We start from the raw sequence: 63,185 nt of genomic DNA on the forward strand, positions 1-63,185 counted from the left end.
CAGGAACATTAATTATTGCCCCCGACAACCAGATATCTCTAATGAAACGGCATCTTGGTTCTCTTGGCTCATCTGTTCACCTGTGCCTCAGGTACCTTGGTGTGATGTTTGATTCTGTCATGTCCCTAGAGCAACACTCTCGCCAGTTAATTAAGAACTGCCTTTTTCAGCCAAGAAACATCTCCAAACTGCGAACTTTGCTGTCTAAGTCTGAGTTAGAAATGGTTATTCATGCTTTTATTTCTTCTCGCTTAGATTATTGTAACAGCCTTTTTCTTTGTTTGAGCAAAAGGAATCTTGACCATCTCCAGTTAGTCCAGAATGCTGCTGCAAGGCTTTTAACTAAGACACGAAAAAGAGAGCACATTACACCAGTGTTACGTTCATTACACTGGCTTCCAGTACATTTCAGAATTCATTTTAAAATTTTGGTACTGACTTTTAAAGCTTTGAATTGTGATGCCCCTGCTTACATTTCTGATCTTTTAGAACCCCACGCTCCCTCTCACAGCCTGAGATCTTCTAATCAAAGGCTGTTGGTAGTCCCTCGAACATATTTTAAAACCAGAGGTGATAGATCTTTTAGAGCGGTGGCCCCCAGGTTGTGGAATGCTCTCCCTCCATCATTACGTTGCCTTGATTGTATTTATTCTTTTAAAAAGCAACTTAAGACTCATTTATTTAGATTGGCTTTTAATTAGATTTGTGCTGTATGTTTTATTATTAATGTATTTTATGTATTTCTGTTTTATATTACTGTGAAGCACTTTATGGTTTTTATCCTGTGAAAAGTGCTATATAAATAAATTGATTTGATTTGATTTAACCCAGTGCAGTTTATGTGTACTCTGAGGTAGTTACAGTCCTAAGCATGTTAAGTCTTCCACACAGTTTGCTTTTGTCAGTTTTCTCCCCTACCTGGGGCTACAGCAGCTGTGTTCCTTGTAGTCTATATTACATTTTGACTTCAAGGTACATCTTTAAGTATAGTTCATTCTTTGTGTGAAAAACATGCATATCTACACCTGTCCAATTTTGCAGCTGGTCATGTGGTGAAAACATTCCTATTTTAGGTCAGTGTAGCTGCATTCAAAATGCACAGACTTGGTCAAAAACCAAGTGAGTCAGAAGCTGTTTTCTCATAACTTCCATATGCAGTCACACAAGTCATCCCCTTCTGCTGGCTTTTAGAAGGAATGCAATAAGGCTTCACTTTTCAGACTTTTTTCATAGTCTATATACAGTCCATAGAAAACTTGGGTTGACTTAAAGAGTTCATAAACACCATCATGAGGCTGTTTAAAATAAGTAAAGCCAGATATTCTGGGGATGTTAAACTTGTTTTGCAGTGTAGACTCCCTTGAGTTTCTAACCAGACTCCCATCTGTAGTTTGTTTACCTTTGAAGACAAATTCATGTGAACATTTATTTGGACAATCCTATAAAAAAAAGTTTTTCAATAAATTTTCAGTGACATGCATTTCTGGTGTGCTGACAGATGGTTCATCCCAATACCTGCTCGGTATCTTTCTGAAAATTACTCCCTATGAGTGTCATTTATCCACAATCTTTCTGCAACAGTCTTCCATTAATATGCTTCATGCATAGCTAAGTAACCCGAAAGCTTCTCAAACTACATCTTGTTTTTCCCCTTAGGCACTCTTGTCATTCATTGATCTGATTGGTGGAAGTCAGACCGCAGTAGACGGTGCTAGACATATGGATCATCCAATTGTGTTTTTTAATACTGCCAGCCCTTTTCTAAACAGTTTACAAGGACGCTTCCGATATGGATCTGAGTAATAAAGCTTCCAGGGCATCAGATTAGTTTAAGACAAGAAAAGCACTTTGGTTAAAGCCAGGAAAAGAACCTTATTTACATTAAATATTAATCTTGTTGCTTTTTCTTTATTAAATCAAACCATGATCTTTCTTTAACCCCAATGAGCTGCTGTCAGTGCCTCATTATAACCATGAAATCTTTAAAAACTGCAGATACTTTACTTGGAAATCACAAAATTTTTATTTCTATGATCCTCCAATGTGTTCAGCATCAATACTTGGTTTGCCAATTAACATTTTCTCTTACTGGTCCTGCTGCTTTTATATTAAAATATTTTCAAGAAAACACAACTGATTGATTGATGAGTCTAAATTGCCTCTGGTGTCAAAATGAGCCTTAACAGCTGTCTGTCAGCCATTAAGAAAATAAACTTTTCAGGTGCATCCTACCCAACAAATGCTACAAAGGAATTGGCATGGATGGACAGTTGTGGTTCTCATCTCCATAAATCCAACTAGTTCTCATCACATGCTCGACTGTTGAACACTCACTATCATAATCCTTCATGTGTAGCACAGTGTGGGGGGGAAAAAATCAGAAAAGCAGGGCTGAGCAGTGCTGATAGTGTTATTAAAATGATGAAAAAAAACCAGAGGTTCAAAACATAACTCACAAACAAGAATTAAAATAACAAAGACTGCAAATGTAACTTGGCAGCATTAACAGCCCATTTATCGAGCGCTCATACACAGTGCCTGCTCTGCATCTTTGACTGATTGCTGTAGAAATGATGGTGAAAGGAATCAGAAAACTCCCAGCTCTTCTCTGCGAGGCCAAATAAATCATGCAGTCACAGTAAATGACACAAGCTTGTCATACAGTTGACTCCAGTTGGAGAGTTTGCCTCCTGTCATGTGCATTTAATCTGATTTTATTTTTATGTTGCTCTCTAATAGCAATGCAACATTGTAAGTGAGTCACCACCAAGGGAGACAATAACAATAATGCCTCCCTCTGGCTCTTGGTGTGACAGTATTGCCTCCCATCGAGCTGCACTGTTTTCACCCTGCTTAAAATTCAAACATTCTGTCTTGACATACCAGACGCTTTTATTGAAGTGTTAATAAAATTCAAATCAATTTTTTGTCTGGGTTTCTTGTGGCTGTTGTTGTTTTTATTAGAGGACTCTAAAAAGTCTTTGCTAATAAAGTAAAAGAAAAAAGTGGATATATATATATATATATATATATATATATATATATATATATATATATATATATATATATATATATATATATATATAGATAGTTGTTAAGAGTGTGAATTAAGTGAACTTGTGCCAACTGCAAGTTACTGCAGGGGTTTTTCCTTTTTGTTTTCCTTTAAATTTGGCTTTGCATGATTCACAGTTCACAATAATCCTTTTTATCTTCTGCTGGACCTTGGTGCAGCCTCTGTCTGAACCTTTTTTGATTTAAATTTCTACAGATTGGCTGCCCCTTGAGTTTGAACAGCAGGTGTGAAGCTTCTGCGCTCACAGCAAAAAACTATATGCCTGAGATCACCATACTGGGGATATCCACCCATTGACATTGCTGAGATCTAAGAGTAGAAAGAACTGAAATCTAAAATCTAAAGGGCTCACAGGGGTTCCTTGTACATTTGCTGACCTTCTTATTTGAAATTTTAAGTGAAAGCCTAACTCTTTCCAACTCAAGAATATTTTTATTTTTAAATGACAGAAGCACAAGTTCTTTCTTTTGTTATTTTTATTGCTACATCACATTGACATTGGCGCAACCGAGGTTTATGTCCTGCCCCGGGAGTACACCACGTGTGCATCTCAGATACAGGTTTGTAACTTTTTTTTCCAAAGCTTGAAATCACGTCAGGGGTGTTTCAGAAACACAGGGCTTTTACTTCGAAAGCTGGACAGATTGTCTAACTGTTCTCGTTTCTAACTTCATGCCTACTTCTTCTACTCAGTTCAGCTTGACACTTCTACAAAACAGCCTGTGGCACATGTTGTAATTGGAGGCTCTGTCTTGAGTGGGTACAGAGATGACTTTCATATAGAGGTTATCCAAAATCCAACCTAAATGATGTGAGATCTCAGCTTCAGAAGGAACTAGGTGTCATGGCCGGGCAGCCGGTGTGTTTGCAAAGCAGACCCAAAAGCAGACACGTAGGAGAGGAAACTAAGTATAACAAAAAGCAAGCCATTTATTTAGGCTGATAAAAAAAAATAGCAAACCAAGGCGAGACAAAACAAAGACGAAACTAAACTAAAACTAACTATGAAAATGAGGTCAAGAGACAAGAATATGAAACTGAGCAGGAACATGCAAAAACATGACTGAAACAATCCGTGCATGAGCATCCTATGCCATCGAAAACGAGACTCTGTTAGCATGACTTGACATGAAGACAACAGACGACCTGAAAAAGAACACAACGAGACAGAGGACTTAAACACACAGAAGAGTAATGAGCGAATTGGAAACACCTGGGGAGACACATCTTGGGCTAATCTGACATAATGATACAAAGGAAGCAATACAGAATACACTGACATAAGACACAGACTTTCAAAGTAAAACAGGAAACACACGAACACAGAGTCAAGGAAAAACATAGACACCTGAAACGTGAGCAGGAAAGCACAAAGTAGATCTAACATGGAGCACAGAGAAGGCACATAAACAAAACCTAAAGACTAGAAATCAAGAAATACTAGAGAACTCAAGGAGCTAGAAATACAAAATAGAAACCAAAACACTAGCAGTGATAAACCATAATGACATCAAAGATTAACAATAACACAAAACACAGGGTCTCAGACACAGCCCCTGACACCAGGCCTCAGGTACATGCGAAGGAGGGGCACTGTGCACCTTTACCCCATAACAGGTATTCACACATCGTGCAGTTGTTATATAGCCAGAAAATATTGACAGAGGCTTTTTTCTGCTGTAAAACTGGACATTTACAGGGCAGGGATAGCTCAGTAGGTAAAGTGGTCGCCCCATGATCGGAAGGTCGGCGGTTCGAATCCACTTAACGGCTACCCTGAGGTACCCCTGAGCAAGGTACCGTCCCTACACACTGCTCCCCGGGCGCCTGCTTAGTGGGCTGCCCACTGCTTCACTGAGTGAATGGGTCAAATGCAGAGAAAAACAAGTAATTTCCCCATGGGGATCAATAAAGTATCCATTATTATTATTTTGTCTCCAGGCATTAACTGGCTTTCAAAGCCGGCCTCAAGTGGCCACTCCAGTTATAATTATTTGTAATTTAAAATTTCACATCTCCATTTACTGTTTTAAGGACTTCTACATCCACCATGATAACACTCTTGAAACTTGATGAATCGAATTTCCCAGAGGAACCCACCCGAGGGATTAATAAAGTTCTATCTAATCTAAGTATTCCATTGTTTTAAGCCACACACGTTGTCCCCAGATGCATGTATCTTTTCCTCTCTGCGTGTTTGTGTGTGTCACGGTGAGCCTTTAGGCCCCGTCCCCTCTCCATATGAGCTGAATTTATGGTCCATATTTTATCATATTTATCACACTCATAACACTACAGCTAACCTCGGCTGACTTTGATAACTCTGCATGGTACTCGTGCCTAGGTGTGTGTTTCGCTGTGTGTGTTTGTAAGTCTGAGTTTGACTTTCAGAGCATCTGCTGGGTGCGGACATGGCAGGGGGCACAGGTGGTATATTGTTTGTACCCACACACATACACACACTCGTACACACTGATGAAGCTCACAGATGCTGACCTTGTACGAGGCCAGACTCCTGGACTGTCAGCACTTGTCACACAAATACACACACACATATATACACACACGCGCTAAGATGAGGTGCCCATTTACTCTGGGCTTGTCAGAGGCTGCCATCCTTCCCAGTGGGGGTATATGTGTGCTGCTGGTGAGGAAGAGGGGGCTCGAGGTGGGAGTATTGATGAATAATGCTGCAGGTAATGAGATGGGTGATGATGGGGACAGAAACGCAAGCAGCCAGCAACTTGTTTATATGTGCTTTGCTGTCTTATAACTTTTTGAATTATTTGTCACATTCTTGGGGAGATAAAACCTCACATTCGGGGCTTGGAGTCAAAGCAGAGACACATGAATGCATTCACACGCTATGATCCTTAAGGTGCTCTCAGATAAGCCTTACATAGCATTTCAAAGACAATCTCCATACAAACAGCAGAAAGGCAATGTCCAGGGAGAAGCTGGGGGAACGGAGAGTCTAGCATTTACCATTATTTCTCCCTCAGACTTGCACAAGTGTGCATGTACTTCTCTTCACTTCAGGAAGTGTACTAGTACATGCATCATATGTATCATCAGTGTGACTCCGAGTGCAGGTATTACATTACATATAAAAATTTGCACATGCAGCTGGATTTTCTGATTAACTCTCAGACTAAAATGTCACGATAGAGACTGAACAGAATAAGTAAAAAATTAATATTTAGGTGCTACAATTTCCAGAGTTTTAGGCGGTCAGTTGCTTCGATTTTGTGCTTTTGTTTAATACAATTATACAATGCTTTATTATTAGGAATAAATACTGGTATTATTAGCTTGCTAGTACTGGGTTAGAACCCTTTTGCTTTCAGAATTCTTTGTGGCGTAGATTAAATAAGGTGCTGGAAAGATTCCTCAGAGATTTTGTTCCATGTTGCCCTGAGAGCATAGAGGAGTTGCTGTAATTTTGCAGGATGCACATCCAAAATGCAAATCTGCCCTTCCACCACACTCCAAAGATGCTCTGTTGGACTGAAATATGATGACTGTTGAGGCCATTCAAGTACACTGAAATCCCTGTCATGCTCAAGAAAGAGCTTTATGGCAAGGCAGGTTATCCTGATAGATCCATCCTTCAGTAGATGGGTACAGTTGGTCTTCAAAGAATGGACGTGATCAGAAACAATACCGAGGTAGGCTGTGGCCAAAAGTGTGCCAAGAAAATATCCTACACACCATTGTGCCACTGCCACCAGCCTGAACTGTTGATACAAGGCAGAATGGATCCATTCTGATCTTTCCATCCAAATGTTACCAGTTTACAGTAACAATTACAGTTCTTAACTTACAGGAATGAGATTTGGTGTAGACCTCTGCTGATGTAGACCATCAACTGTTTGATGTGTTATTTTGGTTTTAAGAAGTTCTTGCTACAGTTAGTTTTCCCCTTCCTATTAGCTCAAAGTAGTCTGGCTGTTCTCCTCTGACCTCTGATATAAACAAAACATTTTTGTCCAGAGAACTGCTGCTCACTGGATTTTCAACCCTGGAGATGGCTGCGTAGGAAAATTCTTACAGATCAGCAATTTCTGAAATACTCAGACCAGCCCATCTGGCACACTCAAATTCTCTTAAATCACCTTTCATTACATTTCTGGTGCTCATTTTGAACTGAAGTAGACTAGTGACTACATGCCTAAATGCGTTGGCTTACTGCCATGTGATTGTGATTAGATATTTTAGTTAATGAACAGTTGAACAGGTGTACCTAATAAAGTGGCCCGAGTGTAGTAAGCATTTTAAGCACAAATAAAAACATTCTCTTGTTCCAGTTTCTCAGTTCATGGATTTGCTGCTTTGCATGTGTGTAATGGGATAATTGCCTTCACTGTATTCTTGTGGTGGTATTAGTTAAACACCAAATGATTTATTTTGGTTTAAAGGCATTTGGCGATTACTATTTTTTTTAGATTAGCAGTGAAAATAATTGTTAGTTGCAGCTCTATAACTGGGATAGAATTCATAATCAGCTCCAAATGAGAACCAGCTAACAGAATGTCTAATCCGCTGGAATCGTGCCACTACGGTTATCACTGCCAATGTTTTTCTGATAGTTGTATATTACAAAACAAGGACCTACAGTAAACCACCTGCATATCTTTTTTCTTCTCTTTCAGACAACGACAATAAATGTCTGGGATGAGTCTAAGAGGTTGTGTAGGTTCCTCATTTTTTCCATAGAGAAAAGTGAATTAGGAACCAATAAACAAATCAATACACAATCAGACTTTAAGCACAACTGATAATGCGATTGGTGTCAATAAAATCTTATCAGTAACAATCTGTGTCAATATCCAAGCAATCGTTTTGTCTGTGTTACAAATGAAGAAATATTGATTACGTAATCAAACAACAATTTCTGCATCCAGAAGGAAATGTAATGCTAAACAGATTACCGGTAAGTCTTCTATCAATTAACATAATGAGGAAAATGTATATATTTGTCAAGTTGCAAAATGCAATAAAGGAAATGTTGACTGGCAAGTTATTACAGCAGTTGATTGAAATGCTTTATTTTGAAATTCTACATAACTTTGTAAAAGATTTCAGTTGCACTTTTAGCAGAGAGGTATGTGCAGTGCAGAACGAAGCTGCCTCTGTGCAGAATTTCAATAAACAGAATAACTCAGACTTTGTGGGGTAAAAACTGACCTAACTGAAGCACTCAGCTCAACCCATGGCCTTGAAACAATTTTCACGTTGCCACAGTTTTTGGTCTCGTTCTCAAACGTGGTTTCTGAATTTACAATAATTTTTAGTACTAATTAAAGATGACTCAACTCTCATTTAGTCACAGTCCCAGTTTTGAGAACTTGCATAATGACCCCAATTCAACTGCAGTTTATTATTAGCACCGACTTTGAATTGTTTTCTTTGGGTTAGTAATTTACCTGAATTCTCAAGGAGACAGATGTTTAGTTTAGCAAAACAAAATGACAAAATCATCCACAAATAAAACCTGGACCACAGCGACATGTTTATGTTGTCACAATCCTGGGCTTTATATGTCCACCAGCCACTCTGACTACCACTCAAAAGTACCATCAGCTAGTGTTGTGCAATACTGCAAATGTTGGTGTCAAACCAGGTAAACACAGTGCCAGTATTGCTGATACCAACACCGATACTTTTAGCCTATATATAAAGGCAGCTTATGCAGGGAAGAACAATGTATCATGGCTTGTGAGATAATCATTACCAATTTGCAAATTCTTAACACGTAACATTGCAATTCTTACTTTTTTGGAAACCTAGAATGGAAAATTTTCTGTCTTTAAAGGACTCTGGATCAGCTTCTGCTGTTTAAATGTTCTATAGGCTATAAGTAAAATATACGTGACAGTGGAAACAAAAAGACATTTCTCATAGTGCATGTTCGAGCTGTATTTTCATTTCCCCTCAAAAATAATAATAATAATTTAACACAATTCAGTGGAATACATACTGAAATTAGAGAATAGAAACAAAGTATCAGTCCTATCATGCTAGTATTGATTGATATTGATACTATCCACCCACCTCTAGCATCAATGCCACAGCTCATGCATTCTGGTAAATTTTGCCTCTGAATCTAATTGAGTCAGAAATTACATTTTCCCCTCTCAGCATCATTTCAAAAACATCTTATAAATATAATAACACAAATGTAAGTTCTGGGAGGCTGGGTGTGGGAGTAAAGCTCATATCTTAAGAAAGAAGCTCAAATATAGAATCTGCATTTCATAAGCCAGCAACACTGAATAGAGATGACAGTGAACAACAAATGTGGACTGGGGTTTGAAAATGTGTTTGCGTATATTTCTCTTGCAATTGCAGCCTCGAACATAATGTGAGGCGATTGCTTTCTGCTGCCCTCTCCTTTGTACTTCATTTAACTATGTCAATCTTCCTGAATGCTGAAAGCTCTTTTATATCACAAGAGCAACTGACATTATTTTTATTATCCTCAATATAAACCAGACATGTTAATTACACTCTTGGTTACAAGCACGGTTCAAAATTACAGCACGTCAAGAGGAAAATGGCAGTAAAGTTTGTCTTTGGCAGATAAGTCCGTTAGGGTCACTGATACATTGACTGTAAAACAGAAAAGTGTCTCAAAGTCTCCATCAAATTCACACTTTCTCACTGTCAAGTCCAACAAAAGAAAATAACTATTGTTACGGATCTGAGTTATTACTTGTGTCTAATTGTTGAATAGTTGAAGGTAACTGCATAAATTTGCTATTTGGAAGCATTTATGTTGGACTTGAAAACTTCAGTTTCATTATATTTTATACTTCCACACATCACATGATGAAATAATACTTTCTAATACTTCATCTACATTTATGCTGCACAGTTAGTGGTTACCTTTAATATGAAGGTTTTAATCAGTGAATAAAATATAAAGAAGATTTTACATTACAGCACACTGTTTAATGTTATGCTAGTGTTGACACCCTGTGAGTCACATTTCAGATGTCCTCAAAGTCTAAAAGTATGTTTTTCTTATTTCCTCTGCTCTTAATTTTCTTACAACCTTTCGATTACAGCTGATGTTTCTGCATATCAACAGCATATAATATTTATAAAATATAAATTACATAAAGTCATTTAAACTAGTGTAACTCTATCAGCTACCCACTACAATGCTGTGTGGTGGTTCAAACAGAATTGAACAATAAATGTTCTGTCTAGGTGCTGCGCTTTTTATTTTCACTGATTAGCTGTGATTATAGTTTTGAGTTGAGTTAAATCCTGTTTCGTGTGGTAAAAAAACAGTTAACAGGAAATATACATTAGCCAAGTTAAAGGCTGTAGCTTTTGTCTAAAAGGAAAACAAGACCCATTGTTTAGGGGTGGTAGAGGGTCAAAAGGCAGAGACCCTGGTATTCATGACTAATGACAGTGTTCAAGGCTTACACAGATAATATCTTTATGTACCTTTAGCAAGGCAGAAAGTAAGCATGTAGAGGTTGGGTGATAGATGGACGTGCAGGGCAGTTGTGGCTCAGGAGGCAGAGAAGGTCCTCCACTTATTTGAAGGTTAGTGGTGTGATCTCCATCTCCTCCATTCCACATGTCAAAATTGTCCTTGGGGCAAGATGCTGAACCCCAAATTGCTCCGAATTACCCCATTACACCCATCAGTGTAAGAGTGAGAGTGTGGGATAGATAACCTACCTAAAGAGTATGGAATAAAGAACTGTGTGTGAATGAGTGAGTGTGGCTTGTAGTGTCAAAGTGCTTTGGGTACCATTTACATGCAGCACCTATCTCAGAGACCAGCAGAGTTTCACTCGTTTAACACTTACGTCACCTTACTTTGCCATGATCTATTTTGATAAATACATTGCTCATCTGACAATGGGCAATGCCACTATACATGTTCAGAGCTTCAGTTCAACTGAGGGAAAAAATAACAAAAACTGAACAAGTAAACAAAATGGGAGCCCAAGGCAAAAAAAAAAAGCATGGGGAGGGGGGGGGGGGCTTCTCCAGGACTTACAGACACTCTGAGTAAAGAGCAATTTAAGTATGATATGGAGAAATTAAATTTAAAAAAATATTACAAAGCATTCAGAATCAGATAATATTTCCCGAAGGACAGCAGAGGATTAAATGCAGAAAACTGGAACTGAATCACACAGATGACGCATCTCATCTCCTTATCAATTATAAACATTCGCCTTACTCAGATAAATGTTTAGCGTCTGCATTATCTTTCCCAAAAGTTTAGTTTTTCTTAGAACCATAACAATTTTTATCTGATATTAAGAATGGCACTCTTAATTTTTTAGCTGAGGCGAAGCGTCTTTGTTAAATCCTGACTCTACAGTATTAAAGTGGCTTCTGCAAGCTCTGCAGTTGAATTGTTAACCTGCAAAATAATGATGCAATACATGCAAAGCAACTGTTTGCAAGTTTTTAACCTTTAGGGGTTTTTTTTATTGCTCTTGAAGCAAGAATGGATATTTGCATGAAACTGCTCACCACTGTACTTCTTTGATTTGTTTTCTGTTAGTTAGAAGCCAGTTCTTGTGGTTAAACTGAGCACATGGGATGAACAAAAAAAAAAATCATTTTCCAAGCTTTATTCAGCTATTGAAATATACAGTGATTGGTCCAGATATCGATTCTACAGATCAACTGAGGACAGAAAGCTCTCAGATCTGCCCAGTTTAACCCTGCTGGCTGTTGGTGCTCGGCAGCTCTGATTGAACAGCTGGAGGTGAAATACCTCAGTCAAGGGCAGTATGATTGTACTGTTGAGAGATGTTTCAAAAATGAAATCAAAAACAACTGGCTCTTTAAAAAAAACATAAGAAAACAACAACAACATAATGGATTCAATGTTCTGTCCTATGGAAGGAGATTTTAACCTTTCTCTGCAGGAGTGCGGGAATACTCAGCTGCTCCATTAGTTGCTCTGGGGACCCACAGTCGCCCACATTTATTTCCGAAACACAGAAAACACAACACTTCCAGGCCACCCTGTATACCACCGTGGCGGACCCATGTAATATTATTTCTCTATGTGCCCAAGGTCATACTTCTCAAGACAAATGTTTCCTTGTCTCCACTTATTGATATTGAAAGCTCCTGAAAACCCGCTGTGTGCCAACCTTGAGTTTCTGTAGGAAAAAACACTCTGAACAGAACGAAACAGATAAAAATTGATTTCATGTACTATTATGACTGCTTGCCCCCCGACTGAGAAACTTCTACTGGTATCAGAAACTCAGCTGGTGACTGAATGTGAATGAGGCTCAGACACCACAAAGCCAAGAGCTGATGGTAGATTAAGAACAGCTGGTGTGTTTCGTTGATTCGGTGATCTGTAAACATATCCTAGCCGATAAAGGCAAAACTTCACTCTCTACTTTTATGTCATTACCTTGTAGTTTGATTCAATTTAATTTCTTTGGCTTTTTAGGTAATTTAATTTTATTCTGGTTTGCTTTCTTTAATTTAGTTCTTAAAGCTATTACTGTAAATTTCATCATACATAATACGTTGTCTTTTTAAAAGCTTATCAAGCATTATTGATTCAGTTGCATTTAATTTACTGATATACTATTAGGTCACACTGTGAAAAATCAGTAGAAAAAAGTAACTGGCGCACGCCGATTGTGCAAGTTGTCCCACAGAAAAAGATGAGAGAGGTCTGTAATTTTCAGCATAGGTTGACTTCAACTGTGAGAGACAGAATGTTGTCTGAGGCTCATCTTTTTAAGTGGGATAACTTACACACTCAGTGGCTGCCAAATACTTTTTTGCCCCACTGTATATACTGAAAAACATCCAGTATATTGACAGTAATGTAGCTATTTTTACCTTCATACTAAGAAAAGTTTCCAAGTTACAGGCCCTCAAAGCACACAGAGGAGGGCTGGAATTTGGTGCTTTCCAATTTGCCAAAAAAATGACTATATTAGAAAGTAATTTTCACCCAGAAGGAAAAAGAAAACCAGACAATGTTGGTAAAAAAGAGACCTCTCATATGTTTTTCTGTATGTGTTTTCTAACTTTTTACTTGTTTTCTTTAACAGCCATCTCACCCACATTTCGATGACATAAGATAGCCTAGTTCAACTGGGTTCAAGAAAGCTTAGAGACATGTAACTCTGAAAAGCTTTACAGTATGAAGATAAAGTTATGTAATTATAAAGAAGTTATTATACATACAAGGTGATCAAGGGGTGGCTGTAGCTCAGGTGGCAGAGCAGGTCAGCCACTAATCAGAAGGTCGGTGGTTCGATCCCAGGCTGCATCCTGGCTGCATGCCAAATATCCTTGGGCAAGATACTAACCCCATGTTTGCCTACTGGTGGTGGTCAGAGGGCCCGGTGGCGCCTGTGTCCGGCAGCCTCGCCTCTGTCAGTGCGCCCCAGGGCAGCTGTGGCTACAACGTAGCTTGCCATCACCAGTGTGTGAATGTGTGTGTGAATGGGTGAATGACTGAATGTAGTGTAAAGCGCTTTGGGGTCCTATGGACTAGAAAAGCGCTATACAAATGCAGGCCATTTAACATATGTTTATGGAATGACGCTACATATTTAAAATTTTTGCTTTATTATGTTTTCTGTTTACAATCTTTAAGTTGCTTCTCATTGTTTCCTGGATTAAACTGCACAAATAATGCTATTCAAATAAATTCTGACTAACTGAAAATGCACATCTAGTAGCTTTGCCATGTCCTTCATCCTTTTCTTAAAAGAAATTTTAATGTTCTTTCTTTTTTGACAGCCTGTTCTTCAGCCACAGTCAATGAAGGCTGCATTTCAAGGGTTCTTATTCAAACCATTTTATGGTTTCTAAAATAAACTGTAAATTGGTGCTGAAAGAAATTATTCTTTATTTAATAACAGAAAATTTGTTAACCAGTTAGAGAGGTAGTCTTTGTGGAAAAGGATGCATCTACACTGCAGTTTATACCACTGAGTAACTATGATTACATGCCGTGCTTACAATGATTCTTTTACATGTAACATAAATGTAGTCTATGTAGTCTAGATATAGTTTACTAAGTATACGTAATCCTGTCTGAACTATGAAATAATTTTCAGAAAATTCTATTATATAAAACTGGAGTGTTTATTGAGTCTTTGAATTAAAGACAAATTTGTATATATGACCTTTAATTTTTATCATGTTTGTGGATTTTATTCATTCAAGTGTATTTTTATTTTGTAGGGGGGGAAATCACACTGATGATGCAGAGGTCTTATAAACTCACAAAACCCATGTATCATACATGATACATTTGGCAATGCAGGGTCTTCTTGTTATATCGCAGTAACCCAATTTGAATTTGGTACATTCCACCACTGATACAGAGTTTGTAAGGTCATATAGTTTATATACCACTACTGCATGTTTGTGTATCTCCCATGGTATCACTACATTGTCCCCCCTCAACCTGTTGGCATAGTCCCCCGGGGATTGTCGGATCACTGGGGTTCTTTCTCTAATGCTAAAGCATCTTTACCTTGGGTTATAAAATATATTGAGATGATTGTTAAAGTAAACTGGTGCAACCGGCTTGATTCAAGCTGATTCATGACAACTGGTATTGTGTGGAGTGTAACTGTTTGGAGCTGTCTTAATAATCCAACCAAAATGAGGACAAAAAAAATGTGTTTTTGTTCTTTTTAGCTAAAAAGTTTCAAGGACTTCCTCATTCATTTCAGTCTCTTTAAAGAGTGTTCTGAGTAACTACCACATACCTTTATAAACCATGAGAACTGTGTGACAATTCAAAATAGGGTTTCTGTCTGGCACAGAATTGGCTTCCAGGGTGGCAAATATTCAAGACAATAAGCATCACTGCATTATACCCTGAAGCAAAAACAAAAGAAAAGAAAAAAGATCAGGAAAAGTATAGGTTATTTGACAGGATATATCATTGTTTTTGTGAAAAATCAATAATGAAAAATGTATATTATGCTTGAATAGATGAATTCTTATATGATAAAACTGGTTACATTATTATAACTTTAGAAAGAGATGGTCATTTTTCTTTGGGCTCAGTAACAAAAGTTAATAGTTTTCTGTAATAATACCAATTTTGAGCTACTGTGTTCTTCACACATTTTGATAGTGATTATTTTGTATGAATTTGCACACTTGTGTCATATAGAAAGCATACACTGCATCTATAAAGCTTTCTGGCTGTATGAGAGTAGCTGAACAAGCTACACCCTGCACCCTAGGAGGTCTCTTCACTGTGCTGAGTGAGTGGTGAAAAAACATTTAGCCCCTATGGCCACTGAATGTGCGTACATAATAATGCACCGGCAGTACCGCAGCTACAGGAGGCACATGAAACATTCAATTTAACATGTCAATATTAACTACATGTAAGATCAGAGCTCACAATTCATCTCCTGTTTTTGCTGAAATAGTCTCATTAATGCTATGTGGTATCCAAATGAAAACATATCACAAATGAATATTTATTTATATCTGTTATATTGTATATATTTTTTCAATTGCCTTAAATAAAGCAAACAAACATTCCCTATTCAGCCAATAAGTCACTGTTCTCATTGTCGTCCAGCTAATTTTTTAGCAGAAATAGCTTGAGGTGATTTTTTAAAACAAACACAAGAAAAAGAAAGAAACCAAAATAAATACTGAATAAGACTGTGTCCACAACTTAGCTAAAGACTCATTAAAGCGCATAAAAGTTAAAAACGTTTTCCCACCCGAACAATTAAAGGCCACACAGAAGCTTGCAGTGAAAAAGTTGCAAATGTTCAACTGTGAGAAAAGTGCATCAGGTCAAGATGCACACTTTAGTGCACCTTTAATTTTTTACACAGCACATTAAAAATACCTTTTTTTTGTCCACACCAACACAATCGCCACCCACTACCTGCCTTACTCAACAGAGTTGGCTCCATGCAAGTTAAATAGTTACTTGGTTTTATGACAGATTACTTTTCAATCCCTGCAAAAAACTGTTTCATGTTGCTCAAAAGGTCTGTGCACACAGACTTACGTCCAGAATGCTTTTTGTAGGTGGAGCACCAGAACTTGGTGGAGCTGCAGATTCACATAATGCAACAAAAATCTGCTGTGTCAGGAACACAAGGTGAGGACTTTTGCATTTTACTGAAGGAAAGCATGTCCAGTGTCTTCAAATATTAGAATCATATCTGATATCGCTTTTGAAACGGTGCATCTGATGTGGCAATGGAAATACAGAGGTACCCATTGACTGTGATCACTCAGCAGCTGCAGCTACAAAGACGTGGGCACAGCCGCTTCTCGCTCTGAGACTGTTCAATTAGCAGAATTTGCATTTTGTACCTACGTCTAAAAGGTTTAACATCAAAACATGCTCACCATGCATTAGAAAATTTCTCAATGCTTCGGTTTTTTGTGCCAATATGCCTTCTTCTTGTCACCAAAGTAATTATGCCACTTCTTACCGTGTGCTGAGAAACACATTATCAGGTTACATAAGCACCTTAGCTATCACAGCGAGTGTAAATCCTGCGCTTTAAGAGGGGGCTTTAATTATAAAGTGGCTCTTGCTAGTATTTCTATAATAACCATCTATCAAATGACAACGTGAAAACAAACATGACGAGGTAAGGTTCGCTCATACTGATAAACATACGGAAAATGATCAGCTGAGATACTGCTCCAACATCTTTCTAGGGCTCGCATGACCTTACATGTTTCAGCAACATCTGCTGCTTGTGATCACATTGCAAGCATCACACTAGTTTCTATAATAGGATTTGAAGACTTACAGAGCTTGTAGATTTTCTTCTACAGCATCCTCACAAACACGGATCATTATTTAGCAGCACTGATTGGATCAGCTCTCCTGCACAGTGCTTATTATCATAAAGCTGACTGGTCAAAATGTCTTGGTATTTGTCTGTTTGTACAATTATTATATTACATCAGATGCTGTTTGAATGTAGTCCTTTAAAAGGCACACCAGCACAATATTTCTCTCCAAACACAACAAACACAAGCCTCATGACAGGATTACTGTGTAAAAAAATTATATTACCATTTATGCTAGCTATAACCCATTCATTTTCTACCACTGATCTTGGTCTCTTTAGACTCCTGGGACGGTGGTCTAAGCAGCAAAGCCCAGACCTCCCTCTTCTCAGACAGCTGTTTCAGCTAAGAAACATTATCTCTCCAGCATGATCTGGGTCTGCCCTAGGGTCTCCTTGTGGTAGGGCATGCATGAAACACAGCACCATGCTTTACTTTACCAATAGTATTAAAGGGTTTCATTATTAAATCGGTATCAGACAAACAAAGCAACTGCAAAGATCATTTTTGTCAATAAACCACCTTATGGGCAAGTTGGGATATTGGAGACATAATCACATCCACCTTTTGATCAGGAGACTGGAATGCTAAAATGGCTTTGTTACGTGAGGATCAAATATAAACTTGAAGCACTTTTATAATGTTAAACACGTCAGTTTTCTAACTTATCAGAGTGCTGAGCTCAGCTCCTGCTTAAAACTGATGACACCGGCACATATTTTACATATGCTTATACACCCTCAACACAATTTCACAATAAGTGATCAATGGGGTGGAGAAATCTCCTTTTTTTTAAAGTTGTTAAAAAAATACCCAGCTGATAAGTTCACATCAGCGTGCCGCATGAAATAATTAAACTATTTACAATGAGCTGATGAGGTTATTTGTCTTTTTAATATCTGTTAATTTTGGACTTACTTGCACCAGGTGTCTGGAAACATGACTCTAAATTAATAACTTGATGTTTTAATAAGCAACAGACATCAAAGAAGTTTGGTATAAAGGTGAAGAAAGGCTTATCTTGTGTTTTTATGGCCTCAAGTGGCAAAAGTATCTGTTGTGCAGCTTTAATTAATCTACTTTTCATAGTCACAGGAGATGTAAAAGAAAAAGCCTTCTTAACTTGTAAACATAATCCAAGAAGCTCCACTGGCTCCCTGTAAAATCCCTCCCCGAATTTTTTTAAAGATGTTTCTTTTCACAAGTCCTGAATGATGCCATCTGAGCACTCAGAGTGGAGGTAACCTGTGGTTCTTAGTTTCCAGCTTCCAATTTTAAAATTAAATTTGGGAAACAAAGATTATCTCTTTACCTTTAAGATTAGACTTCAAACTTACCTTTTTAATTTAGAGCTGGATCAAGTATTGCATGTCATTAACTCTTGTCTTCTCTCCACTTTGACAGTTATTCATCATTGAAATCTATTGACTAGAAGACCTACAAACATCCCCCTCATTGTGTTTGAGGGGATTCCATAAAAGACAGCCAAAACAGCCAGTATTCAATTTCCTTTTTAAAGAAAAATCTGGATAATACATTATACATGTCCACAGTGCCTAGAGGGATTCTCAAGTTTCACAGTTCAACAGGTGACTGAACAAAAACACTAATTGCATAATTAGGGAAATCTTGAATTGACTTAGGGCCTCAACAGCAGGCTCAACTGCTGTTTGCTTTGCAAGCAAAAACATTCAAGCGTTTCAGAGAACACAGAAGAGAATTTAACCTCTATAAAACAAGCACTCAGCATGTAGTTAAATACACACATCCAGCTGAGGATGTTTAAATACCAATTAAGAAAGCTGCAAACACAGATAGGTAGACATTAGGTGTTTACTGACTTACGTTAACTGATGCTGAAGCCCATTCTCTTTTCTCTTCATAGGAGCAAAGTGGTGATCTACTGTCTTTGCAGATGAAATGGTGTGGTTGCTGTCAGAACCTGTTGTGTCCATTTAATCATACTGGCTAACTAAATTAACTAACTGAAGCCCATTAACAACACCCCCCTTTTTTTTCATTTAAATTGCTTGCTGTCTGCTTCGTTTGTTCACCCCACAGTGTTTTGTTCTGACTGTCCTGGTACAGTTTTAATTCATAGATCGTCAGCATCCTGGTTTCCCTTGAATAGACACAAAATTATCTACTATGACAGGTCAATGCTTGATTTATTTTTGGAAATTCCTGTAAATTAAATCTAACAGTGGCCAAAAATGAAGAAACAAGTCATTGGAGAGGCACTTGGATGCTTAACACAGGCATGAGGTTTACTACAAACTGGAATGCCATACAGTGTCCTGTTACTAGAAACCTATCTGTTTATCGTTTTATTAATTTTGCTCTCCAGCTGAAGAAAACCTCGATTTCCTCAACTTTTTCTCTCCTTTTGGATTATAGTCATTTGCTCTCCATGAATGCACCTGGCACAGCAGGTAAAGGCAGTAATACTGTTTACCATTGTGTTTTATGCTTTAATAGTCCATAGAAATGATCGAAATCGCCGTTTCCTGTATGCTGCTGATAAGTGCCGCCTCTCTGTGTCCACAGATTTTCTTATTGGTTATTTCTAAATAAAAATATCTGCTTGGGCTTGCACACACTTATCTGTGTACGCACATTTAAAACCCATAATCAATACGGCCTTTGCTTTCTCAATATTATACAAATGTTTGCCCTTGGAGCCAGAAGAGAACGGGTCAAAATAAACTTTTAAATATGCTGCCCATTTTTCCTGGAAAAATCGAAAGAAGGTGCTAAATTCGTGAGAACTGGTTATCATGCGGGAGTTTAAGTCAATTCCAAAGGATTGAGAAAAAAGTTGCTGTTGAAGCTGTGCTTCTTCTCAAAATGTTGTTGCATATCATCTGGATGTGATGTTCGCTCCCTTGCATCGTGTGTCAGTTGTGTTTATTAATGCTGTTAAAGCCTCTACTGACTCCTTGTGCAGGTCTCTCTTGAACAACAGATTTTTAATGCTTGTGGTCTTAATATATACAAATGTATCCATCTATGGCCTTCATGGCAGTGAGCCACAGTCCCACTTTCCAGTATTTTATATTGCTGGTTTAGTATGAGGTCTCAAACTCAGTTACTCAGAGGCCAACTTTGAAAATGACAGTCACATCACGGTAGGCATGTATCTTTTTTTGGCATGTTTTCATTTAATCTAAATGGATATCTCACATAGTCTGCTCATGTACAATTTTGCCCACATAAAGCCCTCAACCAGTCAACAAAAACATGCTTGCATTATTATCGGATAAGCTGTCAATCTGTATTATTCCTAATTAGATTTTGCTCTACTCTGACCTACCCAGAATCTTAAAAAGCTGCTTGTGATTTAATGCATTAGTGGTCCACTTTAGATCAATAAAATAAAAGTAAAACAACACAGACCACTTTTTTATAACACACAAGCACGTTTATGTATGAAAAACTGGAATGCATGACTGATGTGGGCATTTCTACATGTGAAATATCTGAGTAAACACTGACAGCATTGATCATGATGGGTTTATTTATTGCAAGTGAAGTTGTGGTGGGTTTTGTGTGTGTATGTGTGTGTATGTGTGTGTGTTCAAACATGGTGTGCACTTAAATTATGTGGAATTATGTGGATTGGTGCTCTTTTCACTTAATTACTGTATATCATGCTGCTTCTAGTGGAGGTGGTCTTGGTCATGAAGTCAAATCCCAAGATATTCTAAACCTTGTGTTTCAAATTATCATCAGGTACTTTTTAGAGATGATTTAAACTCCTAATCATAACTTTTTAGTTGTTTTTTTGGGGAAGTAGCATAATAACAAGGCCTTCCAGGTTTAAAGGATAGGGTTCTAATTGAAAATGAAATTGAATGAGATTCTTAGTTTCAGTTCAATTTTGTTGATATCGTAACAATTTACAAGCATCTCGAGGGGCTTTATATTGTAAAGTAGAGACCCTATAATATTAGAATTTTTAAAAAATTCTGATTTTTATTCTTTTTTCTCCAGGATAATCAATGCTTTTAATTCATGAAAATGTGAATTATATGGACGAGGTGGACTACATGCATTTTGTATGGCTGATTTGATCTTGATCCAATTCTAAATGTTTAATTTTGTTTTAATTTGCACTAAATGTTTTCTAAATAAGTCAATGTATATACAAAACGAATCCCTGTGATCTAAAAGTTCAGGCTTCATACTGCTCTAAATGCTTTGTTTCAGGGAAGTTTTCCTCCTATTCCAGGGTCTGTATGATGTTAGTCAGAGGGAATATCCCTACTACGCTTCTCAGGCACACAACCTTGCCTGTGAGCAAAGAAGCCCTACACAATCTATTGTCCAGCCAATCAGAAGAGCTGCCCTGAGGACCAGTAAAATATTAATAAGGATTATTTTGATGCAAAGACACTCTAAAAACTTCAAGAATAAAAATATTAAGGCTAATAATAAAACAGGACTACGCAGTGTGTCCACATTTAAAGAGGCAACATCTCAAATCACCTTCACTTTCACTGCGTGTGTTTGAATTCGCAAGTATTCAGACTAGATTAATTGTTTTTAATAAAACAGGAAGTGAGAACAGAGACACATGAATAAACTTGAGGATAGACCAGTAAACAAATAAGTAAATAACATAAACTCAAATACTAAGGCTAAATTATAATAAAACTAAAGCTTCCAAACATGCTGAAGAAAACACGAAGGTCAAAAAGCAAAACTATAACACCAAACAAAGAATTCACCATCAGAGGTTCAAAAGCCCACAGTTGAACCTGGGATCATAACACAAAGATTTTAAACTAATAAACAAGAGAAATAAAGAACAAAGATTGGACATATGAGGGACAATATGGTGCTTTGTAGCTGTAGCTGGTTACTAATGGACATTCCAGGCTCTGATTTTGTTGGTACATGTACCTAAATATGTGAGTCAATTATGTTTTCTTTTCCAGTGGTACCTTATTAAATTGCTTGCTCTATTTATCATTCTTAGTTCACCAGTCATCGCTACAGGTCTTTGAAGTTCACTGACATGTCACTGTGGTGTCCGGTCCCATGTAGCTCTTGGTGTCTTCCTGTTTGAATGCACCTTGATGCTGTGTTCAAACTGACTGCATTAAAAGGGCCATCCTTTCAGAAAAAGAACGCACACACAGGTCAAAGGGAACAAAAGTCAAACTTTATTATTACTGAAAACCCACAGTGTAAGCAAGCAACAGCAAACTAATCTTCCAGTTAAAACAGGAAATGACCAAAAGATAAAAAACTGAAACTGTGACAGAAAGACTAATATTAAAGATGACTAACAAAGGTCTGTGCCTGGAATAACAGGGAAGTAAGGAAAGTCATGATAATTGAGAAACCAACATCATGCAGCAATAGCCCTTCAACCACGTATTCCTGACCGACTTTTTTACCAGAAAGTTGATTTTTTATCATTTAAATCATTATTTTAACATTTAAAGATAAAATAACTGCACAACTGATAACTGTCTAGAGCTGCTGTATTTTAGCCTCTGATAAGCCTTCGAATTCACTGATCCGTTAGTCATACTGGACTTTGGTTTTCATATCTCACCTATCTCTGAAATAACACGCTTCCTCAATCAATTTTGGGGTGTCTAACTTTCAAATTTCATTTGAAATCAAAAAATAGTTTGTGGTACTGCTTAGATAAGAGTGGTTTGGACATGTGAGGACCTCTAATCTATCCAACCTTACACTGTGGAAAATTCAGAGCTAGCTTTGATATATGTCCTGTGTGCTGCGGTTAGATGGCTGTTCAGCAGGTTTTTCCCTTTAATTTTCACCTCATCGGGGAGCTTGGACAGAAAACGTCTCTTATCACCTGTTTTAATGCAACATGTGAAGTTAGACTAAAAGAGAAACTTGCCATCCAGCAGCATGAAAGTGGCACGCACACACACACACACACACACACACCTGAATGCTCACACAGGTACTAACATAACCTCACAAAGAAACAGATACATGCATTCCCACATCCATTACACAGAGAGTCAATAAAGAAGCACACACAGGCCAGGGGGGAGGGCTGGGGAGACACAGAACTGAAACACATGCACTCATGCAGTGCACCACTGGGGGTTCGATCGCCTCTCTATGTCAAATCAGTGCATTCCTTATTAAAGGTCCTTTTCTTCTCTCCCCTCTTCTTTTCCCCATCCCCTTTTTTCCTCTCCTTTTCCCTCCTGTCTTTGCATCCTCTTCCTCCCCCCTTCCCTCTCCCTCTTTCCCTTTCCATTCCTTTCTTCCCTCCCTCCCACTCCTCTGTCAGAGAGCAGATCTGCCTGAATAATTTCTTCCCCCTGGACCAGCTCTGCTCTTTAATTCATGAGCCAGAGCGCAAGAGTGTGTGTGTGTGTGTGTGTGTATATATGTGTGTGTGTGAGAGAGAGAGAGAGAGAGACCGAGAGCGAGCGAGAGCGACAGTGTTTCAGTGTTTGTGCGATTGTGTCAGAGAATGTGTGTGTTTGTGTGTCAGCAAGTGAGAGAACAAAAAAGAGAGCTAGTGACAGAAAGTGTGACACCGGCTGTGTGTGTGAGCAAGTTTCTTTTTCTTTTTTCATTTGAAATTTCACAAAATGTAATTGTGGTGTTTTGTGGTTCCCGTATCTTCATTTGTGTGCATTTGCATGGCGACAGCACGTGCACCAATAGCCATGCATATGTGCATGTGGGTGTGCATGCATATGTGTGCAGTGATCTTCTTCAACCGCTGAAAGTCTATTTTTAACTTCAGGATGAAGCTGGCTCAGAGTCATTTAGGACCGACTCCTTTGAATGAATTGCTTGCTTCCATTCAACATTAAGCTCCTTCCACTTCTTCCCAGATAAATCATTTACTTCTTTGCCACTCTCAGAAATTAATCTTTTAGCTCTTTCCGAACACTTCCAAATTAATTATTTGGTTTATTTCAGTTGTTCTAAATTGAGCCATTTAGCTGATTGCAAATCTTAACTGAAACGCTCAGATCATTAACACGGAGTTCATTTCAACTCTAATCAAAATAGTTGGAGTTGAGCTGCATGCTTCTCACACAAGACGTGACTGGACTCCAGAAGAGCATCGCTCCCTTTATTTATTCCAAGTTTAAACAGTTTATGCTTGTAAATTATCCTCCATGTTGTTTTAATAAAAACAAAAGAATATTAAAAAGCAGGCATGCCTGCAAGGCTTGGACAAGCTGTGACTGGCAGCAGGTGAAATGTTCATCTGTATTCTTTTATTGGCAATAACAAGAGTCTCACTCATGGAACTGAAAGTGATTTACAGGTTTCATTTCAAGCTGCAATAAATTTGTCCTTACTGTCTGAATTTCACCTGTTAATATTTCAGAAACACAGTTTATTAAGTCCTTAACTTGTAACAATTCGCCGAGCAAACGTGACACGACTCCTAACTATAATAGTGCTGAGCTTTACTGCCAGCAATCATCTGCTGGTAGGTGGAAAATATATATATATATCTTTTTTTTGCCAAGTGGCAGATATCTAATTTTGGAATGAAAGTCTTCATTTTTTATTTGAAGTCTAATTATCTCTGGGAGTTTGTAATCTCTGAACATTCTGCTATAATAATCTGAGTTTTTATTGTGTGACTTCTTCTCTTGATTTTTCATATTCTTTACTAAACAGTTGCTGAGTTTTAAGCATTAACTTTATAGAAAGACATTTAGTTATCTGTTAAATAGGTTTAATCTTTGAGATGATGTACAGTATTGAGTGGTAACTGATTAAAATTAATTCCACATTATCCATTCACATGTGTGAAACATTTTGTAGTATCTTTACACCCCGTTCATTTTCAGTGCATGTCAGTGTTTTTTTTTATTATTTAATCCCCATAAGGTGAATTGCGTCCAACAGAGTTTGCCCTGTTGTGGGTGTTAAATTTCCATTTCTTCCAAGTCATATCTCACCCCCGTTTTGGCTAAACATTTGGTGGGAGATGAGAAAAAGGGCTAATATCTGCGCTTGTATTACTTTTAAAAATGACGGCAAAATGAAATTATTTAAATTTCACTTGAAACTGTCTTTTTTTAAGGGATTAACAAATTTTTTTAACATAGATCTTCCTGCAGTGATGGAACCAAATGCAGTCTTGAAAGCGAGTGCAAATGATTCTTGCAGGTGCCCTAAGTTTTGATGGTTATGTATGAACTTCCTGCACAGAGGCAGTGCTGAAACAAACCTTGTTACTACACCCTCTGAAGCATTATTATTATGTCATCATTCTAATAATGTATGTAATGTGTGACCAGTAAGTGGTAATGTTATCCAGAAGGATTTAAACCTCAAATGCAGAACACTGAAAAAGGTCAGTAGTTTTAATGAGCAATTCTCTGAGCAACAAGAGCGGGGAATACTTGCAGGTAAACAGTGAAACAGATTAGGTAAGTAATCTTTCTGGTAAGCTGATCATTCACAAGCTGCAGGGGACTTGGACAAGTTTCTAAATAAGCAGGTAAGTATACTTTAGGCAGGGGGCAAACACTGTTACTGCAGTTTTCCTCTCTTTCCTCAGGCTAAGGTTTCCAATATTTGAGTCCTCAGAGTAGAGATGTTACAGCAGCAAGGGCAGTGAGAGCGGGTGAGGCACACTCTCCAGGTGGGCAGACAAGTACAAGGTCCATGAGGATACAAACAAGCAGGTAAGCGCCATGCTAACGTATGCATAGGTTAAAAATCTGGCAACAGGTGGTGGTGGAAGCCAGCTTTAAACACTGGTGCGCCTGCCCTGGGTTTCCTGACACCATGCTCAGCACTGAAACAGACTGGTTAACTCACAACATTGTCTCCAGTCACATGGATAGGAGAGAGAAAGAGAAACAGACAGGCGCCACACCTGGAAGACTGTGACAGTAAGACTGTATGTGTCCCTATTTTTTTTTATCATGTGTAATTGAGGCTAATGTAGCATTTACTTAAAGACTTACAAAGACATCAAATTAAGTTTGAGGATAAAGTTTAAACTTCTAAAGTTAAACCTTTTCTTGAGATATTTCTCAGGCGGTGGAGTTCAAGCTCAGCTCCAAAACCTAAACACTATCATTTTCATTTTGTGAGCACTTTAAAAGACTTCTTATCTGATTTTTTTTCTGTTTTTTACTGATAATGTGCTACGGTTTAAAGCCATGAACACTACTCTGTCTAATCCTTTGACTTTCCCCACCAATGTTCTCACTCATTCATTCATGTTTCCAGTTATCAGGCAGTAAACCCCCACCTTCCAATCTTCCCTGAAACGACTGAGTGCGGTTCAATTCAATATTTATTGTCCCCTGAGATGAATATGGTTTGCAGATGGAGTTAACAATAAAATAATGAAATAGGAATACACAATAAAAAGGCACAGAAGGAATGCAATAAAATGTAGGAATGAGTAAAATCACAAAAACAACCAACAGTTTTATGCCACACAGGCAAGCATGAGATGATAAAACCCTGCAGGGAGTCAATAGCCGAAATGCTGAAAACCTAAAATCGGTTATCAGTGCTGATGGTGCTTCTGCTAAAATGAATTGGTGGTAGCACTTATGACTGACAGTAATAGGTTTACAAACAACTTTATCCAATTGTGAGAAGAAGCCTGCGTATTTTTCCTGCAGTGAGTGAATAATGGGACAGCTAGTTAGAGAAAAATCCTGCTGAAAATAGTTTAACATGTTTTAAAAATAGCTACTGGTAAATATCTCAAATGTTTCGAGCCCATCTTCTTGTTTGGTGTTCTGTTTTTCCATAAATCACTCCAGATATTTCCAGTGTAGCTACACTGATATTGAAACTTAAAAGCACTACAATTGCAGTCCCACATTCTTCAGTTATCTGAAACATCAACAGTAAGCTAAACAGCCTGTCTTGGTGTCAGTCCCTTGGGATTAGCGAGCAAAGCGCTCCTTTCTAGACTCTTCATTTTGCACCGACTTTCAACTCTCACACGGCGAGACAGAAATCCACCACGAGAGCAGGAATACACAGCAATCTCTCCACCGACAGTAGCCTCAAGGGACCTGAGTACAATGCATGCAGCAGACGAGTTGTGTTATCAGTAAAAGGATACGATTCTCCCCTTTTCCCAGATAAAAAAAAGCACCGTCTCTCGCTATCACTCTTGCTACTGCTATTGGTTATTACCTGAACACAGAGCATAAAGCTAAATACAACAAGTTCACATCTGTTCTCTTGGGACTGTCAGAATTGTAAGAAACCATCTTCTGAAGTAAATGTAGACAAGGCAGGTTGAGGGGAATGTGCATTACACCAAAAAGAAAAAAAAGAGAGGAACTTTAGCACTGAATAAGTCCTGGGTTGCGGGGAGCACCGCGGGATGATGGGATCTCAGCAGTGTGCAGAGAAAAAAGCCCTGAGGTGATGGGTGGTCAAGGTCTTTATGCAGCAGAACACTTTTCCCCAATCTACAGTGGAGTTACATGTTTTTGCTTTTGGAGCAGGAGGTTGCCTGGGTGGGCCTGGCTGGAGATTATCGTTCCTGCCCTTTTCTTCGCCCCTGGTGTCGTGCAGCACCTTGATGGGGAGCAGCTGACAGCCGATGACCTGCTCAGCAAGTTAGCGGTACAGACAAGGTGCTGCAGTTTGTCCTTGGAAGCAGGAGGAGGCTGAGGCAGACTGAATGCCAGGATGCTTTTGATTATTGCCTCAGAAAAATGAGACGGTTACAGGTTGCGCAGTGTCAAGTTTTCTCGGCTACCATGGGAAGAAGATCGACTGTTGTGCTTTCTTAATTAGGCCAGAGATGTTTTCTTTCCATCTGCAGGCATCTCTGGATTCAAGTGCATTCGAGTGTGTGCTTCAGTGTGTGTGTGTGTGTGTGTGTGTGTGTGTGTGTGTGTGTGTGTGTGTGTGTGTGTGTGTGTGTGCGTGTGTGTGTGTGTGTGTGTGTGTGTGTGTGTGTGCACGTGACATAATGCCCTCTGCAGAGAGGATCGATGTTTGTATGAATATGAAGAGCGAGGTTATAGGGAAAATGCTCTTCTAGCAGATATAGTGATTTATTATACTCCACTCAGAGAGACAAAGACGTTCAGAGAGAAAGAAAAAAGGAGGAGCAAGAGAAAGAAACACACAGGGAAAGTTTGCTTGAGGCAATATTACCAGCCTCTGTTGTCTTAAAATCTAGCCTTCAGCCATGCAGTCAGCGGTAGTGTCAATATAGGTTATTGTATGCACACACTCGCGCACACATAGACGCACACATATTTGCAAGGTGGAAAAGCACCATGCATGATAAGTGTGTTAGAAATAAAAAGTCTCCGCATTGCATGGAATAAAATAAAGTTGCAGCAGAGCATGCGAGCAGAGAGAAATGTCTGGTAACACATGGCTTTATAACACATTTTCAGCCAAGGATGCTGTTACTAGAGTTAATTCATTGTCTCACTCTGGGACTCATTAAAGTGCACAACTAGTACTGCCATTATAAGAGCACCCAAACTGAGTAAATGTTGTCCCTTACCCTTGAAAACCAGGACTCATTAAAAGACATGAGCGCAAATGAGAGCCCAAAAGGAGCAGGCATGTGTGACCCATTTTGGCTCTTGTCTGTGCCTCGGTTTCTTGTGCGACACATACACACATTTGCACACACACACGTTCTGAACAGTGAAGTGGCCGATGAACCGAGGCATGATGTGGATGAAGGCCACACATTTCAAATGTGCCAAACCAAATCACATTAGTAACTTAAGTGAAATCTAATTAAATCAAGTTAAATCAGCAGCTGAAGCGGTAAAACCCCTGCTGGTTAGTTCTCCACCTTGCAGCGATGACAAAGGGGTGCTTTTCTTTCTTTTCTTCTACAAATGCACCCAACTGTAGCTTTGTTCCTGCTCTTTCTCTTCTTTTTGTGCTTCCTATAATTTTCCTCACAGCAAACCACAGAGGGTTTGCAGATAGGGGCTGATCCATTACTCAGCCAGTAAAAGTCATACCAAAGTTGAAATTAATTGACTAGTGGTCTAATCAAACGGTGAAAAAAAAAAGAGTAAAATGCTAATAAAACAGTCTTATTTTCAGTGGCCAGATGGTGGCTCTCTAATAACCTTTTTTATCTACCGCCTATGATAGAAACACACATCTCCTTTCTGCTGATTTCTCAGTACCCGTGTAATCAAATACTCCAAAGTCATTCAACCAAACTCCAATTTAGGCATGTGGTCCTTCTCAAGTCTCCTGAGTTGAGCCACTTCTTGATCTTTTGGTTGCTGTTTGAGGCTGCAACATTAATCTGTCAAAAGAAACTGTAAAGTAAGTACTCTCTCATAGTGGCCTCATTATATCACCTCACCTTGCAGGCAGCATTTCAAATAATTTTGAAGATGTTTTTGTAATAACTAAATACTTGTAACACTGCAGATCTGTTTTCCTCATTATCCAGTTAGTTTTCCAAAACACAGAAAGTCCGTGCCCTCAAATAATTCTGGGCTCTCTAACAATATATGTCTGAATTTTGTTTACACTTGACCGTTAAATGAGTGAGGTCCTCTTTTCTTAATGTACAACTTCTTGAAGCGTCTTGCTTCAGCTGACATATATTGCAATACTGACACCAGATGGTTAAATCTTATAACTGCAATCAAATGGCTTCAAACCCGGTATCATAGTCTGCAGTATATGCACACTGAAACTTGTGAGTAGGAGCCAGATGCAGACACTCAGGTCCTGAGCCTGTTCTTGTTTCTGATGGTGAGACACGGCTGAAATGAACTGCATAAGACGAGACACAGGAAGTGAAACCAAAGGTAAAGCATGAGTAACAGTAAACTCACAAAATAAAGCAGGAGGTGAAAAGAAAACATACTGGGAAAATAAAGACTTAATACAAATTGATACAAAAGAAATGACACGAGGACCAGTGTTGGTCAAGTTACTTGAAAAAAGTAATCAGTAACTAATTACTGATTACTTCCCCAAAAAAGTAATCCCGTTACTTTACTGATTACATATTTTAAAAAGTAATTAATTACTTAGTTACTTTTTAAAAACACGATTTACAACCTGAATAGGTGATAAAGCAATAGATCTTTTAGCCCAATTTTACTTTTTCTGCATAATCCCTCATACAAAATGCAATCAAATGGAAAAGTCTCTTTTTAAAACTTGTTTTATTAGTTTTAATCTTTTAACTTTATGCATCAACCAAAAATTTAATTATATGCAACATTCTCTGGCTGGAAGAAATTTGTTTAACATTTAAACTTATTTTCTGCACATTCCAGCACATAAAATATACATTTTTGTGTGTTTACACTCACTCTTTCAAATAGATGCAAGTAAAACACAGCAGAAAATAAATAACATCAAAGACTAGCGGTCCTGTTGCTCTATTTTCACCTGTAAAGCAGGAGTGGGGTAGGCGGAGGTTTACCCTGGTGCAGGTGTGCCGCAGCGGTCAGTTGAAGAATCCGCGAGTTTCTCTGTGAGTTTCCCATTACGTGGTAGCGCACTCCCGGTGCTTGCTTGGAAGTTTAGGGGTGGGGGGGGGGGTTCGCTGTAAAAAGAAGTTTTCTTCCCACGCACAACGTACACTAATGCTTTTGTCACTTTTTATGGAATCAAACTCAAAGTAAGGTCAGTACTTCCAAGCTTTAAATGCTGCACGCTCATACTCTCTCCTGCACTCGATATATGATCCACTGTTGATCTGCACACAGCTGTTGTCACGAACGGCGCACTCGCTTACATCACTGTCATGAGACATTCTCGCAAAAAAAATCATGGTTTTAGTAACGCAGTAACGCAGCGTTCCTACGGGAAAGTAACGGTAATCTAATTACCGTTTTTGTAATAGTAATCCCTTACTTTACTCATTACCTGAAAAAAGCAATCAGATTACAGTAACCATCTCTGCTGAGGACAAGCAACTAGTTTGTGAACACTATGGGAACTTTGCTCTGGATGGTTCACCCCAGGTATTTAAACTCTACCTTCACTGCATCTGCTCTCTGCAGCTTCACTGTTACACCTGTCTTCCTGTCATCCACACACATCTTTTACAGACTTTCATTCCTCTTCTCTCCAAAGCATACCTCCCCCTCTCCAGACTCTTCAGCCTGCTACCTTATATCACTATAGATCACAGTGTTGTCTGCAAACATTGCAGTCCATGGACACTCGTGCCTGACCGCAACTGTAAACCTGTCCATCATCACTGCAAACAAGAATGGGCTCAGAGCTGATCCCTAAATTAATCCTACCCGCACCTTAAATACATCTTACCATCTCACCATGTCTTCATACATGTCCTGCACCACCACTGTAAGAAGAAGAAGAAGAAGAGGAAGAAGAGCCTTATGTTTGACACCCCTGAACTAGACGTGTTTTGCAATTTCCTTAGGGATTACATAATTTCCTTAGGGATTAATAAAGTATTCTGAGTCTGATTTTTCTACAGACTACAGTACCCATCCTGCCTCTCGGGGTGCGTGTTGACGTCACAGAACATCAACAACTCACATGTGGCCTAGAAGGCGCTGTTGCGGTGCTAGCAACAAGCGGGTAATGTGGAGCTGACTCCCCTGCAAAATCACCATATTAATAAAGATATTGAACAGCTTCACGCATTTTGAGAGAGCTGTACCTGAGCCGGCATGCCTCCGAAGAAACCCGCCCAGCCCGGGGGAAATAAAAAAACTCAGGAGAAGAAAAAGGAAAAGATTATTGAGGTAAAAGTTACACGAGTTAGCGTGTCTTTGATTAACCCTAGCTGATAAGCTAGCATACGGCTAACCCAGGCTATCGCAAGTGCTGACAGGTGAATCGTAAAGTTGTTCTGGCCTCTGGGCAGTTGTCAGTGCCTTCTAATTGTTCGGTCCATATTTCCATAGTTAGTAGTATTCTACTAAAGGCCCCTTCGGGTATAGTTAAACCTAAAGCTAGCTGACTCTCGACGAAGGCATGCAGCTAACCGATAAAGCTAAGCTGCTATCAGGGCCGTCCCGCCGCATGAGCAAGTGTCCACAGTTATTGCTTTAAGGTTAATATCCCCTGTTGAAGACGCATGTAAGAATTACAAACATTATGTTAAAGCTTATGTAGTGTTTTATGAGGTTTTATTCATGGTTTTAAACACAAACGGGCACGAAGGCGCAGAGTGAAAGGCCTGTTTTCTGACCGGCCTCAGGACTGCTCAGGAAACACATTTCAGTCTGTTTCAGTGATGTAAACGGGCTAGAAATGAGTAATTTCAAGCTCAATTTGTGTGTATTTAGTTTTTTACTGAAACAACACTTAATGTTATCAGCGTCTTCCGATCGCTTACATGTTTTCTGTTGTGGTTAAGTTTAGCAGCGGGAATTTCAAGTAAATTTTGAAAGGGGCGCAGTTTGTGCTCGAAGTTTTTAACATGCAACTTCATAATTCAGTTTCCTTAACACCAGACAAGCAACTCTTGCTTTCAGTTGCAAAGTTTTTAATTTTACAACAGAAAATGGTGTTGAGCCAGGCTGTAGGTGTGACTTTTGTTGTTGGTAAAATAACTATTTAAACACATAGATGAGCCACATATTGCACTCTTGGTTCAATACCACCTGTTAAAATCAAAGCCTACTGTTATGGTGGATGATAAATTGGGCCTGTGGGTTTTTAATAAAGAATGAACGTGAACTAAATAAAGATGAAACTTGGGATGAGTGCTGCAGGCAAGGTAGTGCCTAAATAAAACATTTAGACAGAGCGATACAGTGCCGCAGAAGGCCAACCATAGCCTTCAGTTCTAATCGCTGTGAAAATTACCCTGAGTAATGATGTTTAGTGAGCTAATTTTTTATCATAGCTGTATGTCAGATTTTGAACAAGTGTGTCAGTATTTGTTGAATTAGACATGCATTTATGATCTGTTCCTTGTCGATAGTCTAACTTTTCACAGACTTGGTCTGCTGAGACAAATTTTGGTTTCTCTGAAATCCCTGACCACTGGCCTCATGTTGCTGTTAGTCAAACGAAAGAGAACAGATGCATCAGCATTATTTTAAAGGATCTATGCAATAAAAGCAAACTTGGAGGTTATGCTTTGCATAATGAGCCTAACAAGACTGAACCAAGACTACAATCTCGGTTTTGGTTGTGTGATAATTTTTGCTGTGATATGTGCAAAAGAAAATCAATTCACTCATTCTTTAAGCGATCTTAAAACTTTAGAGTTTTCACCTGACTAGCACACTTCAACTAGGTATGGATGGAAAAGTGAACCATGGCCTGATATTGCAGATGTGTCAAGTGGATTTCACTGTACTCCTTGTTGTTGTGATGTAACACTCACTCAGGCTTTGTGTTTGGAATTGTATTATAAAAGTGACAATTAATAAAGATTTGTTTGGGCTCTTGTGTTTGTTTGTTTGTTTTTTGTAGGATAAGACATTTGGCTTAAAGAACAAAAAAGGGGCCAAGCAGCAGAAGTACATCAAGAATGTTACTCAGCAAGTCAAATATGGACAACAAAGTGCCAGACAGGTTGGCGAACTGTTCTTGCCTTCTGTATTTCTTTCTGCCTTCATCCTTGTGTATCTTCTTAATCCTTAAGCCAAACATTCTTCTCTTACTTTTGCTCACTCTACTTGCTGTCTTCCTTAAATCTTTTGTAAGTAAGATAATCTTTAAATGTGGCTGAATTTGTCGTGTTTAGATTGCCCAGGCTGAGGCAGAAAAGACCACCAAGAAGAATGATAAGAAGAAAGAGCTGGATGAACTCAATGAGCTTTTTAAACCCGTAGTTGTTGCTCAGAAAGTCAGCAAAGGTAACACACAGCATGTGACACACAGGAGATGAATCATTTGATGTGTTAAATTTGATAAGAAAAGATGATTGATCTTTTTTCTCTCTTTATTTCCTGCAGGTGTTGATCCAAAATCAGTGTTGTGTGCGTTCTTTAAGCAGGGTCAGTGTACTAAAGGAGACAAGTGCAAGTTCAGCCATGATCTATCCATGGAGAGGAAATGTGAAAAGAGAAGCGTCTATGTAGACGAAAGAGATGAAGACCTGGAGAAAGGTTGGTAGACATCACAGTTAACCTGTACATATTGAAAGGGGGGTTATTGCTGCATGATATCAACATCTGCATCATGATTTCTCTTAGCAAATCTGTTTATCATTTTATATTATTCAGATAAATTAAGAAGACAACCATCTGCTAAATATGTAAACAGCTTGATTTGATATTTAGTTATGATTACATGGGTCTTAAGCCTACTTTATGGCAGCTTTGTTTATTTTTCCTGAATAAAATAGTCAATATTTTCCCCTGTAATGCAAATAAACCTCATTCTGAGTTTATTTCAACTACTGATATCTGGACTTAAAATTCAATGATGAACACTTCATTAAATTAACCAGGCCTTTGCCTTATCTCCTTTATTGACTTTACCTGGACGGGTGGTCCATCATGCCTACCATGTTTGTTTGTTTTTCCTTTGAAAATTAACTGAAAGTTCTGCTACGTCTTACTATCTTAGAGCCCCATCCTTGTACAAAAAAGGCCAATGTGAGCTATTTTTATGAGCTACAGGAGAGGGTGTTGGGCATTTTAGTGATTTGAATTCATACCCCATGCTGAAAGACTGTGATGTGCTGCTTTCAGACACTATGGAGAACTGGGATGAGAAGAAACTAGAGGAAGTCGTCAACAAAAAACACGGAGAAGCTGAGAAGAAGAAAGCCAAAACACAAATCGTAAGTCTGTTAATTAGTGAATGAAGACAAGGAGCTAGATATTTGCTGGTCGTCTGTGTTTTCATCATGTGGTTTAATGAGAGTGTGGGAAACGGACTTGTTTGTGTGGTAAGGTGAAATGCAGGGAGTTCAGGGTGTTTGCTGGATAAAGAAGAAGCAGAGAAAACCAAATCTAGGGAAAAAAAATGTGCTTTTTTCCTCTCAGTTTGTTCCCAAGAGTCTTTTGGCTCTAAACAAAATTCCTCAAAGACAGTCCATCTAACAGTTCAGTCAACTAATACCAATAATAATACACGATTTTGTCTGCTTTACTGTTGCTAACTCACACTTGTTTGTCTGCAGGTGTGTAAGTACTTCTTGGAGGCCATAGAAAACAATAAGTACGGCTGGTTCTGGGTGTGTCCCGCAGGGGGCGACAATTGTATGTACCGGCATGCTCTGCCTCCCGGTTTTGTACTGAAAAAAGACAAGAAGAAGGAGGAGACAGAGGAAGAGATCTCGTTGGAGGAACTTATAGAGAGTGAGGTAAGGATAACTACAACAGCGTGCTTTAGGGAACCTTTGAGGTGAGTAACAGCAGCACAGAGTTCAACTATTGAATGAGATGGACTGGAAGGTGTAAAAGTGAGGCTGCTGTCTTGGGTATTGCTGATATGCAAACCGTTTTTACCATAGACAACTTTGCACTTTTCTCCTTTAACTTCAAAAGGCTGGCTCAGCCTGGTGTGGAGGTTCACGTACCAAACCAAACAGAAGCTGTGAAACCTTTATGTGGGTGCTGAATGATTAAATGCCTCAACTAATGCTCCAAGTAGGCAGGTCAATAGGAGAGCGGTAGTCCCAGGGTCCACTGGTCAGTTGTTGCTCGATATGGTCCCATTAGACCAAATTGTCATTGGTTATACAATTACTAGTGTTACTTACAATATAAGAAACAAATCGTCTGGGATTGAGCCATTGTATTTTTTGCAGCTAGAGGAACAGACTGGAACCACTTTGATCCAGACTGATTGACACCATGTTGAAGAAGTCACTGCATTTTGTTAAAACTTTATAGCAGTTTCTGTTGAAATCATGTTGGACAGTTTAACTATTAAAAAAATGCCATCTGAAACAGAAAGCTAAGTTGTCTGTGTTTAGAGCTTCTGCAAACATTCACGTCTCCAGCTTAAAGCTTTACGTGTGAATGTTATCACTACTGGTGTTTCTGTAATGTAACTAGTCCAAGCTGAGTGCAAACATGTATCTGAATCGGTTATGATTTCTTAAGAAAAGTACGTTTCAAATAGTTTAGTCCAGACAGATGAGATTACGTATCATTGCAGACATCTAGACATTTAGTGACAGCAGTGCTAATAAATGTGAGCAAACTATGTGACCTCTGCAGGGTAGTGGAACGATGTTTAAACATGAATACAAAACTGCTTAATATAAATTGGTGTCGCGGTCAGTGCTGCTGTTTTGGATTATTTTTGAATGTGTTACTTAGGATGTTTGCTAACAATTCAACATATGTAATTATGAAAGTAAACTATTTCTACTCAGTATTGAAAAACAGCAAAACTTGCTGTTAAGAGAGGACATAAGCTAAGACTGAGATATTATAATTGAATGCTAAGAAATGTCTCTGTCTTCAGATGTTGTGGCCTCATGCTGTTACCTCAAATTAATTAATTTAAGTGCGGAAACTGAGATTTCTTTCTTTGTCTCTCTCCAGCGTGCAGCTCTGGGTCCAAATGTCACTCGGATAACTCTGGAGACTTTCCTGGCTTGGAAGAAAAGGAAAAGGCAGGAGAAGGTTGGACACATTCAAACATTGTAGTAGCATCAGGTTGTCAGAGCCAAGTCCCCACTTTTTCCCTGATATTATTAAAGACTTGATTCCTCGGGGGGTTTTCAATGACTGAAATCATTAAAGCTTTTTCAAATATTTTTGTCAAGATATACTTGATGCTTTTGTTTTATCAGGTGGACAAAGCAAGGGAGGAAATGGAGAAGAAGAAGGCTGACTTTAAGGCTGGCAAATCTCTGGTGGTGAGTGCAGTGGTTGTGAAATTTCACCTTGGCAGCGGTGCCGAAGCAAAAATGTCCAAACGCAATTTGTATTATTATCTGTATTAATTATCTGCAGGTGAGCGGCCGTGAGGTGTTCGAATTCCGCCCAGAGCTGGTTGATGATGACGATGATGAAGCTGACGACACTAGATATGCCGACGAAGAAGAAGAGGAGGAGGAAGAGGTAATTGTGAAATTTCCAGCAATTGCATAATGCAATAAACTCACAGATTTGGTTGGAGGCAGTTTGAAAGAAGCTCTGTGTTTTAGAATAGACAAAAACCTCCCACAGTCTTGTTTTTCTGTAGTCTGTGAGTTTATATTGATTTCAGCTCTGTGGCTCTCACACTTGAAATGAGATGTCCCCGCACAATAACCTGTGTTTGGTGTCTAATATAGTTTGCGTTGTTGGTATGAAATATAAATGTTTTGATGTTGGCATGCAGTGTGTTGGTGTTACCACTTCAAGCGATTTATTTTAGTTTCTCTGTGAGGTCGGTGTAGTCAGGCAGATATGTTAAGGTACTGATTTATACTGGAGAACAAGCATTCAAATATGAAGCCAGTATTTCAGTATTTTATAGCTGGTGAAAAAAGACTTATAGGTGAATAAATATTAATATTACTGATAGTATTAATGATAGTTGAACCTTCTTACCAGTGATTGGTTGAGCCATGCACATCTGTACCACATATCGAGACAATGTCAGTGTTTTCTTTAGTTAAATCCACACATGCAAGTCTCCCAAAATTCCCTTTTTGACAGTTGTCTTATTGTTGCTTTTCCAATGTAGTCACAATGGTTTATGCTTCCTAGCTAGACTAGTATTCAGATATTTTCTAATTTTATGGAAAAGGAAAAATGTATACATCAAAGATAAGAATTTTAATATTACTTTTTTTTTCTTGCAATTTTATTTGGACACTAGTTTTTTAAAATTCACATTTCCAGCCCTTCCATGTTTTTTCTTTTCTTTCTTTCTTCTTTTAAATTTCAGATTGATACTACAGACGTCCAGGACATAGACTTATCTCGCTTTGTTCCACAAGAGGTCGACAACACAGGTATTACTGTAGCATCCATGGACCGGTTCACCTCTAGGAATAAGACAGAGACGACGGAATCAGACGACGGTGAGAGAAAAAACACACTGGTCAAAGTTTATCCCTTTTTTGTAAGAGAACAAACACAGTACTTCTGAGTACTTCTGATGAACAAACGTCAGCTGTGTGAGTAGCATTTTTTTCCCCTCCTGCTTGCAGAGGAACAGCTGAACGGAGCTTGTGGTGGCGCCGAGGCCAACGGGCTTTCAGAGGAAGAGGGCGGAGGGGAGGATGGAGGAGGGGAGGATGAAGAGGAAGAGGAAGTACCGGTAGATGAAAACCTGTTCACGGGAGAAGATCTGGAGGAGCTCGATGAAGAACTCAACACACTGGCGCTGGAAGACTGATGAGGAGGGAGCAGGAGGTAGAAGTCAGATGGACTAAGTGGCAAAGGGATGGACTGATGGATGCATGGAGCTAAACATCAAAGAGACCAGACGTTTGAATGATTTTAAGTTTCAGAGACTCCAGTAATAAAGCCTGATTATATCTTGACATCACTGCCTGTCTCTGCCCTCTGTTTTCACCGTACATCATTCTGTCCTCTGGGTGTCCAAATTTCCACGGCAGGGCCAACTCCACGCATCTCTGCTGAGGAGAACTTTGCTGTGGTTGCACACTTTTTGTTGCTTTACAAACTTGATGGCTTACACTGACATTTGGTAAATTAGGCTTCAAGTGTTTCTCTACTTGATCAGTAAAATATTGAATATATTGATTTAAGGGAAGTGTATCAGATTTAAAATTAAAGAGCTATACCTGTTAGACTGTATTATTAAACCAGACTTCAGTGGCGAAGAAGTTATACAAGTGGAAGGTGAACACAACTCACCTGCTCTCATGCCAAAAAGCTTTAGTTAGGAGATGCACTTTTGTGATTAAAGTAGATTCAAGATTTCAAGATTGTTTTCCCTTCAACAGATCCACTATTTCATTTAGCTGAGGTCACAGCTCTGCTGAAAAAATCTCTTATTTTTAGTAAAAAAATGTTTGAAGGAAAGGTCCAAACTGAGCTTCTTAAATGTCAGCTCCCTGATCTGAGACCAGATTTGTTCCCAGTGCCAGCCTGGTATTGTAAATAATGTTCTCATGAGTTGCCTAAAAATAAAATAAAATTACTGTACATCCAGTGTCCGTCTCTTTTTGGATGCCATTGCTAAATAGCTTGATGCTGTCCCTTTTCTGTTTAACACCCATATTTCAGTGATTGTTGTCTGCTCCCCTCCTGTTGTGTACCATAAAATAAAAGCAGTGTATTTTCAGTGATTCAGGGTCAGCTTTACCTTTTTAGACCCTCTCTCTGGGCTAGGACCGGGATAACACACAACCAGCGCCAATGCTGAGAAGAAAAAAAGATTTGGAGCTCTGTAAACCAACCACCTCCACTCTCAAAGTCTGTGGCCCCAACCAGTGGTTTTAAAGTTGATTAGTAGAGTTATACTTTATGCCAAACCCACTCAGTTATTGATAATATCTATATGTTGAAATCCAAGCTTGCTCTTAAGCCAGAACAGGAGACTAGATAAAGCGCTAATTAAGAAAACATGTATTTCTGAAAATGCAACCTAAGTAAAAATCCACCCAGGTTTTTAGTGTCAGATATATGCACATGGGTGAATAGCCAAGTCAAACAGGGCTTCCCCCTTTAGAGCATCAGAGGGACACTGCAGGACAAAGACAAGTACAACAGAAGGAAATGAAGACCCAGTATCCAGATGGTCTCTGGGTCATCATCACATATTTTTTTAAAAACTACAAACTGAATGCATGACCTTTTAATTTAGCAAGCTTCTTAGCATAACAGGAGAAATGATGGTTTTATAATTTATTTTTTATTAGCTGTTCAGTTAATATGTTGTAAAAGAAGAGATGAGACAGACAATGTGTTCAACTATATTTTTATTGACAAAAAAAAAAAGTTTCACAGTCATTCAAATCACCACCTTTTAACCGAGACCTGCACAGGCTACAGAGCGTACCCTCAGACAAATAAGGAGGACCAGATGTGAACTACAAACTGTCCACATCCAGCTTTATAAAGCCTGTTTTTCACAGCTTATCAGTAAACTGCAGCCTCCTGCCTGCAGATTTTCATAAAGTAAAATGCTGCACACTGCCCGAACCATGAGACTTCTCACGTCAGCGTTTCTTAAATAATCTGTTAAATCAAAGAGCAGTGTCGAGGCTGACATTTTGCACTTAGAAAGCACGAAAGTATGACACTGACCACAAACTACACAATTGCTATTCACAGACTGTTTACGATTAAGACTTCAGTTTATTAGTGTTATAACACTGGAGCGTCCTATCAGTGAGTCGCTGCAAGGTCACTGACCGGGAGTAAGGTCAGACAGGTGTCAAAGGTCGTGTCAGAGGTCGGGAGAAGGTCTTGATATCGGTCTGTCAGGTCAGGTGTCATTGTGTCATGGCAACAGTCGCCTGGGGAACAAGAAGCTGCAGTGTTATTCACAGGAAGAGAAACGACTGTCATCAGAAACTTCTTGACATCTTGTTAGAGTGTCGCTTTTGTGACTCATGAGGAGAGAGCTTCACAGGAGTGCACAGGTGGGTGACGTGAAGGAGCTCTCACACAGTTTAAGTTGCAAATAAATCATAAAGGGCCTTCGCTGTGGGTAACATCGAGGTTAAATATTCTAAACTAATAACCTGCAATGGAAGCAGAGTAGGGGTGCAAAGCTTGATGTATAATGATAGAACTTTCTAATGATATGATTAATAAATACTCTTTTACTACTTTGAATTCTTTTAGCTTATAATCAGGCTTTGAAAGCCTTCAACACAATTTGAAGACTCTGATCTGTGTTTTTTTGCTTTACTGACCAGACTTAGTATTGCAAGAACACTTATGTACAACACATGCTGTGACATTGCTAATATATCAGGAAAAATCCAGAAAGTTGGTGTTTCCTAGTGTTTTATTTCATAAATACTTTGTTGTCTGTGTAGTGCTTCCTAACGTTTTCTTTTTGCACGTCTACCTGCCTCCATGATACCACCTGTTGGATCAGACATCACAGCACTGCAGAACTTTCTTCCTTGTGAACTGATGAAGTAGCACTGGTCCTTTGTAGTTGGTTAGCCTGCCTACACACTGAGCCTTTCTTGTCGCTGAACAGACCCTGACAGGTGATGTAGAAAGCCAAGAGTTACGCTTGTTTCCCACTATTACGCAGCTGAGATTTGAACTCCCAGATTACTTCAAGCCGTCACCTCACACTGTCCCTGATCCTTTCCCTTTTTGTACTTATTGTGTTTATATGTTTCATTTTTGATCTTTTGTCGACGTTTGTTAAGAGCGTCTTTACTTTGTGGTCAGTCAACACATATACCCGAAGCATCTGACACTAGAGCGCACACACACACACACACACACACACACACACACACACACACACACACACACACACACACACACACACGTGTTGGATTAAATAAATCAGAATTCCTAATCAAAAATATAAGAAATTATTCTCGTTGGCAGTGTGTCTGATATTTTCTTAAACAAACATGTAAACAGACAAATTACGTGTACAGTGTATATATTTTGTTTCCAAAATACTTCCAATTGCACATACTGGTGAGCCTGCAGTAGAAGACTGCACACTTACCACTGGTTCGTGTCATGTAGGCTTCAGTAGGTACGAGGACGTTTATGAGATTCCTCTCTGGGAGGATCAGCCAGCATCACCTTCATCTTTACCCCGTTAACGACGCGTCCGTGGAGCGCTGCCATGGCCTCGTCCGCACACTGACAGAGATGAACACAGTGATGAAGAAGAGTTTGAAGTTTACTTACATTCTATTCCTTCATTAATAAAACCCACAAGTTTATCCTCAATCTGAGCTTTACCTGTTTATCTGCATACTTCATGTATCCAACTTTCCTCCCTGGAACCAAGTGGACTTCAATGAGGGAGCCAAAGCGACTAGACAGACAGACACAGGGAGGCACAGACGAACAAATAACATTTAATTGTAAAGCAGGAACATTTGCTAATTCTGTCTGTTTGGTTTAATAGCAGCTTTACTCTGTTATTTAAGAGCACTTAGCCTGATGTTATCATCCACAGCAGTTTGCACTGATTGAGCCAAGAGTCGTGATCAAGCAGACCTTTAACCGTCCCGGTAATGCACTGGTTTTTTTTGTTTTGTTTGTTTTTTACTTTTAGTGATTGAGTCAGACCACAGGGCACTTACCAAAAAACATCCTCCAACACATCGGGGGGCAGCGGGGAGGGGCTGAACACGACAAACAGCCGCTCCTTGGTTTTGCTCTCAGGCGGAGCAAGCTTCTTCAGCGACGGCAGGTTGGCGTCGGTCTGAATTCGAGAAACTGACGAGACAACAGAGAAGCCCTGGTACATACCAACACAGAGAACACAGGATCAGTAATTTAAATGTCACATACTGTTCACACACTGCATATCCCTCAGAAAAGGAGATTCTAGGTTTGATCTGTTGAACTACTTTTAATTGTAGTCCGGAGTTATTTAAGTGACAGAAAGCAGTTTGTGAAAATAAATGGTGGTTGCTCCTTATGTATGGACATTGCTTGTGGTGTACCCCAAGGGTCAGTTTTGGGTCCAAAATTCTTCAACTTGTACATTAACGACATCTGTAAAGTGTCCAAAGTATTAAAAATGGTTCTCTTTGCTGACGATACAAACATTTTTTGCTCTGGTGATGATCTGCAGAATTTATTGGAGGATATGACTAATGAAATAAGTAAAGTGAAGTTCTGGCTTGATAAAAACAAATTATCATTAAATTTGAATAAATCTAAACTTATGTTATTTGGAAATAGTAGTTTAAATACAAATGCAAAGATTCAAATAAATGGTGTTGATATTGAAAGAGTCAGTGAAAATAAATTTCTGGGGGTAATAATAGATGAAAAACTTAACTGGAGAGCTCACGTAAGATATATTCATTCCAAAGTATCACGAAGCATTGCAGTACTAAACAAGGCAAAACAGGTATTCGACAGAACATCACTTCATATTCTCTACTGTTCACTGGTTTCACCATACTTAAGCTATTGTGCAGAGGTCTGGGGCAATAACTATAAAACCACATTACATTCACTTTTTACTCTTCAAAAGAAAGCAATTCGAATCATCCACAATGCAGGTTATAGGGAACATACAAACTCACTATTTTTGCAGTCTGAAATATTGAAAATTGACGATATAGTGAAATTCCAAACAGCACAAATTCTATTCAAAGCAAAAAATAAAGAACTGCCAGGTAATATTCAGAGTATGTTTTTTTTGAAAGAAGGAAGTTATAATTTAAGGGGTTTTTGTAACTTCAAAACAATGAAGGTACGTACTACAAGAAAAGGCTTTTGTGTTTCTGTTCAAGGAGTGAAACTATGGAACAAACTGAATATGGAATTAAAGCAATGTCCAAACATAAAACTGTTCAAAAAGAGTTATAAAAATATGATCTTCTCGATCTATAAAGAAAAGGAAAATATTTAAATTAAGTGAATGTCTCTATTTAAAAACAAACAAACAAAAAATTCATGATGTGATATTATAGTATATAGTATATCAGAAATCTGTTCACTATTTTTATTACAAATTATATCAGTAAGGAAGCTGACTAAATATTCACTGATAATTTATGGGACAGGGGTGGGATTAAATAAGTGTATACTTCTTCCCACTCCCTTTCAACATGTAAATTAATCAGAATGTTTTTTTGTATGTAATTTGTATAGTATATTTTTTTTCTCTCATTTCTTTTCTAAATGTACTTGTATATTGTTCACATGTTGAAATAAATTACCAATCAAATCAATCAAATCTTTATGTGAGCACAGATTTTTAAAAGATCAGCTAATAAGAATTAAAATATAGCTTTTTTAGAAATTTTCTTATTATCATTGCTAAAAAAAACCATCTGAAATGTAAATAAAATGTGCAGAGTAACAAGACGATGACCTGACACAATTTTGTAAATCAGATGTTGAATTAATGACTCACAGGTTTCATCACTTGGCTGCTGGATGGTCCGTTCCAGACCGCTGACATCATCTGTGCTGCAACAAACTGCATGGCCATCCGACCTACAGGACTACACACAACAGCAAACATACAGGCTGTTTCCAGCTGTGGACACGATGGGAAAATTAAGTCTGCCTCAAGCACCCAGCACAGAGGTGCACTGGTCGCTTGTAGGGCTTCGTCTACATGTTATAGCTAAATATAATCACAAGGGGGCAGTGTTAAAACTCTGTGCAGCAACTATAATGAGAGCGACTCTTTTTCATGTTTGTGATGTTAAAGACAGAAGGTGTTTAGAAGAAGAGTGTTTAAAACACTGTGTACTGTGTAGTAGTGCATGCTACTTTAATCTCTGATGGCTTTTTGTGCTTCTTCCTGTGTTGCGCTGTATTCTACTGATGTGTAATTTTCATGTTCAAGCCAACTTGAACAGGAAAGGAAACACTGGTCCTACATTGCATAGTTAGAGACGCTGAGGCATAGCATATTGAGAAACAGCAGGGGGAATGACAGCTGTGCATCTCAGCCCCACTTCACTGTCACTATATAGTCCACAAGCACCAAATTTAATATCCTGGCCAAGTTAACTAGATCCATATTGTTCAGGATCGTCTTCTGCCTGTTCTTCTGATGTCTTTTACTAGAGAGAGTGTGAAGTTCATGAATAATGTGAGTGTGTATCGCTAACAGCTTTGAGATCACGTAATATTTAAAAAGGCAGTCACGGCACTCTGAAAAAACACTGCCCGGTCACTACAACCCACAGGGGACAACTTTCACCTGTGAATATTTAACAACAAATAAAATGTGGCCAAGAAGGCATGCAGACAAGGTCGCAGTTAATTATCAGTGGCATTTTCGTTCCTATCTTTTAATTTATGGATATATTAACTTTAAAGGGTTTTTCTTCTCTGAGGCTCCAGTAATTTGTGACCCTTCTGCAGGCTCAAAGTTAAACATATACTGTTGTGTAGTTATGTGTGCATTGTGTGTATACCTGCCGCGGTCCTCGCCGTCGTCAACAAAATTTACAACCAGTCTGTTTCCAGGTGGATATTCAAAGCCATTTAGCTTTTCTCTGGCATAAAGTGCTGACCCAAGATTGCTGTAGCGAATCAAAGCATGGCCTGGAGGCAGGTGACACACAGCAAAGAAAAGGTCAGAGTGGAATATTTTACAGTCATCAAAATAGAATGGACCACATCAACATCCACAGAGAACCGATACTGCAAACTAGAGTAAAGCTGATGTAGTGTGTAAAATAACCATCAGCTCCATCCAGTTTTTCAAATGTGAGGGTTTGCTCCTTTTATCCATCTCATATAATCACAAATACAATATTTTTAGTCACTCTGTCACACTAAGAAAACATTCATGATTAAAATCTTGTCACATCTGTAGAGGATTAAATTGATAACATTGGTGGCTCTATGTTCTGTAAGAGCTTACTTTGAGGTTACTGTTCCCAACAATCTGCTCAGTGTTTAGTGATTCCTTGGCCCAACAGGTGAAGTTGGACAGTTACCGTCCCTGAGCCTCATTCTGCAGATGGTTCGTGTTAAAAGGGTTTTTTTTCCTCCTCAATGCAACAGATTCTGACTGGTGTAACATGTTGGAGGTATATAAATAACATTGAACTGTTAACCTTTGTTCATTCCATAGGCATCCCTCTGCAGCTCGCAGTACTCCATGCCAGGTATAATGTCAAAAAGAGAAAAAATCTGCTCTTGATTGAGTGCAATGCGCGTGGACACAATGAGACAGCGTGTGAAATCACCGTGGCGGTAATCTATGACTGTGTAGTTCCCAGGCTCGCCTATACAGAGAAGAAGGACACCAGGGTCAGTACCAAGACAGAGGATAATACTAAGACCTTTACCCTTTCCTTCCTATGGTAGTAAATTCTGATGACAAAGAAACTCATACCCAACGTGTACTGGTTCATGGATTCAGAGCCGCCAGCATAATCATTTCTGGCTGCTGCTCCTCCAGAGCTGTAATCTTCTGTTGCTGTCGATTTGCTTCGAGGCTCAGCCAGAATGGCCCTGTAGGCTAATAACATCATTTCCACAGTTTTAAATCATAAACATAACCTTTACTAAGTGTTAACAGAAGTGAGAAGTCACCACAGCTGTAACCGTTCACCAACCATTCTGTATATTTGATGTTCATACAGCTGCTTCTACCAGGATTAATGAACAAGTAAATGAGTTTGGCAGACCTACCTTTGTCGCAGTTCTCTATGGCGAGGGCAGCTTGGGAGGGTTTGTAGTACCTTACGTAGCCGAGGCCTTTACTTTCTCCTGTAAACTTGTTTTTGATGATCACACAATACTCAATATCCCCATACTCCTGCAAAACAGAAAACAGAAAGAATCTAAATGAGCATTTAGGGGTGTCAGTGAGTTCTAGAGAGCCTCAATTAAGATGGCCTAAAAGAACACACTATATACGCTAAGCATAAGTGGTCTGTATATAGTTAAAGCATGTTTTTTGTTCTTACTTAACAGAAGTTTATGCATTTTTAGGCCATTTGATAGACAAATATAAATATATTTAGCTTAGAGCAAAATACTTTAATCACAGTCCTGGTGTAGGTTCTTTGGTAGATGGCCAAAACCTCTGTGCGTGAGCACAAAAATATTTTTCATAAAGGAAACACAATACTGACATTAAAACACAGGCAAACATAGAGCTGCAGAACCACAAAAGAAGAAGTATTACTTTGAATGTTTCTTTGAGGTCCTCTTCTGAGAAGGATTTGGGGATCATGACAAAAATCCTGGTCAGCTCCTCATCCTCAACATCTCTGTGTCTCGTTGATGACCGTGACTGGGCTATAAATACCTGAAGAGCCAACATTTGCAAACAAAGAGACACAAATTATGCATTAAAATAGCGGACGATACACGTTAATTGTATATTTTCGAAGAAGAATCGCAACTATGATATTTTCTTATGTAAAGTTAAGAATAAGATTTATCCCTCGCCAATAAATATTCCATGTTTTGTCTTCTCAGTTCCAAATATTTAAAATTTAAACAGCATTTTGCACAGAAGAGTGAGATTGTAGATAATTAAGGTTCCGTGAACTGAAAGCAGCTAACGATCACGCCCCTTTAGCTTGCTAGCTATACGCATATTATAAATCGACCGTCTGAACTGAAGCAGACAAAATATAATCTTTTTGGAGACCTAACCATTGACATTACCTTCACAGGTTTAGTCCCTTCCACCAGGACTTTTCCGTGCATTTCTTCCATGGCCAAGCAGGCCTGAGAAGACTTGGCAAACTTTATGTAGGCAATGCCTTTGGACTCCTTTGTCTGCTTGTCTTTGACAACCCAGACCCCCTGAATGTCCCCAAACACGTAGAAGCTTTCCCGCAGCTCATCTTCAGTGATGGACCGACTCGTCACCACGAACAGTCGGCTGTTGGGAGGATCGTCGAGGTTTTCGGGCACCTGTTTGGAGGGATACTCCTCCATCTTCGCTTCCCTGTAAACACTAGTGATGTGTCGGTCGCGAACGAAATGGCTCTTAGATCCGAATCTTTGACGTGAACGACGCGAGACGGCTCCTTATCGCGAGCCATGTTTTTTTTTCCTTCTCTCATCCTCTCTGGAATTTTTTTCCGCTTCACTCCACATGCCAGCCTTGTGTTTTGCGCTGGGAGGAGGGGGGAGGGGCGGTAGTTACACAGTAGCACAGGAACAGAGCTTGAGGGAGAGACAGAGAAAGAAAGCCAGGGACAACAACTCACATTAGAAAGGTATAGTAGTCATCCACAACTATTTTCAGTTGCGGATGATAAAGGATTCAGAAGGTTTATTCATGCAGGCCTATATGACAGAGAATGTGCATCTTCTTTTTGTTTTCACATTTTAATTTATATTTAATTGTGTTGTGGTTTGCAGTGTTTTGTGTTGTTTCATTTTAAATTTGTTTGAAAGGAAAGGGCTGAAAATTTAAATAGTTAAAAGTTGAACTGTGACTAGTTGGTTTTTGTATTATATGATTTATTTATTACATTTTATGTGAAGTGAATAAATAAAAGTATATTTACGGTGGCCCCTAGAGACAAAGCATGTACAAACTTCAAAACACGTACAAACCCTGAAGCGCATACAAACTCCAAAACACGTAAAAACTCAGAAGCACGTAAAAACTCCAAAACACGTACAAAACACAACAAAACTGCTCCAGAATGCTAGGCGCAGTGTTGAGCTTTTGTTACCTAGAGGCTACACAAGCCAGCAAGTACTAACGACCGGATTTGGTGTGTGGTAGTAACAGGTTAATGAACTTTTTTTTTAAATTATTTGAATATATATGAGTGCTTGTGTATAAATACACAAACAATACACATATGCTTTCAATTGTGTAATTTAAGTGATCTAGGTAGCTCAGTTAACGCTAGAAATGTGTTTTGGAGTTTGTACGTGTTTTGTCTCTAGGGGCCACTGTATATATTTATATATAAACATATATAAATAAAAACCACTTTTTTTTACATTAGTAATTCTTTTTGTGCATAATTTTATATTATTGTTAATAATAAATAAATTAAAGCAACAAAACAACCTGAAGAGCCGGTTGGGAGCCGAAAGAGCCGACTCTTTTTAGTGAGGCGAGCCGAAAGAGCCGGTTCTCTAAAATGATCCGGAAATTCCATCGCTGGTAAACACAGCAGCGTTTCCTTGCAGTTGTTAGTGCTGCCTTCATGTGCTCCGCGGCAATTTTTAAGTAAAATATAACGCTCTCGTTATCTACGTGTTTTGAAAAAGAAACTTTTGGAAAAGTAAATTCCTTCATTAACATTATTTAGATTGAGACTTAAAAATTCACGACTTACCGCTTGTAGTAGCCATTTGCAAGCATTTGAAAACGTTATGAATCAGAGAAGCAATGAAATTGAATCGTGCATAGAGAATGTTTATAAGGCATGAGATTAAATTTTGTTTTAGTACTTTTTGTTTTAAATCTTTAAGTATTTAGAAAGTGAATTGCTTTGTTCGCTGTCAAATGAGAACTTTAGAGAATTAATTGTAGAAATTCCGATAGTTTTAAATGCATCCGCGGCGCTGATGACACGTATTTGCGTTTACTGCCCTCTGCAGCATGGGAAGGAGAAATGCAGGTGTTACAAAATACCCTGGTGTTACGAAAAGATGCTGCAGAGAGGTTTTGTAACTAACACGTTAATTAACATGAGTAATGGGACTTATCACCAAACGAGAAGCCCTGATGGTTTATTAATCCTATTAATCGTGTTCTATAAATACCTGACACAGGATTACACTCATCAGGGATCAGCTGTGAAATAGTTACCTGAGCTCTTTCTGTCTGCCTCTGTGTGTGTTTAGTTAAAGAAATAAGAGGGAGCTAGCCCTTCGTTACAGATGATAGAGTTAGTCACATTCGTGCTGGGGACAGGCGACCAGAAAAGTTGTGGGGTTATATCTATAATGTCAGACCATGATATTTAAATAAAACACGTGCTGTTAAAATATGATGTGCTGTACAGGAGGTAGAATATTATTTTTGAAAGCATCCTAGTTTTCATGTTCGTGCGCGCGCGCGCGCGATCGCTGGTGTCTAGGTGTATTTTTAGGCGCTTACGGGTCACGTGCTGAATGACCCTTCTGAGCACAAACGTTTAGATTTTATAGCCACTTTCTGTCATAGTATTCCAGTTTCACATGTTGTGAATGTTGATCGCTATATTTCCTTGTGTTTAATAAAACAAGTCTTTTTTTACTATCCTGGGGACACATAGGGTTACCTTGAGAAAACACTCAAGGGTTATCACTTAACCTTTTTATTTATTTATTTATTTTTTTCATTTTCTTTTGTCTTTCATATTTAATATAAATATCATTTAGGCACATAAATTTCACTTCGCGAGTGAGGGTTCATTTTGGGATAAGGATGTAGAGTGCAAAAGGCAATGTAAGAAACTACAAGTAGAAGACATAAAAAGAAGAAAATATAATTTATTTAATAATTTGTAAACATTATGCGCACATTTTCTATTCGTAATTGGTTTGTGGAGAGTAAATGTACCTAAGTGTGTACGATCATTGAGTGACTTATTAAATTACGTGTCAGTTTTGTTAAATTAAAAGGCTATCTTTGGTTACCAAGTTAAACGTGGAGTACTTTCGGTTGCCAAAATCCTTCACGAAACTTCTCCAGAAAAGCAGGTTCAGTTTTCCCCATAAAGGCTCTGGAGGAAATGCGACAAGATTCTTGGGACCTGTGCTAAAACTCCCTTTCGTGTTCTTGCTCTCAGCCTCGTCGCCTTGCGTGTACACACATAACAAGACTTAGTAAAACCTTACATATAGACACGAAATTAGTGTTTCTGTGTTTAAATTGTATTTTTTTCATAAAAAGTAAACGACTTCTTTATACAAAATTAAAGCTATGACATGGATGAGGATACATATTGATATTTTGCTCTTTTCTATTTATTTTTTTTAATTTATTTTTCTTCTACTGTACCTTTCTGCTGAGTGACTGTCTTCTGCTCGTCAAATACATTTCATTGCGATGTTGACTTTGTGCTAACTTGCATATGACAAATAAAACTGAAAACAAAAAAACATAGAAATGATACTACACGACACGTAATGGTTAAGCGGTAATCTCGCGGCACGTGATTGGCTGTGATGACGTCGAAAGCCGGTGCCTTTAAAGTGAAATGACCTTCTTTGCGACCGTCACAAACTGCTTGTCGGCCGAGGCTGAGACGGTTACTTACCTACAGTAGAGTATTTTTAACCCGACATCTTCTCATAAAAAGGTAACATTTCATACTTTATAAATGTATTTACAGGGGAATGGAGGTTATATTATAAGTAACAGGATATGAGTCGCAACAGTAGTATGTAGCGGGAGTTAGCGCCCACGTTGGTGAATAGCCGGTTGTGTTCTCATTGCGTAGTCCGCTATGGGGGAATAATAAGGTAATTTAAACGTTATAGACATTTTACTTGGGCTCTTGTGTGATTTGGGAAAATATTTGGGCAACACAGCAGCTTTGAAGTGCAATTTCCGTACGCCGACATTGAAGCATCCTTGACAGCCCCGGTGGGCGACCCATACCCGGCTTATCGTACTACTAGCACGATGGTCGGCCCAAGCTGAGTTCAGGCTGAGCTTGAGTCAGCGATTCGAAGCGTCAAAATCAGGCGAAAATGCCACGTAGACCGCGAATACACGTTGATACTTGTTGTAAAGGGTGTATGCCCTTGATATTACGTGAGGGGGATGTCATTCAGCCGGCTGCCGCCATGTTGGAGGCTACGCGGCAAACGATGTGGTGCGGTTCGTCTCTTAAGAACTAGAATGAGAAAATTAGCCGCTATGTTATGTAATTACTAAAATACTGGCCGTTTAATGATAGCTGATAACTAAAATGTTGATTTGTAGGTAGTTTTAATGAAAAGGGGGCGGTAGAAGGATTTTGGGGGACCGGGGGTCATGTTAGTGGTGTTGCACTAAAATGTTTCCCCCAGTGATGATAGACCATCATTTTTAACCTCGAAACTCAAAGTAGAAGCGACTTTATGGCAGAAACACCGGTCGGATCTCTGCCACTGGTGCTCTAGTAATTACAGCACGTTTTCCGCTAAGCACATTAACCTTGGCTCCCCTCGGTAAACCTTTTGCCTCATGGCGCAATATCATTAAAAAGGTCCTCCTTTACTCGCCAAACCTGGCAACCTGTCCCCCCTGGAGTAACTCGAGCTGAGGCCCTTCGTGGCTAGTCGAACGTGTTTTAAGGGCGGTGTAGTTTCGGCTTCCTGCGCTGCTTCTGTCAGCTTTCCGGGTAATCTCGGCGTCGTGCCAGCGCACAGGGCAATGCGATCACTTACCTGAATGCATTGTAAAGTTAGAGCCAACGATAAAGAAATGGTAAAAGTTATGGAGTTGTGACCTTCACAAAATGGCGCTGGGGTCAAATTAGAGCTTTAAGCTTCCTAACTGGGCTATGGATAGAAGACTGTCTGGTGTATTTAAAGAGCCCTTCATAATTCTGTATACTTTTACTTTTTAAACTCCTTTTTCATCTCATTCTGTTCTTTTTCCTGTTGGCTTTGTTTCTCCAGTCAACTATGGGAGACGCTGAAAAGGGAAAAAAGGTTTTTGTCCAGAAGTGTGCTCAGTGCCACACAGTAGAGCAGGGTGGCAAGCATAAGGTGGGCCCCAACCTCTGGGGTCTGTTCGGAAGGAAGACCGGACAGGCAGAAGGCTTCACTTACACAGACGCCAACAAGAGCAAAGGTGAGTTCACTGGGTCTCTGAGTAGATTATAAATACATTTGTATGCTAGATATAAGATAAGATAAGATAAGATAAGATAGAACTTTATTAATCCCTCGGGTGGGTTCCTCTGGGAAATTCGATTTCCAAAAAAGCACAGCACCGACAGAAGTTACAGAGTTATACACACACACATATATATAAATACAGAGACAATATAAATAAAATATACGAAGGGGATAAATAGAATAAATAGGAATAAAAATAAAAATACAAGTGAATTGCACATTTCAAGTATTGAGTCTATTGCACCGTTGACTATTTACAAAAGTATTGCACAAAAGGTATTGCACAGTGAGGTGAAGAGGCACTACAGCTTAGTTGTTCCCTCCTTTGTCCTCCTGTTTCCCCTCCCTCTCCCCTCCAGAGAGGAGTTAAACAGTCTGATGGCGTGTGGGACAAAGGAGTTTTTAAGTCTGTTAGTTCTTGTCTTTGGGAGAAGCAACCTGTCACTGAACAGACTCTTCTGGTTGTTTATGGCCGTGTGCAGAGGATGCCTGGCACTGTCCATAATGTCCATCAGTTTCTTTAATGTCCTTTTCTCTGCCACTGTCACCAGAGTGTCCAGCTTCATGCCGACCACAGAGCTAGCCCTCTTGATCAGTTTCTCCAGCCTGGATGAGTCCTTCTTTGCTGTGCTGCTCCCCCAGCACACCACAGCATAGAAAAGTACTCCAGCAACCACCGACTGGTAAAACATCCTCAGGAGCTTCCTGCAGATGTTAAAAGACCTCAGCCTCCTGAGGAAGTACAGTCGGCTTTGGGCTTTTTTATACAGGTACTCTGTGTTGCATGACCAGTCCAGTTTATTGTCCACCCACAGCCCGAGGTACTTGTACTTGTTGACCACCTCTACCTCCTCCCCCTCTATCTGAACCAGCAGTGGACCTGCTCTAGACCTCCCGAAGTCCACAACCAGTTCCTTAGTCTTTGAGGTGTTGAGTTGCAGGTGGTTTGTGTGACTCCATGCGACAAAGTTCCTCACCAGACTTCTGTACTCCTCTTCCTGATCATCCCAGATACACCCCATGATGGCTGTGTCGTCTGCAAACTTCTGAATGTGGCATAATTCAGAGTTGTAGCAGAAGTCAGAGGTGTACAGGGTGAAGAGAAGAGGGGACAGCACAGTTCCCTGTGGTGCTCCTGTGCTGCTGACCACTGTGTCAGACGTGATGTCCTTCAGCCTGACGTACTGTGGTCTGTCGGTGAGGTAGTCGGAGATCCAAGCCACCAGGCAGGGGTCCACCTCCATCCTGTTCAGTTTTTCCTGAAGCATACAGGGCCGGATGGTATTAAAGGCACTGGAAAAGTCAAGAAACAGGATCCTGACCGTGCCTTTTCCCCCATCCAGGTGTGAGTGGGCTCTGTGTAGGAGGTACAGGATGGCATCCTCCACTCCGACACCCGCCTTGTATGCAAACTGTAGTGGGTCCTGGGCATGTTGTACCTGTGGTCGGAGGAGGTTGAGGAAGAGCCGCTCTAGAGTCTTCATAAGATGTGACGTCAGTGCCACCGGTCGGAAGTCATTCAGCTCATTGGGCCGGTTCTTTTTGGGGACCGGGACGATGCAGGATGTCTTCCATAGGGCGGGCACTCTCCCCAGTCGCAGACTGAGGTTGAAGACTCGTTGTAGCGGCTCCCCAAGTTCAGCAGCACACGCCTTTAGCATCCTAGGACACACCTTGTCTGGGCCTGCTGCCTTTCTGGGGCGAAGCTTCCTCAGTTGTCTCCTGACCTGATCCACTGTGACACTGGGAGATGTTTGGGAAGAGGGGAGGGGGGGAGATGTCTTGCTGCTGAGAGAGGGATTGGAGGAGGGGGGTGTCATGGTGTCAGGAAGGGGGGGAAGCGAGGGAGGTAGGAGAGTGGGGATTGGACTCTGTAGTGAAGGTGAGGGTGGGGGGGTTGTGGGCTGGTCAAACCTGTTGAAGAAGTTGTTGAGTTCGTTTGCCTTCTCCACAGTCCCCCCCACTGTGCTTTTCTTGGTGTTGTGGCCTGTGATGGTTTTCACACCATTCCAGACCTCCCTCATATTGTTCCTCTCCAACTTCTGCTCCACCTTCCTCCTGTAGGTGTCCTTTGCTTCCCTCAGGCAGCGTTTCACCTCCCGCTGTGCTGCCTTCATCTCCTCCTTCACTTTGCTCCTGAAAGCCTTCTTCTTCATGTTGAGGACAGCTTTGACTTCCTGTGTTACCCACGGTTTGTTATTAGGATAACACCGTACCGTCTTAGCAGGGGCGACCGTGTCCACACAAAAGTTGAGGTAGTCTGTAAGACAGTGTGTCGCCCCCTCTATGTCCTCACCATGTGGGCTCAGGAGCACATCCCAGTCTGTGGTGTCATAACAGTCCCTCAGAGCATCCTCCTTTTCTGGGGTCCATCTCCGGATGGAGCGCGTTGTGACCGGCTGCCTTTGGACGAGGGGTGTGTATTGTGGCTGTAGGTAAACCAGGTTGTGGTCTGACTTCCCTAGTGGGGGGAGGGGGGTGGCTCTGTATGCATCTCTCACATTAGCATACAGTAGGTCAATTGTCCTGTTGCTTCTTGTGGGACAATTCACAAACTGGTGAAAAGCAGCCAGAGTAGAATCCAGTGTGGCATGGTTAAAGTCTCCAGATATAATAATGAAAGCCTCGGGGTTTTGTGTCTGAAGTCTTGCTGTGACTGTGTGTATTTTCTCACAGGCAGCTGTTGCTTCGGCCCTCAGAGGGATGTAAACACACACACAGATCACATGACTGAACTCCCGAGGTAGATAATATGGCCGCAAGCTAACAGCTAGCAGCTCCAGGTCCAGACGGCATACCGAAACTTTAACGGAGACGTGTCCAGGGTTACAGTATCTGTTGTTAACGTAGACAATGAGTCCCCCACCTCTGCTTTTTCCGCAGGCCTGCGTGTCCCTATCGGCTCTCACGGGTGTGAAACCGCATAGGTCTACGTTAGCCTGCGGCGTTAGCTCGGTTAGCCACGTCTCCGTGAAGATAAACAAGCTGCACTCACGGTATAGTCTGTGGTTGTTCAGAGCGCACAGTAGAAGGGAGACTGACATTGTCTGAAATCTAAGTTATTTTAAAGGTTTTTAAATTGATTTGCGGGGACTTTCTCTGGAAACTGCCTCGCTTGACTAAGTGTGTAGACAGAGGACAATGACTTGCATCTAAACCTCTATGTTCACAAATGTTTTTGTTTTTTTATTCAGAAGTCTTTAAAGGGCTATTTCGTGTTTATATGTTGTCTCAGTAGCTTACAAGCTAAAGATTTTTTCTGTCTTTTTTTAAAACCATTTTATTAATTTTAATAAGGCAAAGGATTCCCATTTAAGCATCTATATTAAAAGTAGTCAAGCTTTTTTTTCTTTTTTTTCTTTAGGGCTTTAAAAGTCTCATATCATCCTCCGTTTTCACATTTTGAGGCTTGCACGTTTTCAGCTCAAATCACACACAGTTTGTACCTGCAGGTGTATCTCTGGTCTTTCTCACTCTTGAAGTAAAGTTAATAAAATGATCTCCTGTGGCCCTTTTTGGAAGAGTGCCACATCTTTCTTGCCACTGCCTTGGATGCTCTGATGGAAAAAAAAAAAACCCAAAACAACATAACAACCTGCTGAGGTCGTTATGTTATGCAGTGCACATTGACTATAATGGTGTTGGATTACTTGAACATTTCTTTCACATTTTGCAAATGACAAAGCCATTTTAGGTTTCATAAAAGGTCTCATGACACTCTTTCACTGTGCACACAGGCCTAAAGATCCCTGCGATTTTTAGCACCCTCGCCATTTGTTTTCTCTATAAATCCTGCTGAAGCTGGGGGCCAACACGCTCAAAGTCCTTTGTGTAAAACTGCCCCTCTGTGGTGCTTTCCTTCCTTCTGTAACTTTCCCCTCCCAACTTCAAACTCAAGAAGGGGCAGGTGTGTGATATCAGTCAAGATAATGGTAGATGCGATAAAGACGTGTTCTCGTAGCTTAGCAACAGTAAGCGCTTGAGAGAAGTACTCTTAAAGGTTATGGGTGTTTAAGGACAAAAGGACGGATCTTTAAAATTTCCGCTATTGTCTCAGTGTGACTGTTTTGGCATCGCAGCCTGCTGACACTAACAGATATCCTGTATTTGTGGTGAAGCAGTATGTCATCTGACAAGCCATCAGATACTTAAATATTTGGAGTACACAAACAGTTTGTACAATAAACTATTCAATTGCTACAAGACTGTTTAGAGTTGTAACAAGTCTCTAGTGAGATTCATTCAGAAGAAGCAGGCAAATGAGTGGGAAGTGTTAGGTGACATTTATTTTCACCTCAGTTAATTCGTTTTGAGTCTAAACTAGACTTATATAAATGGCAGCTTTAATTCCTTTTTTTTTCTTAAAGATTGCATACAAGCTAAATGCTTTTTATTAATGTGGCCTCTTTAAAGCCACACATTAAACTGGTCACTGATACTTGGTGTCACCTGCTTGCTACTTGACTCATTGATGACCATTTTCCCTCAGGTATCATTTGGGGTGAGGACACTTTGATGGAGTACCTGGAGAACCCCAAGAAGTACATTCCTGGAACCAAAATGATCTTTGCTGGCATCAAAAAGAAGGGAGAGCGCCAAGACCTCATTGCATACCTCAAGTCAGCAACGTCATGAAAAGATCACTGAGATCACAATATTTAATGTAATTTTAATGTTTTTTTCTGCCATTACACATTAAATATGATTTTATGTTTAGCCATTTGGACAGACTGTTAATGTATGTTCTCAGACTGGTGTTTGCTGTAATTTTCACTTCCTGTTAAGGTCAGATGAGTTTTGAGCAGCTGTTCAAGTGACCAAACATAAAACCAGAGTCCTGTTTTCGTTGAGTCTGTACGAGTACATACTAATCACATTATTTAAAAAATCTCTTGGGAGGATGGGTCTTCTCTCATTCTTTTCCATGACAACATGTGTCTGGTATTTTGACTAACAGAGCTATCACCATATACTTTATTTTCAAAACGATGAATAATAAAATTCATCTAATATCAGCTACATGAAAGTGAAACGGCAATGAAGCCTGTGTGGAGTTTTGGTGGAAACTGGTGCTGATTTTGAATCTGCCCTCAGCATTCATATTCAAGTTGTGAGTGTCTGACCTTTGCACAAATGTGATTAAAGACTTCTACCTGCTGTGAATGCTCTTAGTTTGTTGTGGACTGAATTTGGGAAATACCGCTTTTGTTAACACTCCTGAAACTGCCCCTCTGAGCTCCTGTTTTTACCCCCTGCCTGTCATCAGGCTCCTTTGAAGTTTTTAAAGATTTCTTGCTAAAGGTGATGTATTTATCTGCCTCCTTACAGCCAAGAATTGTGGGGTTGTATAAATATTACATTGATGCCTTGAAACCCACCACCATGCGGAGGTACAGTGAAATCAGCTGGCATACAAGCATCACGAGCTAATATTGTGGCGTGACTTTATAATGTAGGGTAACTATTGTGGGCACCATCTGGACTGAAGGAAGATGTTATTTACCTGGTTTCACAGGCAGGACAGAGTTGGTTTAATTTTTTTTTACTGTAATTGGTGTTTGACTGTAATGTGGTAGCTGAATGTTGTTACAGATTAGATGGTTAAGGATCAATTAAAAGAAAACGTACAGACATGTAAAAACGACTCTTCATTTCATGGTGTTTGTCAGCAGCTGACAGCTTGTCCCTGCAGCCGGGTGATGTTCTGCTCTTTTAAAAATCCCTCCAGAGTAAAGGCAATAAACATCACTGGTCTTATCAAACCAGTAATTTTTATTAAAGATAAGACCAGACTAATTTTACAGTTGCCTCAGCCGATTTGTTAAACAAATATGAAGCCAAGCATGACCCTAAATGTGGATTTGACATTTTTGTGTTCAGTTCATCTTAAAGCGAATTAAAGACGCCGTGGTGAGCAAATATGTGTAAATCTTATATTATCAGTGTAGTAAGTTACATCTGCTACTGTAATAACACTATTTGGAGTCTTGTTTCCTGTATGTATATGTATATATATATGTATGTGTATATATATATGTATGTGTATATATATATGTATGTGTATATATATATGTATGTGTATATATATATTTATGTATATATATATATATATATATATATATTTATATTTATATATATTTATATTTATATTTATTTATATTTATATATATATATATATATATATATATTTATATATATATTTATATATTTATATATATATTTATATATTTATATATATATATTTATATATATATATATATATATATATATTTATATATATATATATATATATATATATATTTATATATATATATTTATATATATATATTTATATATATATATATATATTTATATATATATATTTATATATTTATATATATATATATATTTATATATATTTATATATATATATTTTTTATATATATATATATATATATAAATAAATAAATAGCAGATTAGACATTGAATATATCCACTTAAAGTAACATTTTGTGGTGCACTCCCTGTCTCTTTAAAGAGAGTTGAACTCTCAGTCATACCCAGAGGGCCGCTCTTGCTGGTAAGGTGTCAGTTTACTGCTCATGAAGTCATTCTAGAAAGACAGTCAGCTGATGGCAGCCCAGGCCTTGCTTTACCTCTGGATCAAAGATCAAGTAAGAGCAGAGACGTGACTGGATTTGTCTTCAAACAATGTCTCTGTATGCTGCCTGGAGACAGAAGGCTGAGTAAATTTAGTGTTTGAACTCTTAGGCTGTAAACTCATTACATTATTTAAGGATCTAGTTTATGGAAAATCTAATTAGAAGAGCCCTTTTCTTTGCCCATATTACACCTCTCCATAAACTATGTTGGTTTTGAAAGAGAAGCTGGGACACCCAGAACAAGTTGATGAGGATTTGGAGACACCTGCTGGCCCATGAAGATAATACACAACAAAATGCCTTTTATGATACTTCATTGTTGAAAGATAGAGGGGCATAATGTTCTGAACCTCAGATGGAAATAAGGTAAGGCAGAAAATACCAAGCCTCTGAGAGGCTGATAGGTTCAATTTAATGTCACAATAAACCTACACATACAAATACATCTTTAAAAAACAAATAAATGAAAAGCACAAAAGTGATAAAAAATACACTAATTCATCATCAATTCAGGACAGTCATGCTGATAAAAGACAGCATCATTGTAAGGAAGCAGTGATGTGTGAGGGGCAGAGTAGGCAAAGGACTAACAGGGACGTGTACTGTTCAAAACGTGGTTTTTATTTTATCTACAAATATGAAAACAATCATATCAAAAACACAGCAAAGAAAATAAGTTGTTCTAAGAAATAAGTATAAAGGAGTTAGCAAAAAAACCAAAAACCACAACGCATAACAGACTGTAAAAGAAACAGCCATAATAATAGAATAGTATGTAGCTCAATAAAATAGAATTGTTCATCAATATACTTTGAGGTTGTATTATATTTTACAGTGTCCACCAGGGGAGGGTCCAACACTCAATTAAATTCTGTTTCCATGGCACCAACATAACGCCACAACAGCCACCTCAAGTTTCTTTGTGTTGTAATGCAAAGATCCTGCAATATTAGATAATGAGACAATCCTTTATGAGCAGCACTCGCCATGGTGGGAAGGAAAAACAATTCTTTACTAGGAAGAAACCTCTAGCAGAACCAGGCTCAGGGAGGGAGCAGCCATCTTCACAACTAGTTGGGGACCGAGGGGGAAGAAAATACAAAAAACAAGACACAGAGAGACAAGGACACAATGCAAACTGTGAGGCAGAGTGAATAACATGCAGTACTAGCACATAAAGACATGGGGAGTAGAGAAGAAGTGCATAGTACGTGATGGAAAGTCCTCCAGCAGCCTATCTAATCGGTGGTCGGAGTCACTTAATTCAGCTGTAACTATAAATTTTATCAAAAGGAAACCTAAGGAATCTGGTTCCACAGAAGAAATGAAGATTCTTGCTTTTGGAAACTCTAGGAAGCACAAAGTAAGCCCACAGTCTGAGAGCAATGTGCTCCATTGGAATAATGTAGTACAGTGAGATGGTTAAGATAGATGAAATACAGTAATGGGGTCTAATACTGAGGTCAGTAGAAGAGAAGCAGTCTTAAGTATTTTTTTTCTCTAGTTGTTATAAGTTTATTAGCAAGAAATTCAACAACTGTTTTTAAACTGGTCAATGAAAATACACCAACCTTTTGGCCTTTGAGCCATTCCAGATATACTCCACTGCTCTTTAGATGCTCTCTACTTTGAAAAAAATTGGCTGGATTTTCTTGTAAACCATATTGAGACACGCCCCTCTTCTTCTCTTTGTAGTTTCACTTCATATTTAATGTTGAGAAACATTCTTTTACAAGATATGTGTTGTTGTGCCTCTGCAAATATTTCTGTGCAACTTTTAGAGTAATTGAGACACCTTTCTATTCAGGTTAGCTGACAGTGTGACAACTTAGTACTACATCAGTGCATATCAATGCTTCCTGCGACAATACCCCATCAGCCTTTCAAGGCTGAGGGACAAAAATGACGGTTCACTATTCTTCTTATGACCAGCAGGGGGCGACTCATGATTGTAAAATGAAGTCCTCTTGTGGTGAAGTCCATGGTCTCCTTGGCTCTATGACCTCAGTAAACATTTTGCTCTGTTGCCAGTTCATACCTCATTTAATCATTTTGTTAATTTGTTTTAATTTCAGCCCCTGTTATAGTCAAAAGGAATCTTTAATATGTAGTCTATAAGTTTAAGTCTGTCATGACCTATGAGAGTATAAGATTGCAACAAGATAGAAGTTGAGGGAACTGTAGGATGAAGGTGGCCTGAATTAGAGTTTTAAGATTTTACATATTTATGAAGTCTTTTGTTTTTTTTTTTTCAATTATGCACTCTAGACTCTTTATCAGTTGCTCCTTTTGCAATGCTCTGTTATATGGTTATATATTATATGGCAAAAGATTAAAAGTACAAATAAACTGCTCTTTTATAAAGAGGATCAGATTTGACAAATGTGATTTTTCAAATCTCTGAATTCTCATCTCTATTTAGATTATCGGATCAAACGACCATCATACACGTTCTAAGAAAGATGAAATACAGTTTCAATAACCTGTCAAGGCGTTCATTCCAAATTTGCTCCAAGACTGGTTTCAGGTGCTCTCAAATGGAAATCCTGACATAACCAACTGGTTTTGTCAGGATTTCCATTTGAGAGCACTTGTGTGGATGTGGAATTTCAAATCCATATTAAGACTCCAACCCTCTTCCTGTGCTTGAAGTTTCACATCAATCAGCATTTCATTTCACAGTCTGATGCATTCTTCTCAAGTCTGGAATTAAGATAGCAAGATGGTGATGGGAATCCACTAAGCTCAAGGATTCAAATTAGGACTTTAGTTACTTAGTCTGTCTTTGTCCTAGCACCAGTGAAACATGGAAATGAGTGGTTCAGACTCCTCTTTATTTAATTCAAATCACTATTTTGTTTTGTTTTTACAATATTCAAATGTCCTTCTTCCACTTCTAGTATCCGTGTGTTCTGAGGGTGTAATAAACAACTCAAGGAAACACACGAATCACTCAAGTCAAAAAAAATATAAGTTTGTTTCAGCTGCAGTTTCTGACAATTTACAATTTATCATGTACTACAACAGGACAGACTACCAAAGGGTGCACTAAGCCTTACTCCTAATAATCAGAAACAGTGATAGCATTGACATGACAGATGGCAGTGACCTGGTTTAAATATTTAGTCCTGCATTATTAAAAATCTTTGTTTTGGTGGTACACTCTAAAAATTAAAGCTGACATTTACTTAAAATTTTTGATGCAATATTTTTATACTCAAAAATATTGAGAAGATTGGAAACCAGTCAAATCTCTTAAATATACTTGATCGATTGAATAACTAAAGCTTAAACAAATTAATTTGAAATGAATAATTGTAATTGGTACAGTAACATAAAAATAAGTAAATATAACTGAAAAAAATGAGTAGATAATACTGAAATGCTTGGTAAATGTAACTGAAAACAAGATGGTCATTTAATATAAACATTTTTTTCCATTTACTTAACTGAACTTAATCAAAATTGGAATAAAATTAAATATGAATTTTATTGTATTTCACTGGTAGTTCTAAGTAAGTGTGTGTTTCATAATACATGTATGAAAAATGACCACGTGTTCTGTCCTCACTAGACGTGGGCTTGACTTATATTATCCTGTTTGACAGACAGTGAACAGAATGAGAAGAAAATGCTTACTCAGATTCTTCTTTACTTTGATTTGCATCTCCAGTTTACAATGCCATGTTACTTTGAGTTTCATATACATGGTATCCTTTATCCATTTTCTTTATCTCTCCTTTCTCTTTTTGTAAAACTAAATAAGCACAAAGCAGATAATTATCTTCTCAATCAGTGAACACACATAATGTACTAATTGAGACTTAGTTTTAATGACAACCAGCAACAACATAAATCTTAATGTTGCCTAATTTAAACATAAACGTCAACTTTAGTAAACTAGCATTATTGCTCATAGCAAGTTTGCAAACACATGCTAATATATAGTTGCTAGCACACAAATAGCTATACAAATGAGTAATAGGCACACAGCTGAAACAGTTACTCAGTATACTCACATTACACATACATCTCAATTTAAATAGGTAAGATTATGATACGTAACGGAAATTTACAGGTATGCGTGGGCAAAAGTTTCACCTCCACTGCACACTTGAAGCAAACTAGCTGGGCATAACAAACTTCCCAAGTACCAACTGAGGCCACAAGAGGGTGCCAAAGCATACGAAACAAAAGCATATTATTCAAGCTATGACAACACACGCTAACTCCATTTGTTTGCCATTTGTCACTTCCTGTTTGCCATTTGTTTGAAAGTTGTGTTTTGATCGTGTCCTGTAGATTTTTGAAATTTGGCCATCAATTTCTGGAGCAAAGACTACTCAAATTGTTGGAACTTTTGGTACAACCCTGTCTGGATTACGACTTTGATACAGGATATTGGACTGGACTAAC

General features: G+C 38.9%; 3 protein-coding genes across 9 annotated transcripts; 2 read left to right on the forward strand and 1 right to left on the reverse strand.

Moving 5' to 3' along the window:
• The first annotated feature begins 31,373 nt into the window (after positions 1-31,373).
• Positions 31,374-38,886, forward strand: zc3h15 (zinc finger CCCH-type containing 15). Its single transcript, XM_085477042.1, has 11 exons — positions 31,374-31,596; positions 33,281-33,382; positions 33,555-33,666; positions 33,766-33,918; positions 34,507-34,598; positions 34,941-35,123; positions 36,316-36,396; positions 36,567-36,632; positions 36,730-36,837; positions 37,652-37,787; positions 37,917-38,886. Exons 1-11 carry the CDS (start codon positions 31,522-31,524, stop codon positions 38,102-38,104), a joined length of 1,296 nt encoding a protein of 431 aa, XP_085333168.1. The 5' UTR covers positions 31,374-31,521; the 3' UTR covers positions 38,105-38,886.
• A 751-nt stretch (positions 38,887-39,637) lies between these two features.
• Positions 39,638-47,464, reverse strand: rbm45 (RNA binding motif protein 45). 5 transcript variants are annotated; one of them, XR_014923528.1, is made up of 12 exons: positions 47,002-47,463; positions 46,514-46,636; positions 46,015-46,141; positions 45,716-45,841; positions 45,435-45,605; positions 44,787-44,916; positions 43,769-43,859; positions 41,976-42,133; positions 41,629-41,704; positions 41,387-41,526; positions 40,775-40,897; positions 39,638-40,196 (listed from the first exon to the last, which is right to left on the reverse strand). XR_014923528.1 is itself a non-coding variant. In XM_085477046.1 (11 exons), exons 1-10 carry the CDS (start codon positions 47,275-47,277, stop codon positions 41,410-41,412), a joined length of 1,263 nt encoding a protein of 420 aa, XP_085333172.1. In that variant the 5' UTR covers positions 47,278-47,464; the 3' UTR covers positions 39,638-40,897; positions 41,387-41,409. The 5 variants fall into 5 exon arrangements, 3 of the variants coding, with proteins under 3 accessions (XP_085333172.1, XP_085333171.1, XP_085333169.1); XR_014923527.1 differs by having other exon boundaries at positions 40,761-40,897; XM_085477046.1 differs by having other exon boundaries at positions 39,638-40,897; positions 45,567-45,605; positions 47,002-47,464.
• A 3,004-nt stretch (positions 47,465-50,468) lies between these two features.
• LOC146695134 (cytochrome c) lies at positions 50,469-57,759 on the forward strand. Of its 3 annotated transcripts, none has more exons than XM_085477048.1 (3): positions 50,469-50,597; positions 51,907-52,081; positions 56,618-57,759. In XM_085477048.1, the coding sequence occupies exons 2-3, from the start codon at positions 51,913-51,915 to the stop codon at positions 56,761-56,763; spliced, it is 315 nt and encodes a 104-aa protein (XP_085333174.1). In that variant the 5' UTR covers positions 50,469-50,597; positions 51,907-51,912; the 3' UTR covers positions 56,764-57,759. The 3 variants fall into 3 exon arrangements, with proteins under 3 accessions (XP_085333174.1, XP_085333175.1, XP_085333173.1); XM_085477049.1 differs by lacking the exon at positions 50,469-50,597 and adding an exon at positions 50,678-50,760; XM_085477047.1 differs by lacking the exon at positions 50,469-50,597 and adding an exon at positions 51,491-51,712.
• Positions 57,760-63,185: the final 5,426 nt, after the last annotated feature.

Source organism: Copadichromis virginalis, linkage group LG13 (assembly GCF_057382275.1).
Source record: "Copadichromis virginalis isolate Kocher_CV1m ecotype Utaka linkage group LG13, C_Virginalis_male_GT1.1, whole genome shotgun sequence".
Lineage (NCBI taxonomy): Eukaryota > Metazoa > Chordata > Actinopteri > Cichliformes > Cichlidae > Copadichromis > Copadichromis virginalis.

What these genes read in the sequence shown, in the direction of transcription:
- zc3h15 (XM_085477042.1), top strand. Translation starts at nt 31,522, where the DNA reads ATGCCTCCGAAGAAACCCGCCCAGCCCGGGGGAAATAAAAAAACTCAG. An exon ending in AAAAGGAAAAGATTATTGAG is followed by an intron (nt 31,597 to 33,280) that starts GTAAAAGTTACA and finishes TGTTTTTTGTAG; the next exon opens with GATAAGACATTTGGCTTAAA. An exon ending in AGGCTGGCAAATCTCTGGTG is followed by an intron (nt 36,633 to 36,729) that starts GTGAGTGCAGTG and finishes AATTATCTGCAG; the next exon opens with GTGAGCGGCCGTGAGGTGTT.
- rbm45 (XM_085477045.1), bottom strand. Translation starts at nt 47,277, where the DNA reads ATGGAGGAGTATCCCTCCAAACAGGTGCCCGAAAACCTCGACGATCCT. An exon ending in AAGGGACTAAACCTGTGAAG is followed by an intron (nt 46,637 to 47,001) that starts GTAATGTCAATG and finishes TTGGCTCTTCAG; the next exon opens with GTATTTATAGCCCAGTCACG. An exon ending in CATAGAGAACTGCGACAAAG is followed by an intron (nt 45,842 to 46,014) that starts GTAGGTCTGCCA and finishes TGATGTTATTAG; the next exon opens with CCTACAGGGCCATTCTGGCT.
- LOC146695134 (XM_085477047.1), top strand. Translation starts at nt 51,677, where the DNA reads ATGCATTGTAAAGTTAGAGCCAACGATAAAGAAATG. An exon ending in GAGCCAACGATAAAGAAATG is followed by an intron (nt 51,713 to 51,906) that starts GTAAAAGTTATG and finishes TTGTTTCTCCAG; the next exon opens with TCAACTATGGGAGACGCTGA. An exon ending in AGACGCCAACAAGAGCAAAG is followed by an intron (nt 52,082 to 56,617) that starts GTGAGTTCACTG and finishes ATTTTCCCTCAG; the next exon opens with GTATCATTTGGGGTGAGGAC.